The 72,089-nt window shown below is 38.8% G+C and overlaps 2 protein-coding genes across 3 annotated transcripts; one reads left to right on the top strand and one right to left on the bottom strand.

Annotated features, from left to right (window-relative positions):
• Positions 1 to 39,534: 39,534 nt before the first annotated feature.
• On the top strand, positions 39,535 to 40,338 carry LOC307050204 (protein FAM76A-like; the record flags this gene model as incomplete). Of its 2 annotated transcripts, XM_079700083.1 has the most annotated exons (3): positions 39,535 to 39,735; positions 39,889 to 39,985; positions 40,019 to 40,338. In XM_079700083.1, 3 exons carry the CDS (start codon positions 39,535 to 39,537, stop codon positions 40,336 to 40,338), a joined length of 618 nt encoding a protein of 205 aa, XP_079556209.1. The 2 variants fall into 2 exon arrangements, with proteins under 2 accessions (XP_079556209.1, XP_079556208.1); XM_079700082.1 differs by having other exon boundaries at positions 39,535 to 39,985.
• A 17,035-nt stretch (positions 40,339 to 57,373) lies between these two features.
• On the bottom strand, positions 57,374 to 66,131 carry NDNF (neuron derived neurotrophic factor; the record flags this gene model as incomplete). The annotated part of the gene is made up of 3 exons (XM_079713510.1): positions 57,374 to 58,767; positions 60,436 to 60,560; positions 65,944 to 66,131. The coding sequence occupies 3 exons, from the start codon at positions 66,129 to 66,131 to the stop codon at positions 57,374 to 57,376; spliced, it is 1,707 nt and encodes a 568-aa protein (XP_079569636.1).
• Between the last annotated feature and the right edge of the window lie 5,958 nt (positions 66,132 to 72,089).

The raw sequence follows: 72,089 nt of genomic DNA, 5'->3' as shown, positions 1-72,089 counted from the left end.
TAAAACATGAAGGACAGCAATTACAGCAAACATCAATTGAGACCTTCCTATGTGCCTGCCAAGTATTTCTCCCAAAGTGCCAGGGGCGGATCCAGGTTTCGTGGGTTCTAACGTGTATGCAGTTGGGGGGGAGGGTACCTTCAAGGAAATAAATACAAAATTAAGACACAAAATTAGGTATGAAAGTGAGAATTTATTTAGATGAGAAAGAAATAATAAATTTTAAATTTTAAATAGCTGAAAAAACAGATAAGTGCATTCTGTAGTATATAAATTGTACTTAGAACCAAAATTTTTCAATGAAACCACAAACATCCCAAAATCCAGGGGGAAAAATGCAATATGCTGTACACTTCTGTAATAATTTCATTGCCTCATTTTTTTGGTGCACTCTTTTTGATTGCTATTTCTTATGACAAAGATTTAGTGATGTTGTTTTCCACGGAGAGAAGAGAAAGATAATTTAAAATTTCCTCTATCATGATTACTTGAAGTTTGTTTTAAGTGCTAACAGTTTGGAAAAAGTGTTTTGTAGTTTCACAAATTATTATTAGTAAAGTCACATAAACTTTTGTATTTTTTGTTAAGTTTGCTAAAATCCCCTACTTTTAAAAAAATTTTATAAACTGTAGGACTTTGGGGCACTTAAAGTTGTGTGTGTGTGTATATGTGTGTATGTGTGTGGGTATATGTTCAGGAAGTGATCATACTCATTAAACTGATGATTAGCCAACTTTTAATTGGTATCTTTGGTTGTAATGGTGGTTATGAGTGTTTCATTTTATTTGTTACTGTCAATATTTAATAGCCAATCATCAAGACAAGCAAATCTTTTTCCTGTGTGTATACAATTCACTACTCTTCAGGAATTTGATTGTTAAACAATTCCAGAGCCTATTTATTATTATTTTCAAACCTTGTCTCTTCCTTTTAATTAATTGCAACTTTTGAAATCATCTAAAGTATTTTTTATTACAATTTGCTTCTCAACATCAAAATAATTTATATAGATTTCATCACTCACCTTAACATTTCTGTTTCATATTTCATTAATTTTTATCTGAATTTTCAGTTCTTTAATAAGTAAATTTAAAGATAAAAGATATGACCAAATCAAGTGAAGTTTATAAATTTTTCACTTACTTTATTGAAATATTCCAAAACGTCTTTACAACTTCCAATTAAAATGGTGTACGAGAGCTTTATTGAATATGACATCAAAAATAAAATTAAAGTATTATGTATTTATAATTATATACTATGCATTATGGACTGTATTCCTGACAGGAGAGAAATTTCCACAGATTGTCTGATACTATGAGTTTCAAACCTGGTTTCTCTACCATTATCCACATACTTCAGCACTGGGCGCTATAGAACGTGCTCATACTGTGACCTCTGGCCTTGCCATGCTCTGTCATGGCACAGGTGGGGATGGGAGTATTGCTGGAAATCATTTCTACACCAGGGACAGCTAGCAATAATTTAACTATGCACCTTCCCCAAAATGCCATGGGCCATTCCAACCTCACCCAACCAGAGAGAAACTGGAATGGAGGAGGCTGGAGTCTGTGGAAGTCTTAATCAAATGTAAGACATCTTATTTTTGGAAAGTTCATAAGAACATATAACCATATGAGTAGATTTCTAGCTACCTCCTCCACCCTCTGCCAAGGTCTTGGGGTCTTAGAAGGAGCCCATAGAAATGAGAGGCTTAGTTTCAGGGTCAATCCACCTCAGATTAGTTCATCTATCCTTCATGGCAACCTTATGAAGTAAATACTATCACTACCTCTAGATGAGGGAATTCAGGATGGTTAAGTGACTTGCCCAAGGTCACATAGCTAGCAAGGGCTGGAACCAAGATTTAACTCCAAGTGGTTAAGTGTGGAGCACAAAACATGTAACTAAGTCCTTACCAGGAGTTACGTGGGCCAGGAGTTATGCTGAGCACTTTACATTCACTAGTTAATCCTCATAACAATATCATATTATAGGTACTGTTATCACCCTCATTCAGTAGATAGGGATAATCAAAGAGCAAAAAGATTTTTATCTTCCCAAGGTCACCCAGTTGGTAAGGAGTGGGCTTCAGATGCAGGTTTTGGAGTCCAAATACTTAACCACTTCAGCACCCATACCTCAATTCCCAAACATCATGACTATTATATAGATATATTATGAAGAAAACTGAAAAATCCACTTTAAAACATTTAAAAAGAATTTTTGCACTTGCAGAGAGCCCTTGGGTCTAGGCTCCCAGATCTCTTGTAAGGGGTAAGCACACACTCTTTTTATCTATTAAGTCTGCTTTGATGAAAGTTGACGTTGACAATAAAAGCATTGTGAGTTTTTACACAGGGAATGGCATGATAAAAATATTGTTTTAGAAAAGGCATAAAGAAGGTTTGGGTTAGGAGGGAAAAGGAGGCTCAATTAGGGCATAGCTGAAGTGGCAGAGGGGAGTAGCCCTCGGAATTAAAAAGATAGACAAGGTTTGAAGAGAGAAGTTGGTGAGAGATGTTATAAAAGACAGAAAAAAGTCAAAAGTAAAGTGCGACGGAAACTGGAGAGTAGGGTAAGAATAAGTGCTTTGAGGTAGAGAGAGATCAATTCAGATTTGGAAATAAATTAGCACCAAGTCTTTGGAATTCCATGAGACTTTTGAGATCATCTGGTCCAACCTCCTCATTCTATAATGGAGGGAGAGTGAGACCTAGAGGGTGGCGTGGCTTATTCAAAGTTATCAAGTGGTAGGAGTTGGCACCAGCATTTGAGCCCTGGTGTTGTCCAGCTAATGCTGAGACTTTTCACAGGCGATGTCCTATCTGCACTCGGGAAATAGGGACCTGGAATGCAGGCAAAAGACAGGGAATATGATATTCCTTTAGGAATTATCTGAAAAGGTGACAGTCGAAACCCTGCAATTGGATGAACTCAAGGTTGGGAACTTATAGAGAGATGAACAGATGTACTCAGATAAAACTGGGTGCAAAAGCAGCATAGGAGGCCCAACCAGGGTTGCTGGGGAAGGAAGGAGGCAGTGTCAGTAAAGAGGATGAACCAGCAAGAGTCAGAACAAAGGGCAAATTGAAACAGTGGAGAGAGCTGGAAGGCAAGCCAAGGGAAGAAAAAATTGAAGAAAGTCTGAGTGGTACAAACAGGCAGATACCTAGGAAGAATCAGAGATGGGGACTGAGCAAGGGCCATTTCAATTTTTCAAGAAGTGGTCAGAGCTGTTGTAATTATGTTAGGCTTTTAAGAGTTGAGAATAAAGGGATTTGAGGATCTATTTGCCAGAAGTTACATCGGGGATGTTCATGCAAGCTTTTAAATGTCCTACTATTCTTTAAGTTTATTACCATCCTTTAGATATTTTTATTTGCTTCAATTGCAAGAGGCACACAGAGGTGTGTAGGAAATATTTTCAATAGACATGCTGAATATGAGGCTATCAGTGGGAAGAACGCAAGCTTGGGTTCTTTGAGGGCAAGGACTGTTTATCTTTGTAGTTTCTGTGCCCAGCACGGAACTTGTTACATATCGGGTGCCCAGAGAATGGCAAATAAATGAAACATGACTGGTCGGCAACAGAGTGGTTAGTAATTGGATCTTTGGTTTCTTAGTTTACTGTCTCCTGCACTTCACTTAGCTCCCTTAGGACAGCCACCAAAGTTGAAATTGGTATTTAAGTATTCTATATACAGAGTACCAGAAAATAATGTGAGGTTTGGGGATGAAAATAGTCTGTTAAACCAAGTAATGAAACACATCAAGTCTCTCTCCCCAACCTCTCCTGTATGTAGTAACTATTCAGTTTGGAGGACTGACCTCTAAACTCCAAAAGTGAACCTTGATTGATAACCAATCAGGTTAATTCCGTCTTCTTTGCTATAAGACATGTGACTCATACTTAGGCAGCTGAGTGCAAGACATTTGCCTGGCCATAGAGGTTATTTCAAGGACTATGGGGACACGCAAAACCTCTGTCATAGAAACCCTCGCTTTTTTTCCATTGACTTAAATTGGGGCAATAAAAGGTGAATATCAGCACAAAAATCAGGAAGTTTTCTGGGGATTCTGGCATCTCTCTCTCTCCCCCTTTTGGGATTGTGTTTGATGTCATATGGCAAAAAGCACAAATTGTCTGCTTGATGCTTTCTTTTGTGGCTTCATTTTCCCAAAGCTTGTGCCAGCAGCTTGGAGGAGTACAGAGTAGAGAAAGTGACCCTTCTAGACTGGGGAAGGAATGGAGGTCTCTGGGGTGCAGGGGAACTGCATTCTGCCCTCTGACAGAGCCCTTGGAAGGAATAACCACACGGGACACTGAGAGAGGCCAGTTTTGAGTGACTAAAACTTCCCCAAAATATCCATGCCAAGGGTGACATCACAGGATCAGAATGGCCAGTCCTGTTGAGTCCCTTTAGGATATAACCCTCGGTGTCTTATCAGTGACCAGTGTGGAAAAATGAGCAACAGTGACCCAAAGAACCTTATGATGTGCTATGACATAAAACACATATATGTTTACATAAAACTCTAAAGTTTACATAAAACTCTAGAACCTTTCCACACATTTGCGCAGGGGAGCTTGGTAATGACTGAAACTGAATTCTCTTCCAGCTTGACAGAATGAGGGCTTTAAAAAAATAAATACAACTTTAAAAAATTTTGCTCACTTGAGTTTGTAAACTAAGAATCATACTCTCTTTAGCTCTCTCCTACATTATGGTAAGCCCCTAACACCTAACACACAGTGGTCTAAACATAAGAGGTGCCCACCAAATGTATGATGGATAGATAGCATTTTAAAACTAGATTTGAAAGTTAGTGCTCTAACAGATGCTTCTTACTCCCCATTGAATAACCTTGAGAATAATGAACAATGGTCAGAGATCATCTACATCCTTAATAAGTCTGTAAGAGTCAAGCCTAGGTGGGTTATCCTTTCAGTTGTACTGAGTATTATGAAAGTACATAAATGTGGTGTTACCCTACATCTGGGTCACTGGGGCCAAACAAAACTGAGTGGAAAAGAAAACAACAGAACTCCAAATTGAACAGAGCTCTTGATAATTTGAGTCAGAGCAGTCTGCTCTGGCATCCAAGCACAAGAGAAGTGCAGGTGCAGGTGTGGGAAGAGAAGTCACGAAAAGAGCACATGTGATCTTGAAAATCACAGGGTGTATTCACTTGTAGAAGAGTTAATCAAGTGATTGAGTGGCTCCAGTGTGTTGTAGAAGCCTTGGCTTATTTTCCGCTGTGCAGGGATTGTCCTTTTGGAAAGCTCTATAAATTAGGTACTGATCAAGGGACTATTTTGGTCTATCAGTTAACTCTCTACATTTGGCAGGACAACTGTACAATAAAGTCATTATGAACTCCTGAAAGAGCTTTAACAGTCTGAAGTGTTTCTGTAATGAATAGGACATGGAAGTTTAAATTCCATGTTGGGAATTTCCCCAAGAAATAAGGCTATGCTAGAGCAGAAGCATTCCTAATTGATAAATGCCAATTTACCTATGTTCAACATTAAGTGTTAAGTATTCAGATCACCCCATCATTTATTAACTTATATTTGGAAGTTGATAAATAGCTACATAGGATAGATATAATTCTCAAGAGACTGTATTCAATAACTGTCAGAGGGTAATATTCGTATTGGCACAAGAATGGACACATTCTGAGTGTTTTCATAACTAACAGTACACTGGAAAAAACATTTCAAGGATGTACTGTATGTAAAAATATTACCTCAAACCTTTACAGTTTCTTCTATACATGATGAAGAGTACCATGCAAAACTGACCCCAAGACAGATTTCTCTAGATGATGGATGAAGTGTAGAGTTGCTGCATACTGACAGAAAGAAATTCTTTGAAAATATGTAACTCCATAACAACCTTGGAGTGCTTGATAAGTCTAAAAAGAATTGAAATTGAAAAGCAAGCTTATCAGTTGTATAGTAAGGACAGCTTTCCATTGTTCTGGGTCCATGGAGAATATCTGAAGAAAATATATCTGTCTTCAGTTGGGATGGTATATTTTTAAACCTTTGTCTAAATAAGTCTATTCTGCTATTTGCCTCTAAACTGTCTTGTGCAGGTCTTATCCATTACTTATAAAGTACATATGATAGTGGTGGCAGAACAAAAATGCAGTGACAGGAAATATTGCATTATAGCAGCCGAACCAGTTTTAATGGGTCTTTTGGCAGGGATGCCCAGTCAATGTGCTTGCACTGAGGACCTCAAAATCGTTAGTCAGTGGAAGGAGGTGTGAGGAGAAAGAAGAGATTGGGCAAATAGATACATTTTCCTGTTCTATCTTTGCTTACAAAATTGATCAATGGCCAAGGGAGACTTAAGGTAACATGGCATCTATTTTCCTTGGTGTCACTTTTTCTCCCTCTTTCCATGGTAATGAGGGAAAATTTTAACTTACAAGAATGCTGTGAATGTCTCAGAATAGGGTACAGTCATCTTGGTGGAATGGCAATAGTTCTTAATTTTCGAGGTTCCTTCTGCTGTGACCTGAGAGGTCATTGACCCTAAACATGTAGGGGCCTTGCATAAGTCACCCCAGTCCATCTTTCCTTCTACTCTTCTTTATTAGAGTCATCCTTTTCAAAAGCACTTTAGGGGTTGTCACTTCACTGTTTGAGGAGGTAATCAAGAGGATGTGACTGCCAGTTGACCCTTGGGCTGGACCTAGGCAATCAGAGGCTGCTCACCCCTGCTCCTGTCCTTGGAATGTATGGTCTGCCTGCCATTTCTACAGTGGGTGCTGTTCCAAGGATGTAGCATTGAGAGAGTAAGGAGGACATCTGGATACTATACATGACCAAACCCAGTTAAGGCATCTTTAGAAACTTTTAAGATTTGGCCATGGGTGCAGAAATTTCCTCATCTTGTAGCCACCCAGGACAGGCCTCTCATGTAAGTTTCCTTGCTCATTAAAACTTCATCAATCTGGAAGCCTTGCCTCTTTCTTAGGTCTCTCTCTGCCCTCCAGCTGGCTTCAGATCACCCAGGAAACTCCTCAGGTTATGACCCAACAATCACCTTAATTATTGTCCAATTTATTCCTGAAAGATGTACATTCACATATGACAATAATATTAATACAACATAGCAAAAAATGGTCCTATCATCATTAATATGTCCTAGTAGTGAGAGGATGAAAGGCTTCATGGACATCTCTAAGAGCCTCACTTTGTCATATACCTGGATTGGTCTCAAAGACCTAGGAAGAAACAGCTCTGCAATATATGCTCTTATTCCACTGAATTCTCCTAAAGCGACTCCACTTTTCTATCCTACATTCTCTTACCTGCTGATTGGCCAGTGCTTGGCAGCTGTCTTGGGCAATTTTCTGAGCCAAATTTGATCTAAGACAACTTCATTTGCATATTAGAGCCTCCAAGACATTGCAGTGAACTGAAGGGTTACAAGAAGTCAATGGAACATGTTGAATCCTTTCAGAAGAATTTAATTCAAATGTTTATTCAAAAGTTTGAAGAAAAAATGTTCCATGTTAGAGACTGCAAAGAAATTTTACTACAAGCAAATTTGCATTTTTCCTTTGCTGGGCTGTGCAGAGTGGACATGAAGACTTACTTTTGTGAGGATGTAAATAAAGACAATAACCTTAAAATTGGACATGAACAGCCTTTGTTTTTCAAACTCTCACTTTTCTTCCACTAATCTAAATTGAGAGTAATAAAATGGGATGTCAGAATGACTAAAATTGTTTCACGTCCAGGCTGACTCTTTACAGGGACTGAGAGAGGAATTAACCAAATAGACTCACACAGTAGGCAGCCTCAAGGACTGTACTTTGGAGAAGCCAATGAACTGTGGCCTCGAAGTTCATTACTGCCTTGTTAGCCTTGGTTTACTCTATATGATTAAGCTGCAGAAGGTGCTGATCAAAATAGTTTGAACTCATGGGGAAATTTTCAGAGGTAGAAGAAAAGAGGACAAAAATCTTAAATAAAGTAAATTAATTCATGGTTCACCTTAATGATAATTTTTAGCTCATTAAATTGATTTAACATTAAAAAATATCTGTTGGTATATTACTTCATGAGGCAAGAGTTTTTCATTAAAAGTGAGGCTCAAATATCAGATAAAGAATATTGATTATAGGGAAGAAAATTTCTATTTTTTCAGTCATTTAAAAATCATTGGGTTTCCCTGGTGGTACAGTGGTTAAGAATCCGCCTGCCAATGCAGGGAACATGGGTTCAAGCCCTGGTCTGGGAAGATCCCACATGCAATGGAGCAACTAAGCCAGTGCGCCACAACTACTGAGTCTGCGCTCTAGAGCCTGTAAGCCACAACTACTGAGCCTGCATGCCACAACTACGGAAGCCTGTGTGCCTAGAGCCTGTGCTCCACAACAAGAGAAGCCACAGCAATGAGAAGTCCACGCACTGCAATGAAGAGTAGACCCTCTCACCGCAACTAGAGAAAGCCCAAGCTTAGCAGCAAACACCCAACACAGCCCAAATAAATAAATTTTAAAAAATCATTAAATTGTTAAATAAAAGCATATGTATTATGAAATAGAATGTAAAACTCACCTATATGTTTATAATGAATCAGATTTTAGGGCTTCCCTGGTGGCGCAGTGGTTGAGAGTCCGCCTGCCGATGCAGGGAACGCGGGTTTGTGCCCCGGTCCGGGAGGATCCCACATGCCACGGAGCGGCTGGGCCCATGAGCCATGGCCGCTGAGCCTGAGCATCCGGAGCCTTGCTCTGCAATGGAAGAGGCCACAGCAGTGAGAGGCCCGCGTACCGAAAAAAAAAAAACAAAATGCATGCCACAAGCCAAAGAAATCATTTGAACATTTGGATTATACCTAGAACTGTCTGAATTCATCAAGAAATAGTTAATTTTCCTCTGCCTTTTGAATTAGTTTACCAGGGAGAGAAAAAGAATAGGGCCATTGAGCTTACTTAGTAGTAAATGACAGACAAATCCTAACCCTGGGAGTAATTCCATTTCCATTTCCCAAGTCTGATACTAGAGTGATATGGCCTCCTTCCCACCCTATTGTGTGAAAGCACCTTTGGGAGTTATCTTATCCAAGTTCATAATAGAACACCTCATTAGTCATGAGTAACACCTACTAAAAAGCCAAAGATTCTTAGAATTCCTCTGTAAAATTATCCTTCTCAGAATTTTTATTTTTGACCTTCAAAATAGGTTTTCAGGAACTCAAATTCTAAGCCAGCACTAAATTCACATGATTTGATTCCTTTAACTCCCCAGGAAAATACACTCTAAGCTTCTTTGAATAGTTTAGCGGGAAATCACTGGCATGATGTTTGCTTCTCATGGCTCAGACTTCCCACTGGCAAGTGAGATGAATAATGACACAAGTTACTGCCCACAAAGGTACGCTTTGAGAAAGTATGAAAGTTTAAAACAAACATGGAGTAGTAAAGCATTTAATTTTATATGCTTTATAATTAGACATCTGAGAGAAAACCACTTCCTAAGTGTGACAATTAGGTAAGAAGAATGAGAGGTTTACATGCAAATGATAGCTGGTACTATAAACTGCAATCCTGGTAATTTGCTCTTCAAAACAGTCTGGTCAGCTTTTCATTTCACAGCAGGCCGTGTTCAAATTATGAAGCTGTCGACTAGGCAAACCAAGGTCATATGAAAAAACTAAGGAAAATATCCTTAAATCTTATTTTTGGCTGCAGTAGGTCATTATTAATTTTGCTCTCAGTTTTAAGAAGAGTATTTTTTCCCCACTACAAATTCAGTTTTATGTATTTAAAATTAGACTTCTGGACTTAAAACAAAATTTTAGTGACTAACCAGGAATGGAAAACTTACACTTAAATCTGAAGGAAGTATTCTAACTATCATTCTATATAAAACTCACTTTCCACCTTATATTGTTCTTATGTCAAAGACTTCTTTGGCTTATCCCTCACTAGGTTCCAAATATGACAGAAATTAGAATAGAAATAGAATTATTATAAATCTATATTATGCTGAAATGAGCAATCTCATTTATTCCACTATGGACACCATAATGTACCTAACAGAAAAACTATATGAAATTTGAAAATAGGCAAAGGAGATGATATGGTGTCCTTTTAGTGTAGCACTAGGCTTGATGTTTAAATGACTGGGGTATATTACAATTCTGTAGGAGCAAAGGTTATATGAATAGTTTCTGTCTGGTGGAACAGATAACCACAAAAGTTAACCACCTTGGAAGATATTAACCAGTTTAGTATCTAATCTAGCAATTTTATCCTAACATTTTTTAAAAATTTCAGATAGATATTTCTTAAATGTTCTTTGAGCCAAGTAAAACATCTTTCATCTATTAATGAGCTAAATAACATCTTTGATACACATTCATTTACACTTGCCTGATAGTCAAAATTTTAAACTGCTAATTATATTTAACATGCCCTAAATTGTAAGTTTAAAATAACAACAACCATAAATAATGAAGCTATTAATGCACAAACTTAACATTACAAATTTATGGAATTTTACAACTAAGAGCCCTCAAGGATCTCTGATTCATTGTTTCTAATTTCAGTTGATATTCTTGAGGCAAGGTAACTAGAAAGAAAAGTAAACTCCTTGATATCTTCTTTTCCTCTAATCCTCACATCAAATGAATCTATAAGTTCTGGGGATCCTACTGCTTAAAACGTCTTAAAGTGCATTTCACTGAAGCCACCCAAGCCCAAGCTACCATCATCACTTTGTATTACCAAAATAGCCTTCTATCTAGTCTTCTCATTTCCATCTATGTCTCCTTCTATCTATATTGTACAGAGAAGCCAGAGTGCTCTTTTAAAAAGATTTACCTGGTGAGGACATTTCCTGTTTAAAACACTTCAGTGGTTTCCATGGAACATAATATAAAATCAAAAATAGTTTAACTATGATGTTAGCTGTGGGTTTGTCATATATGGCCTTTATTATGTTGAGCTTGGCTCTGTCTGTACCCACTTTGTTGAGAGTTTTTATAATAAATGATGCTGAATTTTGTCACATGTTATTTTCTGCATCTACCTAGATAATCTTATGATTTTTATCCTTTGTTTTGTTAGTGTGGTATATCATGTTGATTGATTTGTGGATATTAAACCATCCTTGCATCCCTGAATATCTCACTTGATCATGGTGTATACTCCCTTCAATATATTGTTGAATTTGGTTTGCTGATATTTTGTTGAGGATTTTTGCATCTACGTTCACCAGGGATATCGGCCTATAATTTTCTTTTATTGTATTGTCTTTGTCTGGCTTTGGTATTAGGGTAATGCTGTCCTTGTAGATTGAATTTGGAGGCTGTCTTAAAATTCTCTCTTTAACTTTTGCCATTTTAATTACGATATATATTTTGGTATGGGTCTCTTTGGGTTCATCTTGTTTGGGAATCTCTGTGCTTCCTGGATATTTGTTTCCTTCCCCAGTTTAGAGACGTTTCCAGCCTTTATTTCTTCAAATAAGTTTTCTGCCCCTTTCTCTCTTTTCCTTCTGGGACCCTTATAATGCAAATGTTAGCATAGTTGTCTCAAAGGTCCCTTAAACTATTCTCATTTTTTAAAATACTTTTTCTTCTGCCATTCTGGTGGGTGATTTCCACTATTCTGTCTTCCAGATTACTGATCCATTTTTCTCTATCATCTAATTTGCTGTTGATTCCCTCTAGTATATTTTTCATTTCAGTTATTGTGTTCGTCAACTCTGATTAGTTCCTTCTTATATTTTGTAACTCTTTGTTGATGTTTTCACTGTGTTCGTCCATTCTTCTCCTGAGTTTGGTGAGCATGTTTATGACCATTACTTTAAATTCTTTATCAGGTAAATTACTTATCTTGGTTTCATTAGGGTTTTTTTCTGAAGTTTTAAATGTTGTTTCCTCTGTCTCTTCATTTTGTTTGACTTTCTGTATTTGTTTCTATGAATTAGATGAAACAGCTACCTCTCATTATCTTGAAGTCATGGCCTGTGTAGGAACTTCTCCTGTGGAGACTGCATGTGCCGGGTGGCTTTGACAGGCTGGCTGGAGCAAGCATGGACCAAAGTGGGTCCCAGGAGGTGCCACATTGGGACAATCCTGATGGGATGTCTGGAGTTGGAGAGAGTGTGGACTGAAGGGGGTGTCCTGGGGTGTGCTATGCTGGGGCTGCCTTGATGGGATGGCTGGAGTGGGCATGAGGGATCTGGGGTGCACTGTGCTGGAGCCACCTTCATGGGACAGCTGGAGCTGAAGTGGACTGAGGTGAAGAGCCTGCGGCACACTACATCTAGGTCCCCTGGGTGGATGACTGGAGCTGGTGTGGGCCAGGGCCTGTGGGGATTTTGTTGAGGATTTTTGCATCTATGTTCATCAGTGATATTGGCCTGTAGTTTTCTTTCTTTGTGACATCTTTGTCTGGTTTTGGTATCAGGGTGATGGTGGCCTCGTAGAATGAGTTTGGGAGTGTTCCTCCCTCTGCTATATTTTGGAAGAGTTTGAGAAGGATAGGTGTCAGCTCTTCTCTAAATGTTTGATAGAATTCACCTGTGAAGCCATCTGGTCCTGGGCTTTTGTTTGTTGGAAGATTTTTACTCACAGTTTCAATTTCAGTGCTTGTGATTGGTCTGTTCATATTTTCTATTTCTTTCTGGTTCAGACTCTGAAGGTTGTGCATTTCTAAGAACTTGTCCATTTCTTCCAGGTTGTCCATTTTATTGGCATATAGTTGCCTGTAGTAATCTCTCATGATCCTTTGTATTTCTGCAGTATCAGTTGTTACTTCTCCTTTTTCATTTCTAATTCTATTGATTTGAGTCTTCTCCCTTCTTTTCTTGATGAGTCTGGATAATGGTTTATCAAATTTGTTTATCTTCTCAAAGAACCAGTTTTTAGTTTTATTGATCTTTGCTATCATTTCCTTCATTTCTTTTTCATTTATTTCTGAACTAATATTTATGATTTCCTTCCTTCTGCTAACTCTGGGGTTTTTATTTTTGTTCTTCTTTCTCTAATTGCTTTAGGTGTAAGCTTAGGTTGTTTATTTGAGATGTTTCTTTTTTCTTAAGGTAGGATTGTATTGCTATAAACATCCCTCTTAGAACTGCTTTTGCTGCATCCCATAGGTTTTGGGTTGTCGTGATTTCATTATCATTTGTTTCTAGGTATTTTTTGATTTCCTCTTTGATTTCTTCAATGATCTCTTGGTTATCAAGTAGTGTATTGCTTAGCCTCCATGTATTTCTATATTTTACAGATTTTTTCCGGTAGTTGATATCTAGCCTCATAGCGTTGTGGTTGGAAAAGATACTTGATATGATATCAATTTTCTTAAATTTACCAAGGCTTGATTTGTGACCCAAGATATGATCTATCCTGGAGAACGTTCCATGAGCACGTGAGAAGAATGTGTATTCTGTTGTTTTTGGATGGAATGTCCTACAAATATCAATTAAGTCCATCTTGCTTAATGTATCATTTAAAGCTTCTGTTTCCTTGTTTATTTTCACTTTGGATGATCTGTCCATTGGTGAACATGGGGTGTTAAAGTCCCCTACTATGATTGTGTTACTGTCGATTTCCCCTTTTATGGCTGTTAGTATTTGCCTTATGTATTGAGGTGCTCCTATGTTGGGTGCATAAATATTTACAATTTTTATATCTTCTGCTTGGATTGATCCCTTGATCATTATGCAGTGTCCTTCTTTGTCTCTTCTAATAGTCTTTGTTTTAAAGTCTATTTTGTCTGATATGAGAATTGCTACTCCAGCTTTCTTTTGACTTCCATTTGCATGGAATATATTTTTCCATCCCCTCACTTTCATTCTGTATGCGTCGCTAGGTCTGAAGTGGCTCTCTTGTAGACAGCACATATATGGGTCTTGTTTTTGTAGCCATTCAGCCAGTCTATGTCTTTTGGCTGGAGCATTTAATCCATTTACATTTAAGGTATTTATTGACATGTATGTTCCTATTACCATTTTCTTAATTGTTTTGGGTTTGTTATTGTAGGACTTTTCCTTCTCTTGTGTTTCCTGCCTAGAGAAATTCCTTTAGCATTTGTTGTAAAGCTGGTTTGGTGGTGCTGAATTCTCTTAGCTTTTGCTTTTCTGTAAAGGTTTTAATTTCTCCGTCAAATCTGAATGAGATCCTTGCTGGGTAGAGTAATCTTGGTTGTAGGTTTTTCCCTTTCATCACTTTAAATATGTCCTGCCATTCCCTTCTGGCTTGCAGAGTTTCTGATGAAAGATCAGCTGTTAACCTTATGGGGATTTCCTTGTGTGTTATTTGTTGTTTTTCTCTTGCTGCTTTTAATATTTTTTCCTTGTATTTCATTTCTGATAGTTTGATTAATATGTGTCTTGGTGTGTTTCTCCTTGAATTTCTCCTGTATGGGACTCTCTGTGCTTCCTGGACTTGATTAACTATTTCCTTTTTCATATTAGGGAAGTTTTCAACTATTATCTCTTCCAATATTTTCTCAGACCCTTTCTTTTTTTCTTCTTCTGGGACCCCTATAATTTGAATGTTGGTGTGCTTAATGTTGTCCCAGAGGTCTCTGAGAGTGTCCTCAATTCTTTTCATTCTTTTTTCTTTATTCTGCTCTGCGGTAGTTATTTCCACTGTTTTATCTTCCAGGTCACTTATCCATTCTTCTGCCTCAGTTATTCTGCTATTGATCTGTTCTAGAGAATTTTTAATTTCATTTATTTTGTTGTTCATCACTGTTTGTTTGCTCTTTAGTTCTTCTGGGTCCTTGTTAGACGTATCTTGTATTTTCTCCATTCTATTTCCAAGATTTTGGATCATCTTTACTATCATTATTCTGAATTCTTTTTCAGGTAGACTGCCTACTTCCTCTTCATTTGTTAGGTCCAGTGGGTTTTTGTCTTGCTCCTTTATCTGCTGTGTGTTTCTCTGTCTTCTCATTTTGCTTAACTTACTGTGTTTGGGGTCTCCTTTTCACAGGCTGCAGGTTCGTGGTTCCCATTGTTTTTGGTGTCTGTCCCCAGTATCTAAGGTTGGTTCAGTGGGTTGTGTATGCTTCCTGGTGGAGGGGACTGGTGCCTGTGTTCTGGTGGATGAGGCTGGATCTTGTCTTTCTGGTGGGCAGGTCCACGTCTGAGTGGTGTGTTTTGGGGTGTCTGTGGCCTTATTATGATTTTAGGCAGCCTCTCTGCTAATGGATGGGGTTGTTCCTCTCTTGCTAGTTGTTTGGCATAGGGTGTCCAGTGCTGTAGCTTGCTGGTCATTGAGTGGAGCTGGGTCTTGGCGTTGAGATGGAGATCTCTGGGAGATTTTCTCCGTTTGATATTACATGGAGCTGGGAGGTCTCTTGTGGACCAGTGTCCTGAACTTGGCTCTCCCACTCAGAGGCACAGCCCTGACGCCTGGCTGGAGCACCAAGAGCCTGTCATCCACATGGTTCAGAATAAAAGGGAGAAAAAAGAGAAAGAAAGAAAAAGAAGATAAAATTAAAAAATAAAATAAGGTAAAATAAAATAAAATAGTTATTAAAATAAAAAACAATTATTAAATTTTTTTTTATGTAATAAAAAAGAAGAAAGAAAGACGAGGGCAACCAAACCAAAAAACAAATCCACCAATGATAACAAGTGCTAAAAACTATACTAAAAAAAAGAAAAAAAAAATGGACAGACAAAACCCTAGGACAAATGGTAAAAGCAAAGCTATACAGACAAGATCACACACAGAAGCATACACATACACACTCACAAAAAGAGAAAAAGGGGAAAAAAATATATATATCATTGCTCCCAAGTCCACCTCCTCAGTTTGGGGTGATTCGTTGTTTATTCAGGTATTCCAGAGATGCAGGGTACATCAAGTTGATTGTGGAGATTTACTCTGCTGCTCCTGAGGCTGCTGGGAGAGATTTTCCTTTCCCTTGTTTGTTCGCACAGCTCCCAGTGTTCAGCTCTGGATTTGGACCCACCTCTGCATGTTGGTCACCTGAGGGTATCTGTTCTTCGCTCAGACAGGACGGGGTTAAAGGAGCAGCTGATTCGGGAGCTCTGGCTCACTCAGGCTGGGGGGAGGGAGGGGTACAGATGCCGGGCGAGCCTGTGGTGGCAGAGGCCGGTGTGACGTTGCAACAGCCTGAGGCTCGCCGTGTGTTCTCCCGGGGAAGTTGTTCCTGGATCACGGGCCCTTGGCAGTGGCGGGCTGCACAGGTTCCCAGGAGGGGAGGTGTGGACAGTGACCTGTGCTTGCACACAGGCTTCTTGGTGGCGGCAGCAGCAGCCTTAGCGTCTCATGCCTGTCTCTGGGGTCCGCGCTGACAGCTGCGGCTCGCGCCCATCTCTGGAGCTCCTTTAAGCAGCACTCTTAATCCCCTCTCCTCGCGCACCAGGAAACAAAGAGGGAAGAAAAAGTCTCTTGTCTCTTAGGCAGCTCCAGACTTTTCCTGGACTCCCTCCCAGCTACCCGTGGTGCACTAACCCCCTGCAGGCTGTGTTCACGCCGCCAACCCCAGTCCTCTACCTGGGATCCGACCTCCGAAGCCTGAGCCTCAGCTCCCAGCCCCGCCTGCCCCGGCGGGTGAGCAGACAAGCCTCTCGGGCTGGTCAGTGCCGGTCGGCTCTGATCCTCTGTGCGGAAATCTCTCCGCTTTGCCCTCCGCACCCCTGTTGCTGCGCTCTCCTCCGCTACTCCGAAGCTTCCCCCCTCTGCCACCCACAGTTTCCGCCCGCGAAGGGGCTTCTAGTGTGTGGAAACCTTTCCTCCTTCACAGCTCCCTCCCACTGGTGCAGGTCCCGTCCCTATCCTTTTGTCTCTGTTTTTTCTTTTTTCTTTTGCCCTACCCAGGTACGTGGGGAGTTTCTGGCCTTTTGGGAGGTCTAGGTCTTCTGCCAGCGTTCAGTAGGTGTTCTGTAGTTGTTCCACATGTAGATGTATTTCTGATGTATTTGCGGGGAGGAAGGTGATCTCCGTGTCTTACTCTTCCGCCATGAAGCTCCTCCTGTAGATCAGTTTTTAAATCTTAAAAAAAAAAAGGAGAAGGGAATTCCCTGGTGGCCCAGTGACTGGGATTCTGAGCTTTTGCTGCGGAGGGCCCGGGCTTGATCCCTGGTCAGGGAACTAATCTAGTTATACTTATTTATATGTTTGGCCTTAACTTTTATATTATTTTTCTATCTATAAAAGTGCTTCACTGTGTGATTTGTTTCCTTTTTTAAAAAAAATATATAATTCTAAATTTTAGGAAGTTTGTATTTTTGTTCTAGTGGTTTCTTGAGCTCCTATATGTTCAAAGTTATCTGTAGTCTCCAGATTTCCTTCAAATTTTCAGATTGTAGTTATCCTCTCCCTTTATGTGTCCATCTCTTACTTTAGTTATTGTACTTCTGTAGTCGTCCATGAATTTTCCAAATTTCTGTAGGACCATTAGATTACAATGTTAATATCTTCTGTGGCAATGTTTTTAAAAGAATTTTCATTATCTGTAGCACAGGGAGATCAGCTCAGTGCTTTGTGACCACCTAGAGGGGTGGGATAGGGAGGGTGGGAGGGAGACGCAAGAGGGAGGAGATATGGGGATACATGTATACGTATAGCTGATTCACTTTGTTATAAAGCAGAAACTAACACACTATTGTAAAGCAATTGTACTCCAATAAAGATGTTAAAAAAATAATAAAAAAAATAAATTGGAAAAATTGAGCCTCTCTTTTTCACAGTTTCCTTTATGGGCTCTTCATATGATTCTGTGCTTATTACTTTCTCAAAGTAGTTGAATGTATTTGATTTTCTTGGCCCATTAGCAGGAGTTTCCAGTGGAGGAAAGAATGAGCCAAGGTAGCATTCTAAAACTCACAGCTTAAGGTCTCCCTTTTCTGCTTCTAGACCAGAGTTTCTCAACCTTGGTACCACTGACATTTGGAGCTGATCGTTCGTTCTCGTGGTGGCTGTCCTGTGCATTGTAGGATGCTCTCCAGAGCGGCAACCAAAATGTCTCTCGACATCGCCAAATGTCCTCTGTCTAGAGAAGAAAATTGTGCTGGGTTGAAAATCGCCGTGCTAGAGTGATAGACTGTTTCTTTTTCAGTTGTGCCACTTCTTCCGACAGCCTGTCATATCTGATTCAGGAGGGCTTTTGCCACCAGCCAAGGCTTTCCCCCATCTTCCCTCTCCATACCCTGGAGTCCTCCTCTTGCCCATCAGCAAAAGATACCCATTTACCTCCCAAGGTGATGAATGCACACTATCCAATTTATATTTTGCTAAGATCTTTTAAAGGTCTGCCACCTCTAGGCTCCTTTGGCTATAGTCCTCACCATTTTCTTTCTTGGCCTCTCTGCCCATTCTCAGTATGAGCCTCCTTCAGCCTTGAGCTCTATCTGATCTCAGCCCAGGTGTCTGCAGCTCCCTTTCAGGATGACGCTGTCTCCTTCTGGGAGTGATATTTTCAAGAGATCTCTGGAATTTGCTGCCACTAGCTTCCCAGCACTCTGTTCTTCTGTCTTGCAGTTTTCCAACCTCTGCCTATGACACCTCCTGTACATAATCTATAGTTTTCTATATTGCCTTGTTTTACAAAAAATGCAGTTTGTGGGGAATTTTTTATTTCCATTGTGCCTCTTCTTTATTTGTATAGGTTTGAGGGGAAGTGGGATGATTCAGAACTATATATATATATATATTTTTAATTTATTTACTTTTGGCTGTGTTGGGTCTTCGTTGCTGCATGCGGGCTTTCTCTAGTTGCGGTGAGTGGGGCCTACTCTTCGTTGTGGTGCACGGGCTTCTCATTGCGGTGGCTTCTCTTGCTGTGGAGCATGGGTTCCAGGCACGCAGGCTTCAGTAGTTGTGGCTCTCTTGGGCTCTAGAACGCAGGCTCAGTAGTTGTGGCCCACGGGCTTTGTTGCTCCGCAGCATGTGGGATCTTCCTGGGCCAGGGCTCGAACCCATGTCCCCTGCACTGGCAGGCGGATTCTTAACCACTGTGCCACAAGGGAAGCCCCAGAACTATACTGCTTTTGCTCTTACTAGAACCAGAAGTCTTGAAAATGTACTTTAAATATTTTTTCTTTATAGAAAAATATTTTTCTGTGGTAGATTGAGTGGATTGGCACTTGGCCTCCATTTAACCTCCTTCTGATGAATCTTCTTATACTGCTTGCAAAAATGTCTGGAGGCTGGTTTGAGGTTGTGGCTATCAGAAATAGCCATGTAGGGTTTCACAGGCCAGAGAGGCAGAGGCATTCTGCCTACCGTTCTGTTTTTCTACCAGGAAGCGCAATCTTAGAGGCATGGGATTTTTCTTCATCAAACATCAGATATCCAGTCATTTACTATGTTACTGACAAGATGTGGTTATGGCAGTAACAGTGTCATGACCTCCGCCTTGGATCTCAGCTAAGGCAGTGTGCTTTTTCTTTTTAATTGTGGTAGAATACATGTAACATAAAATTTACCATCTTAACCATTTCTAAGTGTACATTTCAGTAATGTTAAACATATTACCATGTGTGCAACCAATCTCCAGGACTTTTTCATCTTGCAAAAATGCTATACCCATTAAATGAAACTCTCCATTTCCCTCTGCCCGCAGCCCCAAGCAACTACCATTCCATTTGCAGTTTCTATGTACTTAATACTCTAGATAGATCATAAGGAGACTCGTAGAGTGTTTGTCTTTTTGTGACTGGCTTATTTTACTTAGCATAATATCCTCAAGATTCATCTTGTGCATGTGTCACAATTTTTTTTCTTTGTAAGGCTGAATAATTCCATTGCGTATATATACCACATTTTGTTTATCCTTTCATCCATTGATGGGCAGTTTGGTTTCTTCCACCGCTTGGCTATTGTGAATACTGCTGCTATGAGCATGGGTGTAAGCAATGTGTTTTGAAGTCAACAGTTCACTTACAGCCTCCCGATTCCAATCTAGCTAATTAGAGCAGAGGTAGAAACTCCTTGCAATGTTATTCTGAAGTGTGCTTCTCTGACTCTCCTTAAGTTTTCTTTTTTTTTTTTTTTAAGATTTTTAAACAGCTAAATCCCTTTCTCTTCATGACTGTTAGAATAGTTTTGGTTTCCTGCAATTGAACCTTGTTTCATTCAGTCGTGAGTTTCAAAATAGCTGCAGGCAATTAAACCTCAAGTACGGTAGACTAAGTTTGGTTATCTGATTTATTTGGGTTTGCAGTAAGGACAATCCAGTTATCAGTGGAAAATGGGACATAGCAACAGCAAAATAGTTATTTAAATTGTCCCCTGGAATAAAGGCCTTTGAAGGCAAGGCTTGGGCAGGCTGATTGGCTGCTGTGATGGGCTATTATGGATGGAATATAAGGACTGAGGGTGGGCTGGCTCCTTCTGATTTCTAGAGATTTAAGAAGTGTAAAGCTCAGGGTTTTAAATTCTTACTCCAATTAAAGTCAGAGAACCAGGGACCTTCTATGAGTGATTTAAAAAGGCATTATCTCTTGGTGCTTCTTTGCTGGAATAACCAAGATCAGATATAGAGTTCAACCTCACAAAGTAAATTGAATTCATAGTCTTTCCTGGTCTCTTATATGAAATTTAGAGTATTGGTTGGGAGAGAGGGGAGCTGAAAATTGGAATGGGAACACTTAGGGGGATTTAGATTACTTATAGCACCTGAGCCCAAGCTTCACTGCACCTTGCTTGTCAAAAGTGGAAGAAACTCCCTCTCCTTTTTCCTAGGGATGAAGTTAGAAAATATTGCTGTTGAAATGGGCTTGATGGTGGCAAAGGCTGAATGGCAACTCTCAGTCACCAGAGCTAAGATAGGCATGGTTATCACAGTAGGCAGCAGGGTAAAAGTGGTAATCAGAAAGGCTTTACCTGCAAAAAACTTGGGCAATAGCTACTGGGTCAATGGACATCCTCAAACTGAAATAGAAAGGCAACTGACCCAAATCATCTACAATACTCTAGACCTAACCAATACAGCAGCCTGACTTGAATTATCTCAGTAGAGAGGAATGGTTTCTCATGCAATTTGCAGAGCTTCATTAGTGAAGAGTACATTAAAGGAAAAGGACTGTAATAAGGCATAAAGTTTGTTTTGTAGATATTTTTTCTGTATTTCACTAAAAGAACCTGTGACTATTTATTGAAGTTGTTTATCTAGACTTTTCAGGAATTACTGGGCTCTATTTGGATGCTGAGCCTTGCTGCTTAAATACCACTGCTTTCTACCAGTTACAGTTGGGCCTTACAGAGCTCAGGTGACAAACGGAGTTTTATCTTGAGGCTATCTCATAGTGGACACAATGGCTCCGCAAACCTACCCTGGTTATTTCCCCCATTTATGAATGTAGATTTTAAAATAGGAACATTTGACAAGTAGCAAAATACATACATTGGCTCACTAACTTCTGAAGCAAAGCCTATTTTGATGTAAGTGCCAAGAGGAAGCATTTGTAATCACCCTTCCCTATCAGAAGGGTTAACCAAATGCAATATAGATTTTCTGGGTGATTACAGATGTTAACGTCATTGTTAAACACTTGAAATAAGTAGAAGTGGTGTTTCCTATCATATTCCGTTTTAACTTGGTTTTTGTCTTAGAGAATAAAAAGGAATTTTTCTGAAATTAATAAGGTGGTGACTCAAATCATAATTGCTGTTCCAGATGTGCTCTATTGACAACACTGCTGTTAGCATATGGTATGCAGCCATTGGTTTGGAAACTGCTTACACTGAACCAGCTGGAAAGACTTCTAATGCCCAGGGCCAGTCAAAGCTGGCAGCTTTATGGCTTATCTGGGAGAGAGAAACACACACATACATATATATATGCATATTATATATATACACACACACACTCACAAACATACATCACAAATGTGACGTATGCTTCTTTTAAAATCCAAATCCTTTATAAAGGCCTTTCAAGCCTTATGCTTCTTCTTATTGGTGGTAGTGTGGAGTGGGGCAAGATGCAGCACTTTGTTTCATATCTTCACTTTGGAGATCGTATTCTGATATGTCCCAGACTCCAAAAAATAAAAAAGAAAATCACTGAGATTGAAAGAATCTGCACTTTCCCAGGTTGTATCTCTTTCTGGCACATGACTATTTTACTAAGGTGTTTAGGAAGTTACAGCTACATCCTGCTCCTAATGGCCTATTGTAATGATATCATCAGTGTGGCTGATCAGAAGGATGTCCTGTGAGGTTGGTGATTCCATTAAAACGTGGCTACTGGGGCTTCCCTGGTGGCTCAGTGGTTGGGAATCTGCCTGCCGATGCAGGGGACACGGGTTTGTGCCCCAGTCCGGGAAGATCCCACATGCCGTGGAGCGGCTAGGCCCGTGAGCCATGGCCGCTGAGCCTGCGCGTCCGGAGCCTGTGCTCCGCAACGGGAGAGGCCACAACAGTGATTGGCCCGCATACCGCATAAAAAAAACAAAACAAAACGTGGCTACTATTTTAATGTATGGCACAGACTTTCATCTGTTTTATTTTTTAATTTTATTTTTAATTATTTTATTGAGATAGAAAAAAACTCATGACATTAAATTTACCATCTTAATTATTTTTGTGTACATTCAGGAGCATTAGGTATATTTACATTGCTATGCAACAGATCTCTAGAACTTGTTCATCTGGCAAAACTGAAACTTTATGCCCCATAAGTACTAGTTTTACATGAGCTAATAAATGTGAAAATAATTTGTAAAAGAAAAAAATGAAAGAAACTATATAATTTATTCTTTCTTCTCACAAATTTCTTTACCCTCATCATTGGGGGATAATATCCTACTTCAGGTAAATAGCTAATCCTATCACCTACATTCATTATTCCATTCCCTTTTGAGTTTTCTGAGTCATTTACCCCTAAATTGTCTCCTGTCTGGCTTGTATCTTCAGTGATTTGCTCTCTTTCTTTCGACGACACCATATTTACTACACACAAAAAAAGCTGGCAAACAAGAAAAACCTTTTTCTTACTAATCCTTAGACTTCCTCATCCTATACCTTATCTCTGTACTATTCTTTAATGTTACTACTTTCATATACTCCCCCTCTCTATTTATCCTGTTCTCATCCATCTCCCACTCCTACTCTTAATCTGAATTTGGATTATTAAAGGTCAGAAATATCCCAATAACCATAAAATATAAATATTTTAAAATTTTACCTTCCCTATGCTCATCTTCTCTGCAGCTTTGGTCACTGTGAACCACTCCCCTTTCTGATCCTCTCTCTGCTATTTCTATGTTCTTATACTATAAATGCCCCCCTCTGAACATCTGCCATGATGTTCTGTAAGAATACCTATAACTTAGGTGTTTTCCTAGGGAGAAAGATGTAACTCTTTCTAAACCTTAAATATCTGAGAAGAATTGGGATTCCTTGATCATATGCTCTGTTGTCATGATGAACGGCAGTAAGAGGCAGAGAATTGGTAGAAAATTTTTTAAAAAGCGAAATCTTTTGCACAACTGAATATGCATGAGTAAAATGTCCCACTTGGTAACATACTGTAGTTCAACTGTTGGGATGCAACCCATTAGATAGTCATCAATTTTGTGTGTTGCGTCCAGCATCTAAGATTCAGGGCAGGTTACATAGGCTAACTTAAATACTGATTTCCAGAACAAAAATGATTATTATTTATCATACATGACTGAGAAGTCAGGAAACTAGATTATTGCATCCAAGCCATGGAAACAAAACTCCTAATACAGCTGGGTCTGTTCTAGAGAAACAGGTTGAATTTTCCTTAATTCCAGTCACAGACTTTCCCACCTAACTAGTGGTATTGATACAGGTGCAACAAGAGTGTTAGTTATAACACATATTACCCCAGTCCTGGCAAGACAAATAAAGAGCTATATAACTATCAGTGATAATCCTTGCTAGTAAATTTAAATAGTTTTGGGGGCACCTCAAGAGCACTTGCAATACTACTAATAACTTCTTCCTGGGTTAGAAACAAATTTCATCCATATTTTCTAATTCAGTTACGCCTACTGTTGGAATAACAGCCCATGTGCTACACATGGAGTGGGAGCCTGACTCCCTTATGTGCCCCTTCATGTAGTTCTCCAGAGCAGTCCTTATTTTACTCATTTTGGAGGTATCTAGGTATCCTCTGAAAGTCTCTAGCTATTATGGTATATACACAAGAACATTTTGTTCATGGTAAGTAAATAAAGCTTGGTGTCCACATAAGAAGTATTGATAGTATCTTAATAGGGCACAGATTATCAGAAAAGGAGTAAGTCAATTATTGACCTCTGCACTGGCTGGTAGATTTCTTGAGTGGAATTAAATAGGTACTACGAAGCTGGCTGGAGAATCTTAAAAAAAGTAATAATAATAACAGACTAACTACTACAGCCAAAATGATTGATCCAATACCTATTCTCAATCTGGTGAGGTCAATGTCACTGAAATGGCTGTATAGATTTCAGTAGAAGTATTTTGTTGGTTTGTGGTCCACATTCAATTTCCCTTAAGGCTGAAGATTGGCTCAATAATGTGAGGACACTGCAAGTACCTGAAGAGACCATTGAAAGGAAATACACTTTCTGATATTGCAGCCTAATAGTTATTAAATTTTTGTTAGGGGCTTCCCTGGTGGCGCAGTGGCTGAGGATCTGCCTGCCAATGCAGGGGACACGGGTTCGAGCCCTGGTCTGGGAAGATCCCACATGCCGCGGAGCAACTAGGCCCGTGAGCAACAACTACTGATCCTGTGCGTCTGGAGCCTGTGCTTCGCAACAAGAGAGGCCCCAACAGTGAGAGGCCCGCACACCGCGATGAAGAGTGGCCCCCGCTTGCCGCAACTAGAGAAGGCCCTCGCACAGAAAGGAAGACCCAACACAGCCAAAAATAAATTAAAAAAAAATTTTTTTTTGTTAGCAGGATCAGATGGGAGAATAACAAATCCAGTAATCCATTAGATTCTCTCTCCTTTGCTGGTAGAGAAAAGTTATGGGAGGTCAAACTTCTGAAAATTATACGTATGTATAAAAACATATTGATAAACCATTTTGGGCACTTCTAGGGGTTACCAGAGTACAATAGCAAGTAGGATTAACAATAAAGAAAGGATAAATAGGATAGGAATGTTATCAGAAAAATAATCTTGTTGCATCATTTAAGATGGAAGCTGTCCACTTTGTCTTATCCTCAGCTTGATCTAAAGATCTTGGGTTAACAACTTTGTTATGATTATCATCAGTCTTCTGGATTCTTCAGAATCCTTGGTTTAAAGCGTCCTGATGAAATGGATGTCCAATGGTCCAGGGAAGATGATTTGTGTTTTTTAAATTAGAAAACAGGAATCCAAGGATTCCTAGGAGTTTACCATCGTACTATTATTAACAATATCTGATAAGGTCTTTTTAATCAAATTTTGAGGGCAATCTACTTCTAGAAGACTAAATCTCTGGATTTTAGATCATTCAGAGGCTGCTTAGTAGGATGGGGAATAATATGGGGAGGCTGCTTACACTTGCTGATGCTAAGACTGGGTATGTGAAGCCACCAATAAGGAATTAACCTCCAAAATATACAAACGGCTCGTGCAGTTCAATATCAAAAAAACAAACAACCCAATCAAAAAATGAGCGGAAGATCTAAATAGACATTTCTCCAAAGAAGACATACAGATGGCCAAAAAGCACATGAAAAGATATTCAACATCACTAATTATTAGAGACATGCAAATCAAAAGAAACTACAATGAGGTATCACCTCACACCAGTCAGAATGGCCATCATCAAAAAATCTACAAACAATACATGTTGGAGAGGGTGTGAAGAAAAGGGAACCCTCTTACACTGTTGGGAATGTAAATTGATACAGCCACTATGGAGAACAGTACAGAGGTTCCTTAAAAAACTAAAAATAGAGCTACCATATGATCCACCAATCCCACTCCTGGGCATATATCCGGAGAAAACCATAATTCGAAATGATACATGCACTCCAATCTTCATCGCAGCACTATGGAAGCACCTAAATGTCCATCGACAGAGGACTGGATAAAGAAGATGTGGTACATATATAATATGGAATATTACTCAGTCATTAAAAAGAATGAAATAATGCCATTTGCAGCAATATGGATGGACATAGAGATTATCATACTAAGTGAAGTAAGTCAGACAGAGAAAGACAAATATCATATGATATTGCTTATATGTGGAATCTAAAAAAATGGTACAAATGGTCTTATTTATAAAACAGAAATAGAGTCACAGATGTAGAAAACAAACGGTTACCAGGGGGCAAGGCCAGGGTTGGGGGGAGGGATAAATTGGGAGATTGGGATTGACATATACACACTACTATATATAAAATAGATAACTAATAAGGACCTATTGTGTAGCACAGGGAGCTCCTCTCAATACTCTGTAATGACCTATATGGGAAAAGAATCTAATAAAAGTGTATATATGTATAGGTAAAACTGATTCACTTTGCTGTACAGCAGAAACTAACATAACATTGTAAATCAACTATACTCCAATAAAAATTAAAAAAAAAAAAAAAAGACTGGGTATGTGCAGGAGTCCATTGTAGTGCTTGGCTATATCAACTTGCAACAGGGATTGAAAGTGACATTCCTACATTCAACAGTCTCTTAAAAATGTAAAAGGACAAAGCTGATGAATGCTGAAAGTAATTGACTTCTCTGGCATTAAAGCTAACAAAATACCTTAGGCCAAGGGAAGTTGACTATCTCTGAAAGCATTGCTAATGTTAGTTTGAGAATTTCATTTATTTGCTCTACTTTTCCTGAAGATTGAGGATAAAGTTTTTGTTAACAAAAGCCAAGGCTTTGCAAAGTTCATTAGTAAAAGCCCCAGTGAAATGTGTGCCCTGTCTTGGAGAGATGGGTTCTATTTCCCCATACCAGAAACAAAAAAATCAAAATTTTCACAACCATCAAAGCCTTCCTTTCCAGCAAAAAAAGCCTCAATGCATCCTGGAGAATAAGCAACTAACGACCAAAACATACTTGTTCCCAATTTCTGGGGGTAGATAGCATTGGAAATATTCACAGGAGCTTTGAGGCTCTGAGTCTTGTCCATGTCCCACCTTTACAGTCTTGCCAGGATTATGTTGCTGGCAAGTAAGTCATACACTGGAAACATCCTTGGCAATACTCTTAAAATTACCTAGCCAATGAGGATTCAATATCATGACCAGTTTAGATATGCTATTATGGGTAAAATAATGAAGCATTTTTTCTAAACTCCAGAAGATCATTTTGTACGACCAGAAAACAGTTTTGTGAACACAGTTATCTTCAAGCACTCAGCATTCTGATCTTCCCCAATGTTTTTTCTCTGAATCAGGGGCTTATCTTCAGCAATTAAGAATGGCCTTTTTGGGGCTTCCCCAGTGGTGCAGTGGTTGGGAGTCCGCCTGCTGATGAAGGGGACGCGGGTTCGTGCCCCGGTCTGGGAGGATCCCAAGTGCCGCGGAGCGGCTGGGCCTGTGGGCCATGGCCGCTGGGCCTGTGCATCCGGAGCCTGTGCTCCACAATGGGAGAGGCCGCAGCGGTGAGAGGCCCGCGTACCGCAAAAAAAAAAAAAAAAAAAAAAAAAAAGAATGGCCTTTTTGAATCTCTTTGAGTGGTATGGGTGCAGTAATTTTAGTTACTGTTGCTTGTTTAGCGTAGTGACCAGGTAGGTAATTATCATGAGATTCTGGATCATTCTGCTTTGAATGAGTGTCCAGTTTTATTATGGCTAAATATTTAACTTGTTTTCATTTCTATGTGAGTGTCTGAAGAGATCAGCTCTTTGATTAGGGAGCATTGCCTCATCATGGCCTATCCTACAAGGTTACCTGCCCTCAGAGTAAATATTTGCTCTTTAACTCTTGTGATTTGATTGTCTCAGGGGAGAGTGATTAACCATTTGGCAGATTCAACTTGATAGAAATTCATATTCTAATGGTGAATTTTGATCTATGATAATATAACCTGCTTAACATTTTTTATTTCTTTTTTTTAAATTAATTAATTTATTTTTGGCTGCGTTGGGTCTTCGTTGCTGCATGTGGGCTTTCTCTAGTTGCAGTGAGCGGGGGCTACTCTTTGTTGCGGTGCGTGGGCTTCTTGCTGTGGTGGCTCCTCTTGTTGCAGAGCACGGGATCTAGGCGCATAGGCTTCAGTAGTTGTGGCACGCAGACTCAGTAGTTGCGGCACAAGTGCTCTAGAGCACAGGCTCAGTAGTTGTGGCACGTGGGTTTAGTTGCTCCGCTGCATGTGGGATCTTCCCAGACCAGGGCTGGAACCCACATCCCCTACACTGGCAGGTGGATTCTTAACCACTGCCCCACCAGGGGAATCCTTATTTCTTAATTTTAGGTACAAACAAATGAAATCAGGATTAACCAAGGGAATTTCAAAAAAAAAATTCTCCCATAAAGATCAAAAGATTATAAGATTCTCCTTCCTAAGGTAGAGAGTTGCTGGGTTCCAGGTTTTTTCTTTTTTACTGTTCTTCTCATACTTAAAAAATTTTTTTTTTTTTTTACTGTTCTTTTAAAGTTCTGAGCATCCAGTTTCCAATGTGGGAAGTGGTGGTGGGTTCCCCCATACCTCCAACAAGGAATTCTCAAGCACCAGCAGGGAGTCCAAGAATTCAACTCAATTCTGACAATATCTACCTGAAGATAGCATCAGATTCTATAGATTGAGGGCTCAATCCTACGAGACTGGCCTGCTCCATCCCCACTTAAGACTTTGGACACCAGTCACAAGCCCAGGTTATTACCTGTACTTCTGACCAAATGGTGATAAGTCAGATGCTCCCAAGACTCCATCCCTGGGTTTGAATAATTTGCTATAGAGGCCCACAGGACTTAGAGAAACATTTTATTTACTAGATTACCAGTTTATTATAAACTGGTGTATAACTCAGGGACAGCTAGATGGAAGAGATGCGTAAAACAGGTATGGGGAAAAGGTGTGGCGCTCCCATGCCTTCTCTGTGTCACTCTCCCAACACCTCCATGAGTTCAGCAACCCAGAAGCTCTTCAAACCCTGTCCTTTTGGGTTTTTATGGAGGCTTCTTTACACAGGCATGATTGATTATACCTCTAGCTCCTTCCCCTCCCCAGAGGTCAGGGGGTGGGATTGAAAATTCCAACCCTCTAATCACATGGTTGTTTCTCTTGGCAAACCAGCCCCCATCCTTAGGTGCTTTCCAAAAGTCACATCATTCATATAACAAAAGACAATTTTATCACTCTCAACACTTAGGAAATTCCAGAGGTTTCTGGAGCTGTGAACCAAGAACTGTGGATGAAGAACAGATATATATATATATATATATATATATGAAGTATATTTTGGTTATCTGAATGACCAAATATATATTTCTTATAAATCACAATATCACAATTAGTCTCCTATTGGTAGACATTGGGCTATTTCTGGTTTTTTGTTATTAAGTAATAAAGCCATGAATTCCCTTGAATATTCCACATGTGTGCCAGTCAAACTAGAGGTGGATATGGCTTCAGGAATCACTGGATCTAGGGCCAAAAAAAAAAAAAAAAAAAAAATGATGGCAGAGCATGCTTCTCTGTCCAGCCCCAGCTCTCCTTGTTTGGCTTTAGTCTCTAGCTGGCTCTTCCCACATTGCCTGGCGTGGGCTCTGTAGTCAGACTCCGTAAATTTAAATCTTGGGTCTACCACTTACTGGTCATGTGATTTGTGGAAGTTCCTATCTTTCAGGTGCTTCATTTTGAAAATGAAGGTAAAAATAATTACTATTTTATAGCATTATTTGAGGAATTAAATGAGATTATAAATGCAAATTACTAATACATATTTATTAGAGTTCCTGGAATATAGTAAGCACAAAGTAAATATTAGCTTTATTATTGGTGGTGTTGTTTTCTAAATGATTATTAAACCAATCACCATGACTAGGGTTAAATGCCCTTGAAGGAGAAAAATCAGCCCATGTAAACTATATGGATTGAGAATGGTGAAGTTTCTCAAAAGATATGCTAGAAAAAATTTATATATGTATATATGTGTGTATGTACATATACATCCATACACACATATATCTAATACATCCTGTCATAATCACAGAATACAACATAAAACTAAAATCTGAATAAAGGTGTATAGAGAATGAAAGCAAATTTATCAGAAATGTAATAGTGATTATGTTTGAATGGTTGAATATTGGTACCTTTTTTCACTTCCTCTGTTTTAAAAAATGTTAACTATGTATTATGTTTTTAATAATAACATCATCAATAGTATATTCAATAAAATCTTGTTGGGTGCCTGCCAGCTAGGCACTCATCTGGGCATTAGGGATAGAGAAGTGAGCAAGAGGCAAAAAACTCCCTGCCCTGTGGAGCTCACATTCTAAAGACAATAGTACTCTACTAAAAATTAAAAGAGAAGAAAAACTGGATTTGACAATAGAACTGTCAGCACAATCTTAAGTCTGCTACTTGCAGCTGTGTGACCTCCAGGGAGTCACTTAATGTCTCTGAGCCTCGGTATCCCGACCTAAGGATAGGGATAAAAGACTTATGTAACAAGATGACTTTGACAACTAAGTAAAATAATGAGTATATGACTGCTCTGAAGTGTAAATCATTGTACATATATATAAGGTGTGATTACTGTGGACTTTTCTAAGAATAATACTGTCAAATTATTTTTTATGACAAATTGTGTCTATAGGAAGTACTGAATGATGCAATATTTAAATCCTTTTTATTGAAATTGCTTAATAGCATGAAGAGCTAACTGAATGTTAAATTGTCTTAAGTTTTATGTGATGAGGAACCTGGACATTAAAATATCCAAGATCTCTTTTATTACTTAAAATTGGAAACAAGAAAGAACATTTGGATAACACTCATAGTGGATGTTTTTATTATCTAGGAAAGATATCTAATTTTTACCACTCCTGAAAGTGATTTCCTACTTTCTGACTAATTTTCTAAGAATTCTATTCAATTTAAGCTATAATGAATTCCTTTTGACTTAAGTATCGTTGAATACATAAAACGTAGCTTTTTCGTTCTGCTTTTTGATTTTCACCAAATATAATTTTCAGTGATCTCAGGCAAGTAAAGAGTGCATGGAGTTACTTATGTTATGGATCATAGAATTTTATTATTAGAAGGAACATTACGGAAGCTCTAATCTAACCCCTCATTTTGCATTGAGAAAGTGAAGCTCCTGAAAAAGGAAGTCACTTTCACCCACAGCCAGTGAGGTTTCCACCTGGGCAGAGCCCTCAGCTCTAGGCTCCCAGTTCAGCACTGACAGCTTAGGCCTTGTTCCAATTCAGCCCAGCCTCTCAACAGTTTATGCCCTTTTATAAGTTTCACCGCATCCCTGGGGCAGAGCCCCCTGTGCTACAGGAAATGAAAACTTAACAGCTACACTGTTAGATAACATCAGTGGGTTTTCTTTTTCCCACAGAAATGTTAATATTTCTGGGGTTGAAGTTTTTTAAAGTTTTCCTAATAGAACTTGTCCTTCTTGGTCCGAGTTGCATTGTCACCCAATGCTCCCCTTCTTCTTCTTCTTTTTTTTTTTTTAAATTTAAGCCTCTTTCTTTATTTATTTTTTTAACATCTTTATTGGAGTATAATTGCCTTACAATGGTGTGTTAGTTTCTGCTGTATAACAAAGTGACTCAGCTATATGTATACATGTATTCCCATATCCCCTCCCTCTTGCATCTCCCTATCCACCCCTCTAGGTGGTCACAAAGCACCGAGCTGATCTCCCTGTGCTATGCGGCTGCTTCCCACTAGCTATCTGTTTTACATTTGGTAGTGTATATATGTACATGCCACTCTCTCACTTTGTCCCAGATTACCCTTCCCCCTGCCCGTGTCCTCAAGTCCATTCTCTACGTCTGCATCTTTATTCCAGCGCTTCCCTTCTAACAATCCAGCTCTGGCATTCAAGAGCAGAGCAATAAAACATCTCACCCTCAACTCTCCTTTTAGGTTAGATTTGTATCTTCATTTAGAAGGAAATAAAAGGATAGCTCTCATACTATAAGCTTTTATACTTACTTTTAAAGCAGCCCATGCCATTAGCTGATCACTAAGATTCTGGTTTGACCCAATACTCTTATTTGAAATCCCTCAAATATATATATGAGAGACGGGAAAAGTAAACAAAGCAAACAACAAAACCTTCCAGTTTCACTCCTGACTGTTTACAATGGTGTAAGAAACTAGCACTGGCCCATTTCACAGCTCCCGCTGATACCACTGTAGCGTGGGAGACTCAGAGGTGTCCCAAAGAGCCCTGTGCTGGCTTCATCCTGCTGTTGCTCTGCAAGGGCTGGCTTCTCTGGAAGTCCTCTTCATTATTCCACATGTGACCAAACCCACCAGCATCCTCTCTGATAAGCCCACCCTTCTTTTGTGTTGCTTGTGGCTCGTTCTTACTTTGAAAGATGGAGGATGTCGAGTTTCTGTTCTGTAGCAGCTCTGGCATTTATCAAGCCTCATTGCCTTTAGCTTTGGCAAGCAATGCTTTTAGTTTCACCCAGAGGCCTGCAAACAACTGGTACCTTTTAAGTTTCACACAGTTGTTATTAATGATTATTGTTCCTCAGCCCCTCAATAAATAAGAGTGGGTCAGAACTTGTTTACCAAAAGAAAATAGACTTTGATTAGACGTGGAGTGTCTTAAAGGGCAGGTAAAAGGAGAACTGATTTACAGGCCAATCTCTCATTTTAATGTTACTTTTGTTAATTGGTATATGCTATTTCTGAAGTCCTGCTCCAGGTATTTTTAAAGATCAATGTTATTGAAAGTTGGAAACATGTAGGGGAGTAGAAATCTATCCTCCTGACCATCACATTTACCACTGAAATCTGAAATTTATATTTGCATGAAGTTTTGATCATTGAAAATACTTCTGAGAAATAATTATGACTATCAGGTCAAAGTTTGCTAACTAATTTTGAAATTGTGCCAGTGACTGGAGGCACCAAACAAAGGAAATATTGTAGAAAAAAGCCTTTCAGTAGCAATCAAAGAACAGCCTCTGTAACTTGCTGTATGACCCTGGGCAACCTGCTTCATCATTCTGAGACTGCCTTGTTAGCTTTAAGTTTAGGATGTTTGGATTAGCTGAGAGAGCTCTTCTAGGATTAATTATCTATAGTGGTCTCTCTGTGGTTTTATGACTTGCTAGAAATTACTTGGTGTGGAGGGGTGAGATTGTTTCCACTCTGTTTCTGGGATGTTGACAGGGTAAATTGTTCATTTCTCATCATTTGAGCCCATCTGCTTCATAACATTGCAGGTTTACAGCCCTTGTTTCAAGGCAGCCACATTATCTATTTTGTAAATGTGGAGGATCACAGAATGTTTTTAATAAGTGAGGACTGAAACAGCAGGACCATTGCATAAGCTTCTTAGAACAGGCATGTGTTAAAGAAACTAATCACAAAAGCTCAAGTCATGACATTAAGCAGACCCAGAAGAGGGCCATTTACCTTTTATTTGCAAACAGACATTTTTCGTCGGCCCTTGGTAGAGTATATGGCTTGGATAACACATTTAAATGGTAAGGTTTGCCAGCTCTCAATACATAGATTATTACTAACACACACTTTTTCTTCCATTATCAAATTAATAAATTTTCTATGGTTATTTTGTGATATAGGCAATGGGAAGTCATTGAATTTTTAGTTTCAAAATGTGTGTGCTTTCCAAGACTGTGTTATAGCTGTGTTTTTCTGGGACTCCATTTTGGTTTATAAGTAGGCAAAGGCAGTATAAGAGGAAACCTTAGTAAGACTAATGTCAACAACAAAAAAAATCGAAGGCTAAGGTTTTCTTATCTGAACTCAGGTTTAGTTTCAATGCAATTTCCTCTTTTGATCCTGATGTCTGCAATGGTGTCAGCAACCTTGAGTTTATTTATGGCTCCTTGGTATAATCTAACTATGTGTGAAAGCCTGGTACCAGGCTTCCCTAAATGTCTGGGTGATAAAGGTCAGGCCAGAGCAGAATTATGGGGGGGAAGCAGCTACCTTTATTCTGTTCTGTTTGACCTAGCAATAAAATATATAGCCAGAGTTGGAAGTGGGCTTCCACAAAAGATGAAAATTTAGAGGTGGATATATAGACTTGTATTTTATAGATACATACATACCTAAATAGGCATTCAAATATCATATTTGAATTTGGGAAGAGATGGCTGAGGGCAAAATTAGTAAAAACTCAAAGGATTTCAATGCCCCCAAAGCAGCAGTTTTCAGTTGTATCTTTGAATCTGCTTTCGAGGCTAATATCATAACCAAGGAAAGAAACGCAACAACATAGAGGTAGTTTCCACATTCTTAAGTTTCTGGCACTTAGATTCTATACCTAGTAGAAAACTCAACTGACTCTCTTAAAATTTTGACTTAATATTTGTAAAATTTTCTTAAACAATAGTCTTTACCTAAACTTGAAGATCAAATATTAAGTACAGTTGAAATAATACCTTTAAAGTTTGTTTTGTTTGGTAGCATCTTTCTTTTATCAATTGAAAATGATGAGAAGATACTTGTTGGATTTCTGAATCCCATTTGTTCTGCTAAAACAACATTGCAGCCAAAAGACCCTAATGAAAGTTTCCCTGTGACAAGCCTAAACAATGAGCCAATAGGAATGAAAAACCAAAATAATGAGAAAATGATGTAAAAGCCCAGCTTTCTGCTCTCCCCATAAGGATTTTAATTACAGAGAAATCAACAGCTGTGAGAGACCTTCAAGACGGAAGAGGAGTAAGAAGTGGAGATCACCTTCCTCCCCACGAATATATCAGAAATACACAGACATGTGGAACAACTCCTACAGAACACCTACTGAACGCTGGCAGTAGACCTCAGACTTCCCAAAAGGCTTTTTTCTTTTGCCCTACTCTCCATGTACCTGGGTAGGGCAAAAGAGAAGAGAAAAAAAAAAGACAAAAGAATAGGAACAGGACCTGCACCAGTGGGAGGGAGCTGTGAAGGAGGAAAGGTTTCCACACACTAGGAAGCCCCTTCACTGGCAGAGAACGGGGTGGGCTGAGGGGAAGCTTCGGAGCCGCGGAGGAGAGCGCAGCCACAGGGGTGCAGAGGGCAAAGCGGAGAGATTTCCGCGCAAAGGATCGGTGCCGACCAGCACTCACCAGCCCGAGAGGCTTATCTGCTCACCCGCCGGGGCGGGCGGGGGTTGGGGCTTCGGAGGTCAGATCCCAGGGAGAGGACTGGGGTTGGCGGCGTGAACACGGCCTGCAGGTGGTTAGTGCACCACGGGTAGCTGGGAGGGAGTCCAGGAAAAGTCTGGAGCTGCCTAAGAGACAAGAGACTTTTTCTTCCCTCTTTGTTTCCTGGTGCGCGAGGAGAGGGGATTAAGAGCGCTGCTTAAAGGAGCTCCAGAGACAGGCGTGAGTTGCGGATAAAAGCGCAACTTTTCATGCCCAGAGACGGGCATGAAACGCTAAGGCTGCTGCTGCCGCCACCAAGAAGCCTGTGTGTGAGCACAGGTCACTCTCCACATCTCCCCTCCTGGGAGCCTGTGCAGCCCGCCACTGCCAGGGTCCCGTGATCCAGGGACAACTTCCCCGGGAGAACACACGGCGCGACGCAGGCTGTTGCAACTTCACTCCGGCCTCTGCCGCTGCAGGCTCGCCCCGCATCCGTACCCCACACCCCCGGCCTGAGTGAGCCAAAGGCCCCTACTCAGCTGCTCCTTTAACCCTGTCCTGTCTGGGCAGGGAACAGATGCCCTCCGGCGACCTACACACAGAGGCGGGTCCAAATCTAAAGCTGAACCCCAGGAGCTGGGCGAACAAAGAAGAGAAAGGGAAATCTCTCCCAGCAGCCTCAGGAGCAGCGGATTAAATCTCCACAATCGACTTGATGTACCCTGCACCTGTGGAATACCTGAACAGACAACAAATCATCCCAAATTGAGGCGGTGGACTTTGGGAGCAACTGTAGACTTGGGGTTTGCTTTCCGCATCTACTTTGTTTCTGTTTTTATGTTCATCGTAGTTCAGTATTTATAGTTTATCATTGGTAGATTTGTTTATTGATTTGGTTGCTCTCTTCCTTTTTTTCTTTTACATATATAGATATATTTTTTTTCCTTTCTTCTTTTTGTGAGTGTGTATGTTTCTTTGTATGATTTTTGTCTGTATAGCTTTGCTTTTACCATTTGTGCTAGGGTTCTCTCTGTCCGTTTTTATTTGTTTTTGATTTTTAGTATACTTTTTAGCGTTTGTTATCATTGGTGGATTTGTTTTTTGGTTTGGTTGCTCTCTTTTTTCTTTCTTTTTTTATTACTTTTTAATTTTTAATAATTTTTTTAAAAAATTTGTTTTAATAACTTTCTTTTCTTTCTTTTTTTCTCCCTTTTCTCCTGAACCATGTGGCTGAAAGGATCTTGGTGCTCTGGCAGGGTGTCAGGCCTGTGTCTCTGAAGTGGGAGAGCCACATTGGTCCACCAGAGACCTCCCAGCTCCACGTAATACCAAACAGAAAGCTCTCCCAGAGATCTCCATCTCAACGCTAAGAACCAACACCACTCAATGACCAGCAAGCTACAATGCTGGACACCGTATGCCAAACAACTAGCAAGACAAGAACACAACCCCACTCATTAGCAGAGAGGCTGCCTAAAATCATAATAACATCACAGACACCCCAAAACATACCATTAGATGTGGTCCTGCCCACCAGAAAGACAAGATCCAGCCTCATCAACCAAAACAGAGGCACCAGTCCCCTCCACCAGGAAAGCTACACAATGCACTGAACCAATCTTAGGCACTGGGGGCAGACACCAAAAACAATGGGAACTACGAACCTGCAGCTTGTGAAAAGGAGACCCCAAACACAGTAAGTTAAGCAAAATGAGAAGACAGAGAAACCCATAGCAGATGAAGGAGCAAGGTAAAAACCCACCAGACCAAACAAATGAAGAGGAAATACGCAGGCTACCTGAAAAAGAATTCAGAGTAATGATAGTAAGGATGATCCAAAATCTTGGAAATAGAATGGAGAATATACAAGAAACGTTTAACAAGGACCTAGAACAACTAAAGAGCAAACAAACAATGATGAACAACACAATAAATGATATTAAAAATTCTCTAGAAGGAATCAATAGCAGAATAACTGAGGCAGAAGAATGGATAAGTGACCTGGAAGATAAAATAGTGGAAATAACTACTGCAGAGCAGAATAAAGAAAAAAGAATGGACAGAATTGAGGACAGTCTCAGAGACCTCTGGGACAATGTTAAATGCACCAACATTTGAATTATAGGGGTCCCAGAAGAAGAAGAGAAAAAGAAAGGGACTGAGAAAATATTGGAAGAGAATATAGTTGAAATTTTCCTTAATATGGGAAAGGAAACAGTCAATCAAGTCCATGAAGTGCAGAGAGTCCCATATAGGAGAAATCCAAGGAGAAACATGCCAAGACACATCTTAATCAAACTATCAAAAATTAAATACAAAGAAAAAACATTAAAAGCAGTAAGGGAAAAACAACAAATAACATACAAGGGAATCCCCATAAGGTTAACAGCTGATCTTTCATCAGAAACTCTGCAAGCCAGAAGAGAGTGGCAGGACATATTTAAAGTGATGAAAGGGAAAAACCTACAACCAAGATTACTCTAACCAGCAAGGATCTCATTCAGATTCGACAGAGAAATTAAAACCTTTACAGAAAAGCAAAAGCTAAGAGAATTCAGCACCACCAAACCAGCTTTACAACAAATGCTAAAGGAACTTATCTAGGCAGGAAACACAAGAGAAGGAAAAGACCTATAATAACAAACCCAAAACAATTAAGAAAATGGTAATAGGCACATACATATCGATAACTACCTTACATATAAATGGATTAAATGCTCCAACCAAAAGACATAGACTGGCTGAATGAATACAAAAGCAAGACCATATATATGCTGTCTACAAGACAGCCACTTCAGACCTGGAGACATATACAGACTGAAAGTGAGGGGCTGGAAAAAGATATTCCATGCAAATGGAAATCAAAAGAAAGCTGGAGTAGCAATTCTCATATCAGACAAAATAGACTAAAATAAAGGCTATTACAAGAGACAAAGAAGAACAATACATAATGATAAAGGGATCAATCCAAGAAGAAGATATAACAATTTTAAATACTTATGCACCCAACATAGGAGCACCTCAATACATAAGGCAAATGCTAACAGCCATAAAAGGCCAAATCGACAGTGACATGATAACAGTAGGGGACTTTAACACCCCACTTTCACCAATGGACAGATCAACCAAAATGAAAATAAATAAGGAAACACAAGCTTTAAATGACACATTAAACAAGATGGACTTAACTGATATTTATAGGACATTCCATCCAAAAGCAATGGAATACACTTTCTTCTCAAGTGTTCATGGAAGATTCTCCAGGATAGATCATATCTTGGGTCACAAATCAAGCCTTGGTAAATTTAAGAAAATTGAAATCATATCAAGTATCTTTTCCAACCACAACATTATGAGGCTAGATATCAACTACAGGAAAAATTCTGTAAAAAATACAAACACATGGAGGCTAAACAATGTACTACTAAATAACCAAGAGATCAGTGAAGAAATCAAAGAGGAAATCAAAAAATATCTAGAAACAAATGATAATGAAATCACAACAACCCAAAACCTATGGGATGCAGCAAAAGCAGTTCTAAGAGGGAAGTTTATAGCAATACAATCCTACCTCAAGAAACAAGAAACATCTCAAATAAATAACCTAACCTGACACCTAAAGCAATTAGAGAAAGAAGAACAAAAAAACACCAAGTTAGCAGAAGGAAAGAAATCATAAAGATCAGATCAGAAATAAATGAAAAAGAAATGAAGGAGACAATAGCAAAGATCAATAAAACTAAAAGCTGGCCTTTGAGAAGATAAACAAAATTGATAAACCATTAGCCAGACTCATCAAGAAAAAAAGAGAGAAGACTCAAATCAATAGAATTAGAAATGAAAAAGGAGAAGTAACAACTGACACTGCAGAAATACAAACGATCATGAGAGATTACTACAAGCAACTATATGCCAATAAAATGGACAAGAAGAAATGGCAAATTCTTAGAAAAGCACAACCTTCCAAGACTGAGCCAGGAAGAAATAGAAAATATAAACAGACCAATCATAAGCACTGAAATTGAGACTGTGATTAAAAATCTTCCAACAAACAAAAGCCCAGGACCAGATGGCTTCACAGGCAAATTCTATCTAACATTTAGAGAAGAGCTAACACCTATCCTTCTCAAACTCTTCCAAAATATAGCAGATGGAGGAACACTCCCAAACTCATTCTACGAGGCCACCATCACCCTGATACCAAAACCAGACAAAGATGTCACAAAGAAAGAAAACTACAGGCCAATATCACTGATGAACATAGATGCAAAAATCCTCAACAAAACACTAGCAAACAGAGATAAAGTGGCGGGCCAGGCCGGTAGGGCTGTGAGCACGGCCCGGGCCGGACATGGCGGCACTCTACGCCTGCACCAAGTGCCACCAGCGCTTCCCCTTCGAGGTGCTGTCTCAGGGGCAGCAGCTGTGCAAGGAAGGTCGGATTGCGCACCCTGTTGTGAATTGCACCTACTATAGGACTGAGTACCAGCCGGAGAGTAAAACCAATACAATATGCAAGAAATGTGCACAGAATGTGCAGTTGTATGGAACGCCCAAACCTTGTCAGTATTGCAACATAATTGTAGCATTTATTGGCAACAAATACCAGCGCTGCACAAATTCAGAGAAGAAGTATGGACCACCATATTCTTGTGAACAGTGCAAGCAGCAGTGTGCATTTGACAGGAAAGATGATAGAAAGAAGGTAGATGGGAAATTGCTATGCTGGCTGTGCACACTTTCATACAGGTGGGTCCTTCAGAAGACCAAAGAGCAGAGGAAGCACCTGAGCAGTTCTTCCTGTGTCGACTGAGTGGTGGCAGTCATTATAACAGTCAGAAAACACTTCCTACATCTTCAATTCAAAATGAAATCCCAAAGAAAAAAATCCAAGTTTGAGTCGATCACAACCAATGGAGATAGCTTTTCCCCAGACCTGGCTCTGGACTCACCAAGCATTGACCACTTTGTCATCATTGCCCAACTGAAGGAAGAAGTAGCCACTCTAAAGAAGATGCTGCATCAAAAGGATCAAATGATTTTAGAGAAAGAGAAGAAGATCACAGAGCTGAAGGCTGATTTTCAATACCAAGAATCTCAGATGAGAGCCAAAATGAACCAGATGGAGAAAACCCACAAAGAAGTTACAGAATAATTGCAGGCCAAAAACTGAGAGCTCCTGAGGCAGGCAGCTGCCTTGTCCAAGAGCAAGAAGTCAGGAGCTATAACCTCTCCATGAGAGACCACAAGAATGCTCCTGGCCATAGCAATGGATTCCTGGGTTAGGGTGGCAATGTAGCTGTTCTCTGGGAATTGCAAGCTTTCTTAAGAAATCTCTATTTTACTATAGTTATCCTTCTTTGTGCAATTGCAGTGGGGCTGAGTGGAAACACCTGGTTTGTGCTATATTATGACTGCATGCTTGAATGTTTGGGGTTTCAGGCTCTCTCTCTCACTCACACTCTCCCTCACTCCCCCACACTCTCCCTCACTCCCCTCTCTACCCCCAACCCTTCTCTCAGTACTACTGTCTCTCTGTCTGTCTCTCTTTTGTTACTTTTTTATGTGTGTGTGGTGGTCACTGCTCAGTGTTATGTGCAGAATGGTTTGGTTTTATTTATTTATTTTTTGGTCCATCATTGCATCCTGCCATACCCATGAGCAAATAGTTGGCATTAATTACATATTACTGTCACCCTCTGAACTTTGAAAACTGCCACCTTAAGACTTGGTACAGTGGAAGAGAATTTTTCTCTCCAATAAACGTTTTGCTTCAGGGTATACTCTTGGGTTTTTTTCCAGGTGTATTATGTATGAACTTTGTACTATGTATAGCCAGAGTTTTATTTATTTTTTTAAAAAAGAAACTTTTTCTTGATAAAGGAGTAATGGTAGCCTAGCTTGTTCTTCTTGTAAAAGTGATGCCTCTTAAAAGAAGTCCTACTCTCTAGCGTTTAGTAAAAGAATCAGATCTTTTCTTTCTTGTTACCTTGGAGTCTTAAAAACTGATTGCTAAGGTGAAACAATTCAATATGTAAGTATGCAGTTAAGTGCCTTTTGGAGGATTTCTTGGAAGACCATGTAAGAAGATACTTAAGGGAGGTAGCAAAGATTTGGACAGTCTGTCTAAGTAAAGGCAGAAAGAAGGGTTGTCCAGGTTGTACTGGACAATTCTCTCTCCCACCCCTTTCTTGATTGTTTTATGTGACTGATATTAACTTCTCACACTGCCACCTCTTTTAAAAAATGCCCTTTACTTATATGAGTTGTCATACTGGGCCATTTTCAGGTAACTTTTTTTTTTACATGATTCAAAATGGGATAATATTCAGACAACAGAGCATTTTGGAGGTTAGTATGAGCTGCTCAAGTATGGACTGTAAGTCCTGGGAGAATGATATCACTGTACCTTTTCCCCACTCCTCCTCACCCACCTCAGCCTGTACACTCTCTGCCTTTAATGGAAATGTGTTGAAAACAGGTGCTTCTCAAAAGCAGCTTGGCCACAGCCTGAACTGTGTCCTGTTTTCCCTTCTTGACCCAATAGGCACATGGATTCTCTTTTCCAGGTGAGAGGATAGATTTGCATTTCTAGGTGTACTCTCAGGTCCTCTAGATGATGTTTGTGAAAGGAACTAGAGATGTGTAGTGTGCCATGAAACAGTAAAACCAGCTACCTTGGAATCATTAATGCAGGGGGTGGTACTAGAGTTAGAGGTAATCATAAGGGCAGATGACATTTGTACCTCAGTCTACCAAAAGTGTAGCAGTAAGTTTAACTTGCTAGGCATTTCCTAGGAGCAAATGCTTCTAATTTGTGAGTATTCTCACAAGTTGAGCCATGCACATAATTGGACAGAAATGTGGAAATGAGTGGCTTCCTTCTGGTAAGAGGAACAATGGACCATGTTACTTACCTATCACTCTAGCAGAGGATGTAATTTTCCTTTCTAAGCAAGGGAAATGGCAGTGCTAAATAGTTTTGTAACTTTTTGACTGAGAAACTTTTAGGTAAAGATAAACTGTCAGATTATATTTTCAGATGCATTTACATTGACTATGGGGAAAAGATTGTGAAAAAAGTTAGTCATTTTTTTTAATTTTAAAGACTTGAGAACTTCTGTTACATGAAGTGACAATGTAAAAACACATTTAGTTTTATACTAAATCTTTTTTAAGGTCTTGGCATTTAATATAAAGCAAATCCACACATTTTCTAACTTTCCACAAGTTCCAAAAAGGGAAGGAAGAAACCTCAGTCTTGAAATTTTGGTTTTTAAAAATCATGACACCGTTTTACCATGAAATTGAGTGGCTAACTTTTGGTAACACCTTTTGTTTATTTGTATGTTTGTAATAATGGACCTTTTAAAACACAGGAATGTTTTGGTTTGTACAGACTTTGGAAAATGTGTGTTAATAAAAATTCATATTGACTTAAAAAAATACTAGCAAACAGAATCCAACAGCACATTAAAAGGATCATATACCATGATCAAGTGGGGTTTATCCCAGGAATGCAAGGATTCTTCAATATACGCAAATCAATCAATGTGATACACCATATTAACAAATTGAAGGAGAAAAACCATATGATCATCTCAATAGATGCAGAGAAAGCTTTTGACAAAATTCAACACCCATTTATGATAAAAACTCTGCAGAAAGTAGGCATAGAAGCAACTTACCTCAACATAATAAAGCCCATATATGACAAACCCACAGCCAACATCATTCTCAATGATGAAAAACTGAAACCATTTCCACTAGATCAGGAACAAGACAAGGTTGCCCACTCTCACCACTATTATTCAACATAGTTTTGGAAGTTTTAACGACAGCAATCAGAGAAGAAAAAGAAATAAAAGGAATCCAAGTCGGAAAAGAAGTAAAGCTGTCACTGTTTGCAGATGACATGATACTATACAGAGAATCCTAAAGATGCTACCAGAAATCTACTACAGCTAATCAATGCATTTGGTAAAGCAGCAGCATACAAAATTAATGCACAGAAATCTCTTGCATTCCTATACACTAATGATGAAAAACCTGAAAGAGAAATTAAGGAAACACTCCCATTTACCACTGCAACAAAAAGAATAAAATACCTAGGAATAAACCCACCTAAGGAGACAAAAGACCTGTATGTAGAAAACTATAAGACACTGATGAAAGAAATTAAAGATGATTCAAACGGATGGAGATATATACCATGTTCTTGGATTGGAAGAATCAACATTGTGAAAACGACTATACTACCAGAAGCAATCTGCATATTCAGTGCAATCCCTATCAAAATACCAATGGCCTTTTTCACAGAACTAGAACAAAAAATTTCACAATTTGTATGGAAACACAAAAGACCCCGAATAGCCAAAGCAATGTTGAGAAAGAAAAACAGAGCTGGAGGTATCAGGCTCCTAGACTTTAGACTATACTACAAAGCTATAGTAATCAAGACAGTATGGTACTGGCACAAAAACAGAAATATAGATCAATGGAAGAGGATAGAAAGTCCAGAGATAAACCCATGCACATATGGTCATCTTATTTTTGATAAAGGAGGCAAGAATATACAATGGAGAAAAGACAGCCTCTTCAATAAGTGGTGCTGGGAAAACTGGACAGCTACATGTAAAAGAATGAAATTTGAACACTCCCTAACACCATACACAAAAATAAATTCAAAATTGATTAAAGACCTAAATGTAAGGCTAGACACTATAAAACTTTTAGAGGAAAAGATAGGCAGAATGCTCTATGACATAAATCACAACAAGATCCTTTTTGACCCACCTCCTAGAGAAATCAAAATAAAAACAAAAATAAACAAATGGGACCTAATGAAACTTAAAAGCTTTTGCACAGCAAAGTAAAACATAAACAAGATGAAATGACAACCCTCAGAATGGGAGAGAATATTTGCAAATGAAGCAACTGACAAAGGATTAATCTCCAAAATTTACAAGCAGCTCATGCAGCTCTATGTCAAAAAAACAAAGAACCCAATCTGAAAATGGGCAGAAGACTGAAATAGACATTTCTCCAAAGAAGATATACAGATTGCCAACAAACACATGAAAGGATGCTCAACATCACTAATCAAAAGAGAAATGCAAATCAAAAGTACAATGAGGTATCACCTCACACCAGTCAGAAAGGCCATCATCAAAAAATCTACAAACAGTAAATGCTGGAGAGAGTGTGGAGAGAAGGGAACCCTCTTGCACTGTTGGTGGGAATGTAAATTGATACAGCCACTATGGAGAACAGTATGGAGGTTCCTTAAAGAACTAAAAATAAAGCTACCATATGACCCAGCAATCCCACTACTGGGCATATACCCTGAGAAAACCATAATTCAAAAAAAAAAAAAAAAAAGTCATGTACCACCATGTCCATTGCAGCTCTATTTACAATAGCCAGGACATGGAACAACCTAAGCATCCATTGACAGATGAATGGATAAAGAAGAAGTGGCACATACATACAATGGAATATTACTCAGCCATAAAAGGAAATGAAACTGAGTTATTTGTAGTGAGGTGGATGGACCTAGAGTCTGTCATACAGAGTGAAGTAAGTCACAAAGAGAAAGCCAAATACTGTATGCTAACACATATATAGGGAATCTAAAAAAGAAAAACAAAATGGTTCTGAAGAACCTAGGGGCAAGACAGGAATAAAGACACAGACCTACTAGAGAATGGACTTGAGGATATGGGGAGGGGGAAGGGTAAGCTGAGACAAAGTGAGAGAGTGGCATGGACATATATACACTACCAAACGTAAAATAGATAGCTAGTGGGAAGCAGCCACATAGCACAGGGAGATCAGCTCGGTGCTCTGTGACCACCTAGAGGGGTGGGATAGGGAGGGTGGGAGGGAGACGCAAGAGGGAGGAGATATGGGGATATATGTATACATATATCTGATTCATTTTGTTATAAAGCTGAAACTAACACACCATTGTAAAGCAATTATACTCCAATAAAGATGTTAAAAAACAAAAAAAGAAAGATTAGGTCATGAGCCCACTTGACTGGGATTATTGTCCTTATAAAAGAGGCCTCAGAAAGTTAGCCTCATTCCATGTGAGGACTCAGCAAGAAGTTGGCAGTCTGCAATACTTAAGAGGGCTCCAGAACTTAAGAGCCTCCAGAATAGTGAGAAATCAATTTAAGTTGTTTATAAGCTACCAAGTATGATATTTTGTTATAGCAGCCCAGACAGACTAATGTTATTGAAATTGGGGGTCTGGCTGCTCGCTGCTCAAAAGCCAATAAAGAGGCAAAGTTGGTGGAAAGGAAAGCTTCTGTAGTTCAGATGTCGGCAAGAGCTTTTATCGATGGAGAGAGGGGGCTACATACAGAAACAGCACAGTAAGCTCTGACAACCATCAGAATCGTGGCAGCTTATGTCATGGCTGCAGTCTGGTCATCATGTCGTTAACCGCTTCCACCTGGTGAGGGGTTTCAGCATCTATGAGACAGCTCACAGGATGTGGCTCGGAATATTATCTATAGCCCTTGAAGAGGAACTAAAGGCCCTTGACTTTGCTTAATGACTAAAGTATTGTTATTTAGCCTTGTTGGACTGTTTTCCCTTGTTTCTGCATTTTCTCACTTCTCTGATTAAACTTCTTCTTTAGCTAAAGTTTTTCCACAGACAAAAGGCAGACTGAGGACATGAGGGGCAGGGACCATAGGGTTCTGTTCTGTTTCACTAAGACAGAAACCAAGATCTGGGTGAGAGCTGTGTTTATTGCTACTGGGGTGTCACTGCTTCTACACTCTCTCATTGACAGAGCATAGAAATACATGTGTGTATACTAATCCGTGTATATACACGTATTAATAAACTTCTCTATACATAACCATCTGTATTTATATTATTCTAAATATTAGTTTATACTGGCATCTCCAACTCTATTTCATCACCATCACATGGATCATTGTAGCCTCCTCTCCTTGTTTATCAGTAATCTCCCATTCCAACAGTGAAAAACCGGCTTCCCCCATCTGCCATACATTTACCCAATTGTCCAATTCCAGTATATACTTATAGCAGTACCAGAATTGTTAATACTTACCCCCAGGGGAAACAACTTTGTCAACTGGACTATAGTGTTCATGTAAGTTTCTTTTGCTCTTAGTTTTACAAATTCCTTTTCGTTTCTAAAGTTACTTAGGTCAGCAATTCCCTCCCCTCCAGCCTGCCCCCAGCAAAACCATCCCCTTCAGTGGTGTGGTTTCACATGCATTTGTAATACAATTAGATCCTCTGGCCAAAATCTGTATTCCCTTTTGGGATCCCCTGGCCTCCTAGATGATTTCTTAAAATTTGCATACATTAAACTGTACAGTTAGAAAATTAAAAAGTGAAAATATATAAGCTAAGTGATCAACTCATGCAATTAAATGCAAAGAAAGCAGGAGGAAAGCAATAGAGATAACATTAGAAATTAACAAAACATAAAACAAAGAAACTATTTAAAAGAGTAATAAAACCAAAAGCTGCTTTTTTTGAGAAAAATGAAACAATTGACAAGCTCTTGGGAAGATTTAAGAAAATAAGACACAAATAATTTAAAAATAATAAAGGAAATAAAATTAAAAGTATGTAAAATACTTAAAAGAACATAATACTATGAATAAATTTGGAGCAGTGCATTTGAAAATTTAAGTAAAATGACAAATTTTAAAGAAAATATAAATTAAATTTTTGATTTAAGATAAAATAGAAAACTTGAGAGAATACTATCAGTAAATAAATAGAATAGTCACAATGCTCCAAAGGATAATGGAACCAGATGGTTCACAGGTGTGTTTTATCAAATATTCAAGAAGTCAATAACTCCTACTAGTATACAAATTGTTTCTGAGGATAGAGAGAGAAGGAAAGCTTTCCAATCAATTTTGTGAAGCAAAGAAAACCTTTACAAGAAAACTAGACAAAGGCAGTCTGAGAAAGAAAAATTAGAAGACATTCTCATTCTGGGACATGAAAGCATAAATCCAAGAGAAATACTTTATGGTTATAGTCTATATATGGTTTTGTAAATAACTTTATATTCTCTGTGTATTTATATAAAATATACATAATTTTTGTAAATACATATAAAATCAGGACTTGTACAACAAACCAGATGTTGGCATTAACTTTGTATTTTATCTTACCCAAAATGCATATGCAATAATCATTTTTATTATATAGTGTTTAAAAGTACTTTCCAATTCTTAGTTCAGTCCTCTATAGATCCCTTGAGAGTAGTTTCATTTTACTTTTTTATGGTTACTTCATTTAACCTGAATTTGTAATGAGCATGAAATGGGAATTTTAAAGGTATTTGCCCAAGCTCTTGTCAGAGAAGAGTGTCATGACATTTAACCCCGAGAGGCTCCAGATACTGAACCAGTCTCTGCCCTCGTTGGTGCCTGCCATTCAGCCCCCTACCTGAATGCTCCAAAGACCTGCCTGCAAAGGAGAAAGCCTCAAGGTGGCTTGAGGATGTGTGTCGCTTTCATCTCTGACAGAATTCTTTGGGAGCACTGGGTGAATAGATAAGAGACGTGCCTTCCTCACTATTCTCACCCCTCCCGGGAAACTGATTACGATCCAAGACACATGTAGACTGAAGAACTGCTTTGATTGAAAGGACTTGGTTCCTTGCTCTCATGGTATTAAGTGGCTGGGGTGGGGTAGAGGTTTATGAGGGTGATCATAAAAGAGAAGCCAGGGAATGACCTGCTTTTAACCCAACCTCTGCGTCACGTGGACTCAGGGACAATTTCTACGTAGAATCTCAGCTTTCCTTGCCAATGTCAACTTGAGTAGTGTGGATCAGAAACACAGATCCTCCCAAGGGTGTTAAATATAAATGTGAGTATAACAATCATGTCAACTGGGCTTTAGAAACATTTCCTTTGAACTTACATTTGAATATATTTGCCTGATTGTGGGTATCATGTGTGCATGAACCCCTAAGCAGTATCCCACATGGTGAGTGAGCACTCCCACAGAGATATCGACAAGGCTGAAGATGAAAACAAGGTCTGGAAGTAGTTTACTTGTGCTAAAAAAATGTATTCTGGGCTTCCCTGGTGACGCAGTTGTTGAGAGTCCGCCTGCCGATGCAGGGGACACGGGTTCGTGCCCCGGTCCGGGAAGATCCCACGTGCCACGGAACGGCTGGGCCCGTAAGCCATGGCCGCTGAACCTGCGCGTCCGGAGCCTGTGCTCCGCAATGGGAGAGGCCACAACAGTGAGAGGCCCGCGTACCGCAAAACAAACAAACAAACAAACAAAAATGTATTCTGATACTTGTTCAGATAGTAGGGTGGACTGTTGCAGTAGGTGTAGGGGCTACTGCAATGGGGTTTTGCAGCAAGGAGAGATTGGGCTTAACTCAGGATACAACGAAGAAAAGTAGGGATTTACAGCCAAAGAGCAGGGTGGGAGGAGGGGGTCAGTGGATGAAAAATTATGATGAGAGTATGGTGATACTTGCTAAACTGACCTAATGGGATTCTTGCTGAAGGCAGGCTGGGGTGATATGATATTATCTGGGGATGGCGGTAGGGGATGAGAAATTTGGCCAGATGTCCAGAGTCATCAGATTCCAGGGTGGGGGATTTGGGCTAAACTGACTTAGCAGGATTCTTGCTAAAACTGGGCTATGCAGGCCCTCCCAGGATGGACACTGAAGATCCAAGCCTAGGCAGCTCAGACCAGCCTGACTACAGGTCAAGGAGAGAGTCTGTCACTTGTTGGGAGAGGACACCCGTATGCAACAATGAACACAGGAGGGGTCAGCGATGGTTCAGTCCTGAATTTGAGGATGGTTTAACAATGATAGAGACCATCATTATGTGTTCATATTGATACACATTTTACATATCTGAGGAGAATGGGAAGAAAGGATGTTTAGAAAAGAATGGGATCGGGCTTCCCTGGTGGCGCAGTGGTTGAGAGTCCGCCTGCCGATGCAGGGGACACGGGTTCATGCCCCGGTCCGGGAAGGTCCCACATGCCTCAGAGCGGCTGGGCCCGTGAGCCATGGCCACTGAGCCTGCGTGTCCGGAGCCTGTGCTCTGCAACGGGAGAGGCCACAACAGTGAGAGGCCCACGTACCACAAAAAAAAAAAAAAAAAAAGAAAAGAAAAGAATGGGATCAAGCTGACATGGAATGTGGGCCCAAATATCAAATTCAATGAAAAAAGCCAGTTACAAAACTGTGTGTTTAGTATAATTCCATATTTTGTAAAAATGAATGGTAATAATAAATAGTTTATATACAGGGAAGGAAAAAGTTTTGGAATGTAAACAGAATTGTTAAAAATAGTTTTCATTGGGAAGTTTCATGGTATAGGTTTGAGTAATTTTTTAGTTGTTGTAGTTTTCTTTTTATAACAAACACTACCTTAGCAATTAGGAAAAAAATATTTTTTAAATGGGGGAGGGGCTAAAGGGGCAACAGAGCCCTCATCTCTCCTTAGCACTGTCTAGGAAAGAGTTCAACCAAAGAAGTCATATCAACTAACTCACTGACCCCAAAGGTGATACTCGAATCCTGTTGTCAGCTGCTCTTCCCCCAAGCAGGACACAGAGTTCATCAGCTTTCAGCCTGCAACTCAGGCAGTGGCTGTGTGAGCTTCTTAAATGCCAGGTACATAGGAAAAATTTGTATGGGAACAAAGGTATAAGAGAGTGAATCAGGAGAATGTCAATATCAAATACTCAATGTGCCAACAAAGTAAGTCCTCAGTAGAATGAGCACAGGTCCAGCAAACTTTAAAAGTAAATCTGTGCCAGTGAGTCCCACGGGAAGTCAGAGCCTCTTTCCCAAAGGCAGGAAATGAGAATCACCCCTTCCAGCATTGGCTTTATTTATAACCCTGGATTTGACACTGAGTTGTACCCCTTATTAGCTGTGTGATATCGGGGAAGTTACTTAGCCTCTCTGACCCTTGGTTTCTTCATCAGTAAAATGTGGAATAATAGTATCTACCTAATAAGACTGTTGTGTGGATTATCACAATATGCCTCAGCTCGGGGGCTGGCATATAAATGAAGGCCCAGTCAGTATCTGCAATTAAAAAACCTATAACAAAAGAAAGTAAATATGTACAAAACAAAATCCCAAACAACCACAGATAACTCTATATGCTAAAACACAAAAGCATTAAATAAAGGTTTATTGGCATCATATTACAGACACATTTTATCTTATGCAAGCATTACAGCAAATTCTGTATAGTGAGATATATAAACAAATAGAAAGAAAGGTTGTTGTGATATAGTATAAGACATCATTAGATGGAGAAATCCTACACAGTAAAAGGAACTTAGTGATCCTTCGTGAATTATTTCTCTTTTGTCTCTAGCTCTTCATATTTATCCATGTCAAAGATAATTTGTTGATAAATGTCCAGGCCAACCTTTGAATATGTTTTAAATTTTACCCATTTTTATCAATTGTCTCCTCATGTATTCTATTCTGTAAGTTCACTAATAAGCACTAGAGCTCACACCACACAAATGGAAATAGAAAGATGCATACATTTGCAGCCAGATGTATCCATTTTTTTTCTTTTTTTTTTCCTTTCAGATGTATCCATTTTTTATTCAATTTGTGACCTTGAGCACATTATGTAATTTCTTTGTTCTTTGGGATCTTTGTCTGTTCAATGAGACTGCAATAATGTCTTCATCTCAGAGTTGTTATGGGGACTAAGTAATTGTATCTCACATGCCTGGCACTCAGTATGTGCTTAAAGGTTGTTAGTTTCCCTGCTTTACCAAAAGGAATCTTAAGAGATCATTACCCTTCTCATTTTACAAATGAGAAAGCTCAAGACCACAGAAGTTAAAAAAACCTCACATCCTGAGTCCCATTTCTACACTCTTTCCACTGCTGTCCTTTCTCTTATTAGCTTGTTTATCTTCAATAGAGAAGAGAAAACTCAGTGGAATCAAAAAGTATTGTTTTCCTTTTTTTAATATAGGTAAGCCACCAAGAGACTTTTAAAGGAGGAGTAAGTTTTATGAAAGGTAATAAGTAGTCTAAGAACCGTTTTAAATCCTCAGAGATATTAAAAACAGAAGTTCTGTTTTTCCAAGATTTCCATGGCAGAACATAAGTATTCTGTATGCTTTGGCACCAAAAACTCCAGCACTGACTATTTATCTGCACATTTGAACTCAGGCCTTCGGAATGCTTGCCCATCGAATCGGCAAAGGAATTGGAGTTCAGTATTCAGAGCAGTGAAGTTTGCTCAGCACACAGCTGTATTTGAAGCCCAGCTCTCTTCCATTAGTCAACGGAACTTGCACAAAATGCAAATAATTTAAATGTAAGTGCTGGGATCTTACCTTGCTTTCATATCTTTGTCATCTTTTTCCATACCTGAAGATCACCTGTGGATAAGCCAAGAGAACCCGTGATCATGTGCATGATGGAAAAAGTCAAAATTGGGCAACCTGTAATTTAGACCTTGGCCTCTTTATTTGACGAAGAATGGCAAGCTTTATTTGGCAGGAAGGAGATATTCAATACTACCATTAAAAATAGCTAAAAGAGTCTGTTATTTCTTTAAAAACATGTTTTTAAAATGACATTTTACCATAGTAAAATTGGTTGAATTTTATTTGGTTATTTAAAAAATATATGTACCTTTATTTGTCTCTCTCAGTTGTTTCACTTGCCTCTTTGCTGGTCTCAAGTAAAGTTCTTACTACATCCAGAAGCACCAGGAAACTTTAAATGTCACTAAGGCTACTTGTGGCTGCTCTGATACTTGGAAACACAGCCATTGGAAATGGGCCATATTTGTGACTACACCAGTTGCTCTTAGCAAATTGCTCACACAGCAAACTATATCTGTGGTTATAACTCTTAAATATTTCAGCCACAATCCAGGTATTTTAAGCATATGGATCCACAGAAGGGCACAAAATTGGTCAGTCAAATGCAGAGGCCTGTGTGACATCTCTGTGGCTTTTGAGGGTAACAAACTGCTTCCAAAAACTGCTGGTTGATTTGGCATTGGGGAAATTTTCCAACCTGCATGGTAAAAGTAGCAATATGTTAATTCTATTTAATAGGTCAGAGTTCATTTTATAGGAGGGATGAGACGGAACAGTCAAACCTCTAACCCTGCTATGTATTAACGTACTTGGTTCTGTTTATTACAAATAATTTTTCTCAGAAGCAAAATCCTGTCAGAATTATAATTAAATATGGACATTTGGGAGTCTTGTCAAGTGTATCTTAAAACAACTGTTTATATAATTCTGTGCTGCCTTATTTACACAATGTAGAAAGATTATACCAAGGGCTAAACTATAGACAAGAAATGGATATTTGCTCCTTTCCAAATTATGACAATTTGATTGGATATTAATATTGGCAAGTATTTACACAAGCAGAGAGAGACTGGAAACATTTTGAAATTGCTTCTTAAAGCTCACTTTCTGACAATAACACCGAACTCAAAAACAAAGCAACGCATTCATCGCTTCTCTTAGTTGTAAGATGGTTATTATTATTTTTTTTACTGTTCTGTCTGGATCTCATCACCCATAACAAGAACCCATCTGCTGTAACTTCTTTGTTTTACACCTTAGTCTCAATTCATAAAATTATTTCAAATTCTGAAGTCTTGGGACATGTCCACATCCTAGGAGCCTGCTTGACATGTCCCTGCTTCGAAGTTTCTAGACTCTTAAGTTTCTAACAAGTTTCCAGAAAACCTTACACTTTTCCGAAAATTCTCCCCTGTAGGGCAATAGGATGACAAGTTACATTCATTCTTCTCTCTGTTTTCTAAGCGGTCCTTTACTAGGATGCAATGTCCCTCCCAGCACTACTCTCTTCCCCCTCTAACACTTGATGCCACACTATCTTCATTAGAATCTGAATAATGACTATATAGCAACATAACTACCCCTAAGGCCTTGCACTCTTCCATCTTGGAACCAATTATTTTTATGTGACGGCTATCAATAGCCTTCTATATATTTTACACTTTGAAAGAATATTGTAAAATATCTTTGAAAGAGGTATAAGGGTGTATATGAAAAGCCATTCTAAGTAATTTCATCTCTAAACTTTGATTTATTTCTCAAAGGTTGAGGAAGGGGAATGCAAACAAACAGAAATGAAGGAAATCTTACCCAGGTACATGATCAACCATTCCTAGCAAATAGCGGGATGCAATTTTAATAGAGTGGATGGTGATCTATTAAATTTTCTAGTGCCAGGTTGTGTGTAGAACAGAATCCAAAACCTTAATAAAATTAAGCTGTATTAGATCTCTCACTTCCCTTGATCTCTCAGACCACTTTGAGAACAAAATTAGATAAAACTACACTTTGCTCCATGCTCCATTTCCTCTCTCTCTTCTTCTTTCTCCCATTTCCCACCTTCACAACAACAACAAAGACCCAAATCCCAGGCTACTGCATATTTTTCTGACCAAAACTCTCTGGGAAAAACACAATGATGAGTGTGCCCTGATGTCTCCCAGGTCCTGTGGACAACTTCAAACAGTGTACAGCTGAAATCGGGCTGCAGTCACTTTGCTTGGTCCTGGGGGAAGGACCCAAAGGCAAGTTCCCAGCTGACTTTATCTCTATTGCACCATATCTAAGTGGGGAAGGAAGTGGCTGGAGATGCTCCAAATGACCTTGTTCTTCAAGTTAGATGCTGGGTTTTGTTTTGAAGCCAGCCAGTGAAGAGAGACAAAGGTGCATAGTCTGGGTGAGTGGCTGCATGCCTTCTGGAGTGAAGAAGTGTTTAAAATGAACTCCTGGAGTGAACATTAAACTGGGAGTACAGGAATCTGGGTTCTAGTCTTAGCTGAGCCTCAGTTTCCTCATCTATAAATTGAGATAGTTGAACTAGATGATCTCTAAGAGGCATTAGTAATGTGTTGGAAGAGATTCCTATTGGTTTCAGGTCCAACAAATTCCTTGAATTGTATTCAAAACGTGTGTATGTGTGTGTGTGAGTATGTGTGTGTGTGTGTGTGTGTGTGTGTGTGTGTTTTCAATGGTGTCTGGACCTCCCAAACTATTAAAAACCATTAAAACTGATTTCAAACTCTAAAGTTCATCTAAGTGATTTTTTATTTGAAGTCGCTTCATTTGGCTTTTTAGGATACAAAAATCACAACTTTTCCAAGTGTATTCGGAGTAACTAAAATAAGCAATGCATATATCCTTTCCAGCACTAATCCTCTGATGCTTGTTTAAAAAATTAATCTAGACATTGATTATAACTTAACCAAGAAAATCATCTGCTATAAACTTTTATAGATTCTGAATAGTTTTAGATTTAAATAATTGACTAATGAACTTAACAGCCTCAGTTTTTGTGTACATGCAAACCTAGATTAGAATACTTTCTGTCTCTAAAATAATCATAACTTTTTTTTTCTTACAAGTTTGAAGTTGTCAATTATGGGTTACACACACAGTCTTAACGAAATTTGAAATGGTCTTTAAGAATGAGTTGCTTTGAAGTCATAAATAAGACAAAAATTTTATTTCCTTTTGGAAAATAATCCATAAGTGACTTCTTTTCCCTAAGAATTGGTGATTTATATTCTAGTAAGGATTTTGGAGTCTAAGCGATTCTATTACTTATTTGTTTTGACTATGAGAACTTTCTTTTTATTTCTCTGGTATTCAATTTCCTTTTGCACCTGAAAAATAGAGATAGTAAACTCAAATAAAATATCCTCAGAGATTCCTCCCCGCTCAATGATACTATGGCTATACTTGATATTCTAAATGCCCTGTTCTCAATATAGCTATCCCGGAGCTTAATGGAGAAAAGGTGGTGTTTTCATATTAGCTTTCTAGTTCTTTTGTTAATTAAGAACAAATTTTTCTTTCTTGTCCTTAGTTCACCTGAATACTCCTAAAATCTAAACACATTAGTAAATAAAAGAGCTTTGTTTTTAATAGGTTTCTCTCTTCCTTTATGAGTGATAGAAGTTTTACAATGTGTGTTTAATTTTCCCATAATTTTTAAAAGGCAAATTTCACTGGGGCCATGAAAGAATTCTCTGGTATATCCAGACTACATAGAATCCGCCATCCCAGTTGGCTAAAAAATAAAAGCTTGGTTAAATTGACTTGGCCTGGCTCCCAGCGTTTCCCAGGCATTTAGCAATATCTGAGAGTTAAGTCCATCACCTTCAGAAGCTGCAATAACTCTGATTCACTGTAGTCCCATTTAGCACATTGCTCTGTAATAATATATTTGTGAGTAATATGAGAAAGTTGATTCTCCTTCCAAAGGCACCGTATTTATAATTTAGGATAAGAAGGTATCTGGGATATTGTCAATTTTAAAGTTCTCCTTCCAAGTTGGTTGGTTATGTGGCCACTGGGGACATGCTCTTTCTTCCTTTTAAAAAATTATTTCAGGTGTCACAATGCTTCATACAGATATGATACATTTTGTTTTGATATCTTAACACTGATGAATTGGATGACACATTTTTAGGGGGGTTATTTTCTCCTACGGTGGTCCTTTCATAAGGACAACCACTTATACTCCCCAAACCATAGTGACTTTATACTCCATAAGAATGCTACTCATGTACGTCCACCATATGAAAGGTGGTGCCAGCACATAGGGGAAATGTAGTGGTTAAGGAATTACACCTGACCCACTTGTAGTTACAGAAACACTTTCTAATTTAGAATCATAGAATTCTACAAAAGACAACGTCTCATGATAGAAGGTATCCTATAATATCATCTTATCCAAATCTATCACCACCTAATTTTATAAATGGGAAAGAGGAATAAGGGGAGGTAACAGATTTTCCTAAAGCCACATAGCCTAGTTGACTGTAAATCCCAGACTCTTCGGAATCCTCCAGTGTTTTCATGACACATCATGTATAGAACCTGTGGAGAATGAAACTATCTAAAACTGCCCTCTGTAAAGAGTTTTTGATAAATGAAGGTTTCTATTATTATTTGCCTAAACTTTATCTTACACCTAAATTACTTTTTGAAGATTCATGAAAAATCAAAGCTAAAAGTAACAGACTGTTAATGTTACAAAACAGCAGCTTCCATATTTTTCTCATTACTAATTACAGTCCTAATTGGTGGTTGCTTAGTTGTTCCCACTAGAAATCAAAACAATTATTTTGCTAATATTCAAGCAGCTGGAAAATATCTGCCATATCCCAATTTTGTACTTAAAATAGATGCTTATTTTTAAAATAGAGGTAATATATTTTAGGTTGTCAAGGACGATTTGTTGAATACTTATCGAGCTACAGTATTTTGAGGCTTGTCTTATTCTAAGCCCATTGGTGCGCTCTCAATTCTCACAACAGCTAGCTCCTATTCAATGTCAAAATACAAATTTCAATAACTGTCTCTAATGCCACAGTAACTTTAGAGAAATGCAGCATGCCTTTTAACTATTAAAAAAGGGTCAAACCTGGTGCAAAATTACATAAAGGCGCAGTTTGGGGGACAGAATAGAAATTGAATACACCAAGGTAGCTGCTTGGGAAAATGAACAGTATATAATCTAATATCTTTAATTTTATATACATGAATATAATGTATGTCAACTTTGTACATGAGATACATACAGTATTTAAACATTTTACTCAACAGATAAGAATTTACAATAGCAATAGAACTGACTAAAGGGCTGTCCACTTAATATACTTAGATTAGATCTGTACTTTAACAGGAAAAGAATTTAATAGTTTACAATCATAGAAACACTGACATTTAAAACAAGACTTTATAAAATAATTTATATATATCCTAGCATCTATTGAGAGGAATAATTTGCATTTGTGTATGTGTGCAATGAATGGCATATTCAAAATTTTTAGGTGATAAAATAATTTAGAAGCAGTTCATGCAGTGGTCAAAGCAAGGGATGGCAGTTCCTTCAAGATGTCCTTTCTCTTTGACATCAGTGGATATCAGATGCACACTAGGTACCATTGGGGCACACTAGACCAAGTCTCCTCCAACAATTACTTATATAAACATCAATATACGCCAGTTGATATCCTTTCTTCCATAGTACAAGTACAGGTCACAATTTCTCTCAGCTGTGGGAGTAGTCAGTTTATACTTAAAGTGATTTAATGTCTCTCCTGGAGTTCTAAGTGATATATCTCTATACGAGGTAACTAACAGAACTTCCTGGTTTTTACAACTTTACTCTGATACTTCACAGAGTGTCCCCCATGTCCTGTGACATAAACATCCAGCAGGTAAGATTTTCCAGGCTGAAGACCTTTAATTGTTTCTGTGGTCACTGCTTTTTGCAGGTTTTGACTGTGGAAATATTTACAGAGGACCTTCTCTGATTTCTTCCTTGTATCTGGTCCAAGGCATTGGTTTTGTTCTCTTTTCTTCTGGTCTTCACTGTAATTATCATCCACTTCCTTTTTGTAGATGCAAAACTTGTTCCTTTCCTGGGTGCCTAGCCAAGCCACGGTGGCCGAAGAACAGGTACGGAGCTTGTCGAAGGCTTTGATGCGTGTGTCTTCAGGAAGAGAGGGAAATGACTGCTTACCGGGCCTGGTGGTAGCTAGTATTTTCAACATAGATGCTCCCTTCTTGTTTCCTTTCAGTCGAATGAGATATTTGGCTTTAGGTTTTCCTCTCAGCTGAAACTGTCGAATGCCTTCCACATTCTGAGACAGAAGAAGTTTCCCATCTCTTCTCACTTGGATTTGGACAGCGTCCAGACAAGAGTGAATAAAGAAGGTGACCTTTTGGTGAGACGAGACTGGAGCAAACCGTAGAAACTTTGCCCCCTTCCTTTTAACAAACACATCTGTAACTTTCCCATCTTTCAGCTCAACTGTCTTCTGTTTCGCTTCTTCCTTGGTCCTGGCAAAGGTGCCCACGTAAGCAGTGCTCATATTGCTGTTGCTGTTGGCCACGAAGACATCAAAATAGTACTGCGTGTCGGGTTTCAGATCCGAGATGGTGAAGATGTTCTTGTTTCCTATGCAGATTTTCTGAATGTCAACCTTGGGCCTCGAGTAGGCATGCCGCCCCAGTTTTGGAGACGGCTTTGTCAGGAAGCTGCGCTCTTTATCTGAATTATCCGAAGCAAATCCGAAGTGGGCAAAGTCAAAAGGGCTGAAGTCCAGACCGGGCTTTGGTGCCATCATGAAAGCGTCGTCTGCATTCAACTTCGCTTCCACTGCGCAGAGACTTTTGAAATTGTGCTCTTTGTTGATGACCACACAGTACTGAATGGGTTGTTTCAGCAAAGAGGCCGTGGGGCTCGGTTTCCAAGCCAAAGTGACCGTGGTGCATCCCAGGGAGGTAACGTCGACTCTTGGGTCATAAGGTAATTCAGGGTAGGGCTGGTCAGACTCTGGAGTTGTGGTGGCATATACTTTGAAATGTGTGTCTTTCTCTGTTGAAAGAAGCTCCAACTGATATAAACCAGATGGAGAACTAGAAGATACGAAATATTCCACGTCGTTGCCTTTGTAGGAGAATAACTCTGTGCCTTCCTCATGAATGATCTGCTGCTTCTGCTGATCCAGAGGCTCTGGATCACCTAAAAGACACAAGAGAAGCACAGCCTACACGTCAGGGCATGTGCTATGGCTTGCCAACCTTAAATTGTGTTCTTAAGACCATTTAATTTCGTTTTTCTCCATTATAAAAAGAATACATGTTCCCAGTAGAAAACTGGGAGATAGAGAACAAGATAAAAAAAATCATCCGTTAATACAAGATCCAGATAGTCCTTTATTAACAGTTTGGTCTATTTCTATCCGTCTTCCTTCTACACATGTTTATGCAGTTGGTATTATTTTCTCTTATTTTTCTCTGCAACTTTATAACATTTATTATCATGCATATACATACCTAGAGAAACCTCCATTTTTCTCACTTAATATTATATCATAAAAATAAAACTGTTGCTTAATTTTTGACCATTATAATAATGTTGTTATATATGTAAGGCTTTTCTGATTTTACATTATTTCTTCAGGATAGATTCCAGCTGGTAGAATTTTTAGGTCAAAGACTGCAAGCCTCTTAGAGACTAATTCCTACTGTCAATCTGCTTACCAGAAAGATTCTATCAGTTTGCACTTGGATGGCTAGCCATTTCACTAATTTCACTTTTGTTAGTAGGACTGGACAATCTCATTAAAATATAGAATATAAAGCACCAGTAAGAGGACCTAATTTTCAATGTGTAGAATACGTGCTCAGGAGGAATATAGGGAAAGTACTGAAACTAAAATAATGTTTTCCATTTTTTGTTACTATTAATATCAGATATCACACAGATATCAGTGTTAGAAGACCCAGAGAAGGACTGTGTAGCCAGAGTGGGAATGGATCTTTTCCAGCTGATCACTGCAGGTTGAGAGTGAGGTATGTAGAATTTCATATTCCTAAACCACGCAACTAACACAATCATCATGTGACTATTCATTCTATCTCAATCTCATCACTCCCATATGCCCTTTCAATATTTTCCTAATTACAGTGTTCCCACATCACTGTAAGTATCCAGCTTGCTAACATCCTGTCATGGCACCAATCTCAAGCCTTCACTTTAAGCTAGGATGCCTTTGCCCCTTAAAGGGAGGCAGCATCAACCCAGGGCCTCATTCAGACTCTACTCATTTCTTTGTATCTGTTATTTGCTTTCCATCATCTGCATCTTCTTTAAATGCCTGACCTATTCCTCCTGACTTTCTTCTCATCCTGGACTTTCAGTGGTGCTCAATGCCCTTTTGTTCTCTCTTTGTGGCTATGCTTTACTCCCCAGAGATCAGAGGCTCTTATCCTTGGGTGCATATTAGATTCACCTGGAGGGGAACTTTTACCATCCCAATGTCCAGACCCCACCCCAGGGCAATTACATCACAACCTCTGAGGTAGGATGCAGGCATCAGTAGAATATACAGCCCCCAGTGGTGAGTCCAGTGGTTAGGCAAGACAGCAAACCACAGCCAGGGAAGCTGATCCTCACCTCTTGCCTTTCCTCACTCCTTCAGCCCACACACCTGTCTCTCTCAACCTTTTATTTCACCAAATCACCGCCATCTGATGTCATCCTCCATTTCCCTCATCTCCATCCCCAAATCTCCAGCTTCCCCCGTGCATCCATGCTGGTTTTTCTTACTAAGAGAAGGCTGTCTGTCTCATAAGCCTTTCAGCTATCTATCCAGAGGTCTGGGGCCAGGTCTGCCGCGCCGCTTACCTGAGCCTTCCCCGCTCGCCTCCTCTGGCAGCTCCTGGAGGCTCAGCGTCCACGCTAAGGGCGCATCGCAGGGAGTCACTGTGACTGACAATGGCGTGTTGTCTTCTTCGACCACAAAGAAATACCTGGGTGAAAGTGGACCACTTCAGACCGAGGTAATTCATCCTAACACTTACAACCAAGATTAGTGGGGAAAATCACTTGGTTTAATTTGTATTCACTTAACAGAAAATCAAACTGGCTATCTGACACAAATCATGATATTTTCAGCAGTAACCGTGGAAGTCCAATATAGCCCAAGGTTCTGCGACCAGATTTACCATCCGCACAGTCTGAAATAATTGAAAGACATTGAACCAAAATGTGGAGTTTGGGTGTTACTCGAGTTAAGAATCAACACTTACCAGTTTGGGGGTGTTATTTAACACCAGTGCAAAGTAAGTCACAACCAAGGGGAATTTCCAGGTACTTGCCCTACAGGTACTGCATTTTCCATAAATTTGGCGATAAATTTATGTTACCCCAAGGGCACTCTAAAGCACCAACCATTCCAAAAGATCATTTTCACAACAATGTCCTTCTAAAATGCATGTTGGTTTCTGGCAAAATAACACTGTATTCAGGCTTTTACAATCTTGACTTTTGTTCACCGTTTTACTATTCCATATCCTTTTGGAGAGAGGTATCTAATGACCATTTGAGAACTATTTTTAAAAGGTAAAGGTAACTGTGTCAGTCAGTGGAAAGACACATTTCTCTATCACTAAGATTTTCTGTTGAATTAATAACCTAGTGATTTGAAAACATTTTAAAAGAACAAAACATTCTCCTCTATGCTTTCCCCTTAGATTTTTTAAATGATGTCTCAAAAGAACTTTTAAGTAGAATAAAAATGTTGCCTATGTATAACAATGCTATGTATTCTTACTCTGAATAATTTATATGATTCCATTTATCTTTCAAAGCCCATAATCTTGCAAGGGAGGAAACAGTGGTTTCCTCACTGGTTTCACAGCAAAAAATAAGCAAGTTTCACCTCCTAGAGACTGCACCTCCTGGGTACGTCTTTGCCTCTCGATTCTCTCTGTATCTACCCCAACACTCTCTCCAAACTGACCACAGTGGCCAGCTGCTCCATCAGTCTCCTCTGCAGTTCTTCTCACCTCCCTGACCTCTAACCCATGGGGTGAACCAAGGGCCTGTGCTAGGACACTCTTTTCTACCCGTGCTCATTCCCTGTGTGATCTCACCCAGGCTCACAGCTTTAAGCTCTTCTATTTTAATGATTCCCAAATTTAAATTGTCAGCCTGAACTCTTAGTTAAATTTTAGAGACAACTATGTTCTTGCCATCTTCCTTTAGAGATTACTGAAAATTTCAAACTTAAGATGTCTAATCCAAACTTCTCATTCTCTCGCTAAACCAACTTCTCCTGCAGTCTGTCTCTACTCAGTAAATGACAGCCCTAACCTTCCAGTTGCTCAGGACAAACGTTTTAGAGGCATCTTGACTTTTTCTTACTCTTCCACTCCACATACACTGAATCAGCAGTCATTTTTTTTTGGCTTCATCTTTAAAATATACTCAGAGTCCATCACTTTGTTCCACTTTCCCTGTTACCACCAGATCAAGCCACCATTTTTTCTTGTTTGAGCATTGCAATAGCCTCTGACTGGTCTTGTTTCCACTTTGACCCCCTTAGTTTATTTACCTCCTTCCAGGAGGACATATCCATGTACACCTAAGCCTGAACACACTCGCTGCAAACCCTCCAGGAGCTTCTTATCTCATTCAGAACTTGCAATGATTTGCATCCCCAACCAGATCTCTAAACTTGTCTCCTCTATTCTCTCCCTTCTTTACTCAGCTCCTTTCTCTCTGTGGAATGATTATGGCACACTCTTGCCTCAGGGCCTCTGAACTTGCTGTTTCTCCATCTGAAATGCTCATCCTCCAGCTGTTGACCTTACGTGCTCAGTCACTGCATCAACTCTCTTCTCTAGAGTCGGTCACCATCTCGCCATAGGCCGACTCTGACCCCTTATGCAAGATACCACCTTCCTACCTGTGAAGCTCTTCTACTCCTCTTCATTTTTCTTCAAAGCACTTATCACTACCTGATGTATTATATATACCTTTGTTTATTTTTTTATTTTTCCACCTCCCCCAACTAGAATGAAATCTACAAGAGGGCAGGGCATTTGGTTCATTAATGAAGACTTAGAGACTAAAATAATTATTAATAAATATTTCTTGAATGAATAAGTTTAGCTTTTCACTTTTGGGGAAAAAAGTCCTTAACTGTTCAGAGAGTCTACAACTTCCCCAGCAGTGGGGCCTCTGCCTACCTCACTGTCATGTCATCATCCCTTTTGCTTTCTGTGCTCGAACCACGTAGGGCTTCTTTGAGCCACTGGGATGTTGTTTGCTCTGCCTGAAATACACCCCTTAGTCCTTACTACTATTTGTAAATAAATAAATACATTATTTTTTAATTGAAATATAGTTGATGAACATGCCCTTACTAATATTTAAATGTCACTTCTTCAGGGATGCCTTCTCGTACTGTTCTGGCTCAGGTTCTCTCACATATTCCGAGTGTCCTATACTTTTCACTTTGGGCACCTATTGCAATTTGTTACGATATATTTATATTATTATTCGATTAATGTCATTTCCCCAACAAAGGCCCACTTAGGGTTCATTTTCCGTCATTTTATTCTCAGCATTCAGCACAGATTTCTGCATGTAGAAGGTACTTGATAAACTCTTCTTAATGAATGCATTACTAAATGAATAAACAGAACCCAAGGATCATAACACCTACATTATTCTAGCCTTAGGATAACTACACTTAGTCTGTTTCTACCTGAAGATACTGAATCTGAATGGAAATATATATGCTTTCCCCCCTTCACTACTCCAAGATGAATTAGGAGCTAGAGGGTGGAAATAGGGCTGTGGAAGGACAAATAAAGTGAAGACCCTATAAAAGCAAAAAAGCTTGTTTGGAGTATAGTAAACTTAGACAATCATCCAAACAAAATAACTAGATGATTGCACTCTTTACTGTATGGAAATTTTATGGATTTAAGCATCCCTAAAGACAGGTGTCAGATGGTTTAATTTTCAAATTCAGTCAACTTTTGGAGAGTAGAATCTTTTTCTTTTGGCCAGGTTGCATAGGCGATATTAACCACATAAACATGACTGAACCTATGAACATTACAAAGAATTAGGTAAGACACAATAATTTATTTAGCATTGTGTAATTTTAAAAGTATTCAAAACTTTTTAGTTTTGTTTGTTTTTGGTTTTTATGTGGGTAGCAGAGCTAACCAGTGCTGAAATCAATGTGCGTGTTCATCTATTATCTTCTGTTCTCATTTGAATCAAGAAAGTAGTTTATTTCCCAAAGTATGCAACTATGTCTTAGTAACTTTAATACAGGCCATAAGCAACCAATAACAGAGAAAACAATGCTTGCATTCCACAGGGTAATCATTATACATATAAAACATCAGAGAGTCCCTCTAAGTCAACATTTTCATATGGAAGCACTTATGATTAGGGATAAAAGACAATCTGAATAAACTTTAACAATTTGACAAACATTTATTGTCTACCATGCACAGTGTACTCGTGGAAGGGAGCTGTAATCAGAGATGATAGGGCACAATCTATGAGTGCCAGGTATTTACTGGCTAGTGAGGGAGATAGAAATGTGATAAATATGCTCCAAATTATAAGGCCAGAGTTGAGGGATAAACACTCCATGAACCATTTAGACTTTGGCATTTATGTATAAACATAAGAATAATTAATGAATTTGTTTTCTTTTGCTATTCTCTCCTTCCAAACTTTATCTGGAATTTCATCTTTAGTTGTAATATCAACAATGCCTATGTGTGTTCTCCCATCACATATTTTACCCCTAGAAATGACTGTGGCCACAACTCTTTATTTAACTATTGTTAACATTGCATCCAAATGTAGATATCAAAATCTCCAATCATGATTTGTGTGTGGGGGGAACCCAAAAGAATGAACAAATGAAAGAAATAAAAACAGAAGGAGGAAAGCAGCATGTGTTGTTTTGAAATGTCTTATAATAAAAACATGTTGCTTCAAAGAAAAAAAAATGTAATTTTAAGACAGCGTTTAGAACCAAAACTTATTTAATTTTTAAGAGACTGGAAGATCAAAGATAAACCATGTATTTGATTAAGTGAAATGATTACATAATGAGGAATGCTGTATTTTAAAGAACACTGCAAAGCAGTGCACAAGTACATTTGGGAAATCAAAGTAATTTTTAAAGAAAAATTTGGATTCAAATTCTCAAGAGTTTCAAGAGACAAAAGAATATGACAAGCAAAATGGTTCAGCATGAATTCAGCTGATATTTAAGACTAATTTGAATCATTAAAACTGCCTCCTCTACCCTTCCTTATTTTCACAGACTAAGTCTCTATAAATACTAAGACATCAAGTTCCTTTAGTGTAATCATCCTTGCATTTTGTGCCTTCACTCTTATGAATGTCATTGAAAGTCATAATTATTTTATATATTACTGACAAATTAGTTCCTAATCTATTACAATCATTCAAACAGATAATTTCATTCAGATGGTGCTGAAATGATACCGAAACAATAGGTCACACCAGTCAAAATATGAAAACTGATTATCTACTCTCACACAGACTGACCGGATGGTAACACGTCTGTGCCATTCAGTGGAAGAGGAGCACCATGTTCCGTTCTTATTGTCAATTAAAACTGAAGGGACAAGAGAAAGATGACAATAATTTGATATAACTCAATCTTTGGAAAATGGATTATTGATGATATGACATAGTTTTATCCTTTGGACTGCCAAGTATCCTAGGTTAAAAGGAGAAACTGTTTTTGAAATATGATAAAGAGGAGTTTGGGTACTTCAAGTAAGAAACTTTAAATATAATTAGTTTATATGATTGATTGATTTATATGATACATTGATATATGTAAGTTTTAAAGGTCAAAATACTTAGAAGCATTATGTGAGTTCAATATGTTGATGTTGGAGTGAAGATAAGTGAAGGGCCAGTTTTTATCTCTGTTTGGTTTGATGCTTTCAGAACCAATCATATTGATCAAAGAAATATTATCCTTACAAGCCAATGCAAACCCTTGAAGAATCATATGTGTTCAATTAATTTCATTAATCCTGTAGAGTCATTCTTAGAAATTTCCTACCATCCTTAAGAAAAGAAAATGATCGTTCCAAAACGTTAGACACGCAAGGACTTCTCTCTCCACCCAAAAGACCACAATCAGTGAGAATCAAAGAGATGTCTAATGACTAGACGTTGCACTGCCATTTTATTTTCTTACTTAGAGAAAAATAGGCAATGCTATCCAGAGGTTGATTGCAAATTACCTAAACTAAGTCTAAAAGGTCACCTTTTTTTTCAGAGACACCCGTTCTGAGCTTATTGATAAAGGAAGTACTGCAGGGAGAATACCTTTTAGGTGTGTCTCTAAAGAGATAACTGCTAATTTCAGCTCCATCTGGAATTACTGACGAATCATGAAAAAATGCCTTGTCCCGAATTTGCATCTGAAAGAGCTCCTCATCTCGAGTGGGTAACTTCTGGGTCCTGGAGCTGAGTGGTAACAGCAGCCACAGTATACACCAGTGGAGAGGCACCATCCTGGGGCAACAAAAAGAATTGCTTACATTAATTTTACAGGCAAAACACTTGGGCAAGTTGTGAACTTTCTGAAGGGTTCACACTATTTGGTTTTGAGAGAAAGAGATGTATTATGTATTTTGGATACATGCACATGAGCTTTAAGGTGACTTTCCAGTTCTTTTTTTTTCAAAGTATTTCAACAAGTTGATAATGAATTCACCAGAATTTCAGATATTAAAAAAATTTTGAAACAAAAGGACTCTTGGTGCATTAACTTCCTTGGGTATCCAGAGAGAAAAGTGCCCCCTTCATTATGGCAGAAGCCAATATGGTCATTGTAGACATCTCCATACAAATGTCTCAAAGCTTGAACCATAACATAAGTCACAGAGACCCACTGAGAGCCAGAAAATTACCACTACACAGTTACTTTTCTTCTTCCTTAAAATTTGACTAAGGATCATATAGATATAGATCTAATAATATAGAATTATTCTGCAAATCAGATTTTCATAAATCAGAGATTTTAAGAGATTATAAAGTTTAACTTTCTTATAGGATAAGCAATTTGTCTAAAATCCCAAGGTGAGTTATTTGCCAGTGTCTAATATTACAGATTTACCAGACTCTTCAACACAACCCTTATATATAAACTTTTACCATATTAAAAAGTGGGCTTGGATTCCCACTTCAAATCAAGAAAGACCACTGGGGACTTCCCTGGTGGTCCGGTGGTTAAGACTCTGCACTTCCAATGCAGGGGGAGAGGGTTCCATCCCTGCTCAGGGAACTAAAATCCCACATGCCCTGCAGCGCAGCCAAAAAAAAAAAAAAAAAGACCATTGGAAAGTTCTATACTTAGGTCATTTGTCTTAACCTCCAGCAGAGTTATATATTTATCACTCCAGTTTTCATTGAGTTACATTTTGACATTTATCACTGACTTTCATAAAAAATCCTATAGGCAATCATGGATCATTCTCTAGGGCACCTTGCTGTAGGGATGTTTTCAAGGACACCATCTTCTACATGTTTCCCTTTCCTTACAGGAAGACGCAGGTAGGTGAGTTCTTTTCACCTCAAGTGCTAATGAAAGGCTTTGCTTCCTTTGAGGATTTGGTGCCTGTTTTCCTCACAGAAGAAACTAAGTGAGGAGTTGTTTTCCCTTATCTCTTTGACAACATACATCAGGGAATTCAAGCATTAGGGAAATATAGTGTTTTTACATTGAAGTACTTTAAATAGTGAGAAAGTCAAATGCAAATATTTGCGATAATTTGAAATGAAGAGAATGCCAGTTTTATTTCTAAATAGTCATTGCTATAGCTATGAGGTCACCACTACTTAAACCATCACTTGACTTTAAGTTTTCTTTGAGTGCTACCAAAAATAGATTCATACAACTGAAAATATTTTTTTGAAGGGAATAAGCCTTTCTTTTGTCTATGAGAGTTTGAGAAGTAATTTTTCTCAGTGAGCTTGCTCAGAAAGTTCCTTTAACTTACTTTTTCAAAATTTGCTTTCCGCCATGTGCTCTGCAATTTTCCATATAAATATGTGCAGTAATTAAGAGTTACTATGTGCAAAACACGGTGCTAAGTTGCATTTATATTCACAATAACCTTGTGAAGTAGGTGCTATTCTTATATAAGTATAAACCTCCTTTAACATAAGCGGAGAAAGGATATAAACCCAAGTGAATCTGACTGCAGAGCCCGAACATTTATTTCCCATCCTATTTCTCAATTTTATTGCCATTGAATGAGAATTTGACTGAGAGCTAAGAAACTTGACTTTTTAGTTTCAGGTCCTAACTAGAAGTGTAATCTTAGGCAATTCACTTAAAATTCTGGACCTCAGTTTTATGAAGGGTTTGGATGGATCATCTCTAAACTCTGAAAACAAATGATAATTCTGAGACTGAACACTAAAATCCTCTTCCCAAATAGCTAGCAGTTTAGGAATAAGAATAGGCCTCCTTGAATTTCATTAAATAACCTGTCCCTCAGATATACAGGTGATTGTGAGGGTGGAATCCAAGGAAAGTTGGGGATATAAACGAGAGCTCATGGGAGTTACAAACAGCAAACAAAGGTTATATCTACAAAAGATGGCTGGGGGATCAAAAATCAAAGCTCAGTGAACCTATTCAAAACAAATAGGGACATGGTGGAGTAAACTGAATGGGACCTCCACTCACGACCCTCAGCCCCTCTCCTCTGACGCCCTTCATCCTGTAGCTAACAGAAATGGAAAATCTGAATAGAATTTGATATGCCGCCCCTATAAAGAAATACTTATTATTTCAGCATAATAAAACACATTCAGTTTACTTTGTAGTAGCATCTCTGAAAGTTTGCCTCCTGAGAGCAGAAGAGGCCAGATAATAAAATATGTCTCTTTAGAAATGGTTAGAATTTGGCTTTCCATATTTATTAGGAACTTAGAGCAAACAAGCCAGCACTTGAGTGTGAGATACTTGGGTGTATTTGCCCTAGAACCACTCAAGGGCAGCCTTCTCTCATTAGCCCCATATTTGCCCTCAAAGCTGTCAATTGCACAGTACCACTGCACAGCTGAACAGGACAAGCTGCCCAATGCCCCTGGGTATTTGGGATAGTTAGGTCAGCCCCAGAGTTAGAGAGCTAGCAAGTTATGACCGGCGGAAATCTTCCCAGCATCCTCAGCTGCCTGTGGGAGGAACTTTCTCTTTATTAAATCAGCTAATAAGAAGAGATGAATTTTGAGTTAATAACAATATTAATAAATTTGTTGTGTATGTGCTGCATGCCAGGCACTCTTCTAAATGCTTCATATCTGTTATCTCATGAATGCCAGCAACAAGCCTATGATGTAGGCCCTATTATTTATCTCATCTCATCTCAAAAATGATCAAACTTGGACACGTAAGAACACATAGTGAATACAATATGAGAAATATAAACTAACAGGAGTGTGGTAAACATGATTATTATATATTCCCCCACGTCAGCTACTTAGCCATGTAATATTTAGTAAAGCGAACAACTTCAGATGATAGGTTTATGCAGAGTAAGTGTTAAAAAGACAATTCTCCATGGGTTTCTGTGCTTGTTTGTGCATATGTGGCAAGCAGAAGAGCTGCCTGCCTTTGTTCAGATTATCTTTTCAAGGATGTTTGTATAGTAAACAACCTTGGAAGATAAAGCTTCTGGAGCAAAGAGCAGGCATGATTATTACCCATTATAAAAATCTGGGTTCCCTAAGCTCAGGGCTGCTCTCTTATAATAAACCCCACTATATGGACTGATGTCATCAGGCCCTCTTTGCATCATCCTACGAGAACTGGGGGGTCAGGCAGTGAGAGAAAATGATGCTGCTGTGGATCTGTGGCTTCTGCTATTGCTCTTTGTAATAAAGTCCTTTGTCACTGACCCAGGAGTCTCATGCCATCTAGCATCGATGAAACTACGGCAGGCTAACGTGTTAGCTTGCAAGGAGGGTAAAATCTCATACTCTTCACAGTTATTGACACTAAGATTTTACTTGTTAAATTATTTTACTGGCTTATTGACTTTACTGGCTCAGGTAGACATTTTTATTTAGATAATCACCAATAGGGAATAGACTAAACTATCTTTTGCTTTCTTTAAAAGAAAAAATCATATATCCTCAGCTAAAATTCTATCAGGTCACATTTTCTGTTTCTGAAACAATTTTAGCTATTTAAATTGCCACATCAACTATGGGCAAAACAGATACTTTTCAGAAAAGTGTTTAAAATTAGTATGATCCCTTTTCTTTTTATTGTATCTACAGGAGAAGATGGGTATTAACTGAACTTATTGTGGTAACTGTTTCACAATGTATGTAAATCAAACCATCAGGATGTATGCCTTAAACTTATACAGTGATGTATGTCAATTATTTTTCAATAAAATTGGAAAAAATTAGTATGATTCCCCAAACACAGGACTTTATATTCTGTAGGATTATTGTTTTCAAAATGTTATCTAATAGCATTCATGTATTGCTGGGGAAAAACATACTCAGTTTTTAGGGAAGCCTAATAATTTGTTCAATTTGATCAGGTTACAGGCAGCATTTTTTAAACAAGATGTACTTAAAAGAAGCATTGGATATAGCTAATCAAAAAACTATTATGCAGACATATTGTGCATGTTTTCACAATTTATATTCACTTATTCAAATTTAAAGCTTTATGTAAGTATTGTTTAAAGGATGGAATTTTACACATTTTTTTCCCTACCAAAAAAAAATGTTCTCTCTTGTCATTCAGCTTAAGAATTAGTCACTTTTAAATAAACAACTGAAAATACATTCTGCTTAAGAATAAGCCTTGGGTAATCCAGTCTATAAGAACAGACTTTTCTTCTAAGATTACAAAAGTGCCCTCTAATGGCATAACTTTTCCTCTCATTTCTTTTTGTTACTTCTAGGTATCTAGAGCTTATCTAGGTTTAAAGTTTAAAGTAAGTAACATTTCTTAGAATTTCTCATTCAGCATTATTACTTCTGTCATGGACATCTTGTGGATAATCTAGGAAATGTGTCTGCACATCAAGAAATCTTGCTATCTTTCTACAGTCAAGGGTCTAGTTCCAACAGAAGTAGAAAGTTGCTAGGATGGTTCCAAATATTTTTATTTTGCTAGGCAGATCAATCAACTTGGTTGCACAATGATTTTCAGCCCAGAAAAACTAGGTGGTGTTATCCTATTACTGAGAAGATTGATTTTGACTGTTTCGATTGAAAAGTTCTGGTGAATCATGTTCATAGATGCTAATCTAACACTCTGAGATTGTTCATATTGTCAGAGGCCTTCCGCATATTTGAACATTCCTTCCTATCCTACCAAAACTGAAGTGAGAAAACAAAAATGAACTAATGATTTGATATACCTCAAACTTTAATCTAGATTATTGGGAATCTAGATTATCGGAGATATGAGGTAGTTTTATCCTTTGGAATGCCAATGTGTCCTAGATTAAAAGGAGAAATTGTTTTGAAATATAATTGTCCAATGAGATTAACAATGTATTCTATACCTGGAAAGGTAGAGAGAGGTTTGGGCACTGAAAAGTAAATAACTTTAAATATTATTAAAGTTTATTAGTTTAACTAATAAACTAAACTATTATTAGTTTAGACTATACACACACACACACACACAGATATCTAAATTCAAGCTATTTAGACACACTATATGAATCCAATTAGTTGATGTTAGAGTAAAGGTACATGAGCAATGGTTCTAAAAGGACCTTTTAAATATACAATTTTATTTTTATATTTGCTGCCCCCTCTCTGGCGAGCGAGTGAACACTACAGCTCTAGGAGGGTGGAGGGGGGCTGTTTTTGAATGTTTGAGGACTGTGATGACTGGAGCTGCTTCTCCCATATGCTTCCTTCCCTGCTGAGCTCTCTGTTGCCCTACCCCACAGAGAGAACATGGAGGAGCGTGGACCGCAGTGGGTGAATTGAAGACCAGTTTTAAACAAAATGCCAATGTAGAGATATAAAGCCTTTGTATTGTCCCAAAATGGGTAGGGAGTAGAGCAGTTAATGGGTAACTGAAAACACATAAATAATTCTAAGACTTTATTTTCAGCATTAACATGACCTTTTCTTTTTTCTTTTAATTTATTTGTTTAATTTATTTTTATTTCTGGCTGCGTTGGGTCTTTGTTCCTATGCCATGGGTTTTCTCTAGTTGCGGCGAGCGGGGGCTACACTTCATTGTGGTGCACGGGCTTCTCTTTGCGGTGGTTTCTCTTGTTGCAGAGCACGGGCTCTAGGGGCGCGGGCTTCAGTAGCTGTGGCACTTGGGCTCAGTAGTTGCGGCTTAGTTGCTCTGCAGCACATGGGATCTTCCCAGACCAGGGCTCGAACCCTTGTCCCCTGCCTTGGCAGGTGGATTCTTAACCACTGCGCCACTAGGGAAGCCCAAACTTTTTATTCTACGTGGCTTTTAA

This window comes from Hyperoodon ampullatus (genome assembly GCF_949752795.1).
Source record: "Hyperoodon ampullatus genome assembly, chromosome: 1".
NCBI lineage: Eukaryota > Metazoa > Chordata > Mammalia > Artiodactyla > Ziphiidae > Hyperoodon > Hyperoodon ampullatus.
Note: the sequence above shows the minus strand (reverse complement) of the source record. Positions and strands in the feature narration are given on the sequence as shown.